This window comes from Monodelphis domestica, chromosome 5 (assembly GCF_027887165.1).
Source record: "Monodelphis domestica isolate mMonDom1 chromosome 5, mMonDom1.pri, whole genome shotgun sequence".
NCBI lineage: Eukaryota > Metazoa > Chordata > Mammalia > Didelphimorphia > Didelphidae > Monodelphis > Monodelphis domestica.
In genome coordinates, this window is record NC_077231.1 from 149,445,937 (window position 1) to 149,518,025 (window position 72,089).

Sequence of the window (72,089 nt, forward strand, 5' to 3'; positions counted from 1 at the left end):
GTACAGTGGAGAGAGTACTGGGCTTGGAGGCAGGAAGGCTAATCTTTTTGAGTTCAAATCTGACCTCAGAAATTTACGAGTTGTGTGACCCTGGTCAAGTCACATAACCCAGTTTGCCTTCGTTTCCTCATCTGCAAAAGGAGCTGGAGAAGGAAATAGTAAACCTCTCCAGTATCTTTGCCAAGGAAATCCCAAATTTGGCCACAAAGAGTTGGATATGACTGAAAAATGATGAGGCAACATTGATATTATATGATCATGGTGGGAAAACTTAAGACAGTAGTCTGAAGAAATTAGGTTTAGAACAACACCTCACACTATATACCAATGTAACATCTAAATCTTTTTATAAAACATTATATCATAGACAAATTAGTTAGACTAGGATTTCAGATTTTTGAATAGGGAAAGAATTCATGACTAAACAAGCCATAGTAACTATTATTTATGTAGCATATTAGGGTTTGCAAAGTGCTTTACATATATTATCTCATTTGATCCTCACAACAGCCTTCTAAGACAGGTGTTATTATTATTAATCTCCATTTTGCAAATTTACAATTTATAAATTTACAATTTACAAGTGAGGAAAGGAAGACGGACAGGTTAAGTGAATTATTCATAATCACAAAGCAAAGTATTTTAGGTGGGATTTGAACTTGGGCCTTCTTTTTTCTAAGTCCAGCACTCTAATCTACTATGCCACTTGTCTTCATCAAGTAGAAGAATTAAGGGGAAAGGAATGGCCACTGTGTAAGTAACTGTTCTGTGTCTACCATTGTGCCAAGCAAATAAAATTTCATTTGATATCTCAGGTGATTGAGATCACACAAGATAAAATGGACAATTCTGATTATGTAAGTTATATAAAATTCTGGTTACACAAGATAAAAAATTTTTGAACAATAAAATGTTGTAGGGTGAAATTAGAAAGGAAATGGATAAATGGGAAAATAGTCTTAGCATGTGGGTAGTTTTCAGAGGAAGAAATCCAAACTAAAAATGACAATGTGAAAAAATTCTCAAAATCTTTAACGATTAGAGAGATTGAAATCAAAGGAACTCTAAGATTCCACCTCACATTTGTCAATTGGTAAAGTAGCCAAAATAGGAAAATGACAAATGTTGGAGGGATTCTGGAAAAATAACCATAATAAATGCACTGTTGGTTGTTTGATTTGGCTAGAAACTCAAGAAAACAATTTCAAACCATGTCCCAAAAGTTACCAAGCTGTGCATTATCTTTGACCTAATTACAACACTGTTAGTTTTATGCCAGTATGTTTGCCAAGAAAAACCCAAATGAGATCATGAAGAATTGGATGTGACTAAAAAATGACCAACCAACATCATTATTACATGATTATGCTATAATATATACAGTTAAATGGACATTTGTATGGACTCATTATGACATAGACTTTAATATGGACAGTGTTTCTGCTCCAATGGTGCCCTGGTTTATTTTTACATAGTACTCAACATCAGCAACCTATGGAATTTGGAGGCATAAAGATAATTTTCAACAACATATAAGTAGTTATAGCCATTAGAGAAATAGGTACAATTTTAAAATAGGTGAATTTTTGTGCCTTCCACCCTCCTCTTCCATCTCTAGGTTCATTCTCCATCTTCCTCTTCAACTAAAGTTGCATGGTATTTTGATGCTGACAGCTGCTTTTAAAATGCACTCTCTAACATCTAAGATATACAAAGGAACCAATAAGAATGGGGTTCAGTATTTACCTGAACTTTCTCTCTCTCAATCTCTCTCTCCCCACACATATGAAATACATATCTAAGTGCATATCATATGATATACATTATACATATTTCCATTTTATATTTTATACATACACACATACATATATGTGTACAGCAAAAAAAAAAAATCACCCCTAAAACAAAGGTTGATATAAGTATATATGTGTGTGTATGTACATACACAATGAAATTATCAATAAAGGGAACTCCCTTTAAGTGAAATCCTTTTACCTATATAAGTGCAAATAATGACATCATTAAGGGTTATTTATTTTCATTTTTATTTTTATATATTTTTGTGATTTGAAAATTTTTATTTAATTAATTTAGAATATTTTTCCACGGTTACATAATTCATGTTCTGTCCTTCCCCTCCTCCTGTAGCCAACAAGCAATTCTACTGGGTTTTATGTGTATCATCAAGACCTATTTCCATGTTATTAATATTTGCACTAGAGCAGTGGTTCTCAACCTTTCTAATGCTGTGACCCCGCAATACAGTTCCTCATGTTGCAGTGACCCCAAACCAAAAAATTATTTTGGTGGCTTCTTCAAAACTGTAACTTTGCTACAGTTATGATTCGGAATGTAAATACCTGATGTGCATTATGTATTCTCATTGCTACAAATTGAGAGGTTGAGAACCGCTGGTCCAGGCACTAGAGTGATCGTTTATAGTCTACATCCTCAATCATATCCCTTCGATCCATATGATCAAGCAGTTGTTTTTCTTCTGTGTTTCTACTCCCACAGTTTTTCCTCTGAATTTGGATAGTGTTTTTTCCTCATGGATCCCTCCAAGTTGTTCAGGATCACTGCATTGCCACTAATGGAGAAGTCCATTACATTCAATTGTGCCACGGTGTATCTGTCTCTGTGTATAATGATTTCCTGGTTCTGTTCCTCTCACTCTGCATCACTTCCTGGAGGTCGTTCCAGTCTCCATGGAACTCCTCCACTTTATTATTCCTTTTAGCACAATAGTATTCCATCACCAACAGATACCTCAATTTGTTCAGCCATTCCCCAATTGAAGGGCATCCCTTCATTTTCCAATTTTTTGCCACCACAAAGAGAACAGCTATAAATATTTTTGTACATGTATTTTTCCCTATTATCTCTTTGGGGTACAAACCTAGCAATGTTATAGCTGGATCAAAGGGCAGACAGTCTTTTATCGCCCTTTGGACATAGTTCTGAATTGCCATCCCAAATGATTGGATCAATTCACAACCCCACCAGCAATGCATTAATGTCCTGACTTTGCCACATCCCCTCCAGCATTCATTACTTTCCTTTGCTGTCATGTTAGCCAATCTGATAGGTGGGAGGTGATACCTCAGAGTTGTTTTGATTTGTATCTCTCTGATTATAAGAGATGTAGAGCACTTTTTCATGTGCTTACTGATAGTTTTGAATTCTTTATCTGAAAATTACCTATTCATATTCCTTATCCATTTATCAATTGGGGAATGGCTTGCTTTTTTGTACAATTGATTTAGCTACTTATGAATTTGAGTAATTAGACCTTTGTCAGAGGTTTTTGTTATATTTTTTCCCCCGATTTGTTACTTCCCTTCTAATTTTGATTGCATTGGTTTTGTTTGTACAAAATCTTTTTAATGTTTCACTTTTATTTTTAAAAGATACTTAATATTTTCTTTTCCTCAATTATATGTAAAGCTACTTTTAAACATTTGTTTAAAAAAATTTTAAGTTCCAAATTCTTTCCTTCCTTCTCTTTCTGCCTGCCTCTTTGAGAAGCAAGCAATATTATAATGGTTAGATATGTGCAGTTATACATGTTATGAAAGAAAACATAAAGAAAAAATAAGGAAAGTAAAAAATAGCATGCTTTCATCTGCATTCAGATCATCAATTCTTTCTGAAATGCAAAGCATTTTTCATCATAAGTCCTTCAGAAATGTGTTCAATTATTGTATTGCTGAGAATAGCTGTTATTCACAGTTGATCTAGTGCATTATTGCTGTACTGTGTACAGTGTTCTCCTGGGTCTGCTTATTTCATTTTGTATCAGTTCATGTAAGTCTTTCCAGGTTTTTCTGAGAATATCCTATTCATCATTTCTTATACCATAATAATATTCCATCACTATCATTTACCACAATTTGTTCAAATATTTCCCAATTGATGGGCATCCATTCTGCAATAGTTTTATACATGTATGTCTATATTTGTTTAATTTTTTTAATATCTTAGAGACACAGACACAGCAATATTGCTGGATTGAACCATGTGCATGGTTTTATAGCCCTTTGGCATGACTCCATATTATTCTCCAGAGTGGCTGAAGTAGTTTACAACTCTACCAGCAAGGTGTTGTATCTCAATTTTCCCACACACCCTCCAACATTTGTCATTTTCCTTTTCTGTCATTTTAGCTTATCTGATAAGTGTAAGATGGTATTTGAATTCTTTTTATTTGCGTGTCTCTAATCAATAGTGATTTAGAGCATTTTTTTCACATGACAATAGAAGGCTTTACTTTGTCTGAAAACCCTCTGTTCATATCCTTTGATCATTTATTTATTCAGGGAATGATGTGTATTCTTATAAAATTGACCCAGTTTTCTAAAGATTTGAGAAATTAGACCTTTATCAGAGAAACTTGCTGTAAAAATTTCAGTTGATTACTGTGTATTTCTCTCCATCCTCTTTTCCTCATTTATCCTACTCTTCCTTTTACTTTGTTCATCTCAAGTGTTTTACTTTAGACTACCCTCCATCCATTCTCCCTTTTATAAGTCCCTTTCTCACTTCAATAATCCATTTCCTCTCCTAATTTCCTGTAGACTTAGATTTCTATACCTAACTGAATATGTATGTTATTCCTTCTTTGAACTAAGAGAGTAAGGTTCAAACATTCCATTTCCACTTCCCTGATCTCACCCTCTATTGTAAAAACTCTTTTGTACCTCGTTTATGTAAGATAATTTACCTCATCCTAGCTCTTCCTTCCCCCTCTCACTCCCAGTGCATTGCTTTTTCTCACCCATTATATATTTTTAGATATCCTATCATATTTAACTCATACTCATGTCTTCTGTCTGCATATACCTCATTCTAACTGCCTTAAAAAATGATAAAGTTTGTAGAAATTATAAGTATCAATTTCCCATGTAGGAATGTTAATAGTTTAATCTTAACCTTGTGATTTCTCTTTCCCGTTTAGTTTTCTATATGTCTCTTGAGGATTGTATTTGAAAGTCAAAATTTCCTATTCATATCTGGTCTACTAATCAGGAATGATTGAAAATCCTCTATTTCACTTAATATCCATTCTCCTGGCCGTCCTACCCCACCAAACCCCTATGTGAAGGATTATACTCAATTTTGCTTAGTAGGTGATTCTTAGTTTTAATCCTAATTCCTTTGTCCAACAGAATTTATTCTAACCCTGTTGATTCTTTAATATAGAAGTTGCTAAACCTTGTATTGTCCTGACTGACTATAATATTTGTTTCTTTCTGGTAGCTTACAACACTTTTTCCTTATCTGGGAGCTCTAGAATTTGGCCATCATATTCCCATAATAATTCACTTTGGGATCTCCTTTAGGAGGTAATTAGTAGATTCTTTCAATTTCTATTTTCTCCTGTGATTCTTGGATATCAGGGCACTTTTCCTAGATAATTCATGATTTGGTCTCATGCTACTCTGTATCATTGGTCAAATAATTGACTTTTCAGCATCTCAGGCAATTCCCTTTAAAACTATAAATTGCACTAAAATTGACTAAATCATTGACATCTCATTTTGTTGTCATTTACTACTTCTAAATGAGGAATGAGGAAAGTGCAATCAAGATGGCACCCAAGAAAAGACAGGCTCTTGTCTGAGCTCTCCCAATTTCCCCTTCAACAACTTGAAAAATAATTTCTTGAAACAAATTTGAATAATAGAACCTACAAAAGGACAGTATGAAAATTTTCCCTGTCTAAAACAGCCTAGAAGGTTAGTAGGAAAGGTCTGTATCACTGAAGAGAGAGTGGAACACATTCCAGAGGAGGCAACACCCTGCTAAAACAGCAACAGGCTTAGCAAGCCAGCACAGGCCTTCAGGGCAACTGGATTAACAGCAGCAGCTTTTAGAGCTCTCAGTCCACAGATGGTAAGAGGATGGCAAGTGGACAGGAGATTACACTGTCCCTTTACTGGCAATGGATACTGGACTCTGTTGCATTGCACATGCATGGATCTAAGTCACAAGCCCAGGTAAAGGAAGAGCTCTTGTACATCAGAGCTTACAGCCAGAGGGGGACACTCATCAGGGACCCTAGTCACAATCTAGGTCTGAAAAGAACACTTGTGTTGCTCACAGACCAGAGTATAGGTCAGGAGAGAAGTAAACACACCTCTCCTTAGAATACACCCCTTGAAAGAACTGAAAACTTACGGATCCCCAAAACTAGCTTCTGAAAACAGCTGCAAAAAGTTTGGGACTGTGATCCTTATACCCTAGGAAGTAGAACCCAACTTTAACATCAAGGTAAAATTGATGCAAAGTGAAAGGAGTGGAACCAGTGTTCATTTTAAAATCTCCATCTTGCTTGGTTTAACACCCAGGATTGTGCACACCCACACTACACGGGCATGTGCTAGTCAATGACAAATCAGAAATAACTAACTGCCCACCTGGGCTGTCCTAAGCCAAGCTTGAGCCACCATTGGCACTTGTGAGGCACAGGAAGTGAGGTAGGGAACAGCCTCTGGAATTCGCTCACTTCCTGTGGACAGGGCTAGGCGGCAGTTCATGCTAGGAGCTTGAGCAGGGAGGAGCCCTGCAGACAGCCTTCCTTCAGATCCCTCATGTGAGTCAAGGACTGATTCTCTTCTCTGCCTTGGCCTTCGGGCCTAAACTCCCTCTGGCTCTGCCAGAAGGTTGAGTTAACCTTTTTCCCTTTTCCTCCTCTCTCCTCTCCCTCTCTTTTTCCTTACTCCCGTTGTGATTAAACCACCATAAACTCCATTCTGACTTGAGAGTTTCATTTTAGGAATTTCATAGGTAAATTCCTTGGCGACCATAAATTAATATTATAACATCTTTAAAGGTGATTTTCACAATAACACCAGGAAAACACTGTACACAGAGACTGATACAGTATGGCAAAATTGAATGTAATAGACTTCTCTATTAGCAGCAATGCAATGACCCAGGACAATTTGGAGGGACTTATGAGAAAGAACACTATCCACATCCAGAGGAAGAACTATGGGAGCAGAAACACAGAAGAAAAACAACTACTTGATCACATGGGTCAATGGGGGATGTAGACTCTAAATGATCACCCTAGTGCACACATCAATAATATGGAAATAGGTCTTGATCAATGACACATGTAAAACCCAGTAGAATTGCACATTGGCCATGGAAGGGGGGAAAAGAACATGAATCTTGTAACCAGGGAAAAGCATTTTAAATTAATTAATTAATTAAACTTTTTTTAAGAGAGAGGCAGTCCAATGTAGGTATGAGGAATACAGTGAGAAGCACAAACATGGTAGGGGCAGTAGGGGCAGGATAAAAACTGGGCATGAGTGGTTCTTAATTAAAGCAGGCCTTCTAAAGTAGTGCTTTAGGGATAACTACCTGGGCATGCAGAAGGCCCACATTCACACACATCAAGATGTCACCTCCTCAAACCCTGCAATCCATGAAGCATAGAAAGGTGAACCCAACGAGGACCAAAAAGACAAACCTATTTATATGGTGTTTGATCCTTTGTACAACACCAGCAGAACTTAGGACTAGTATAGCACAGACTATATAAAGAACCCCAAAGCTGATTTTCTCTTGTACCCAGGAGGCAGGGTAGTATAGCAGAAAGAAATCTGGGCCTAGACTATTCATTTCCACATTGATTGAGTCATACATGGACTTCCACTAACCAGAAAAGGTAATATATTCTAGCTCTATAAACAGTTTTGGACAAAAAGTGTGCTGTTTCTTCAATTGCTTTCTATCTCAGAGAAGGGAAATGCTATAGGTGGGTGATGGAGATGTAATTATCAGATAGTCATCTATAAAAATTAAATTAAGTAACAGAATTGGAGAGCAAATATTCTAACATCTATGCTCTTCCCAGTTCTGAAGAAATGAAGACATGCTTAAGGGAGAGGAAAGCTATGATGGGGAGAAGGAAGAGTAAGGTATTACCTACACTACAGCCTTTTTTTCATGTTTTACAAATGGTTGTGGCTATGTTAAGGTTCTGACTATAAACTCTTGGCTAGCTATCACACTTGAGTATTCATTTTACCAGAGATAGAGATTATTAAATTTCCACTAAACTAAAATGGTTAAGATTAAGGTATAGCACTTAAAAATTTCAAATAGTTGGTTAATATTGTGTGAACAAACTCTCCAGAGTAAAAACAATTCTCACTGACCAAAGAGTAGCATCCCAACCACCACTACCTCATCAAGCTGCTTCTTCCTTGACCACATTTCCAATGACAGACGAATGGGCTCATTGCTTTTGCAACCAATCACAATGTAGTAGCCTGTGTTATAATCCAGATTTATTTTAGAAGAAAAAATGACAAATCCCAATTCAGAGTTTTATGAGCTTGGGAAGTAACTCGTCAGTTATTAATTCATTTTGACAAATGACATACCTTTACAAATTTCACCAAGAATAAGGTCCCTTCTGATGTCTCTTTGTAACATGAGTGCCACATGGCTTCCCAAGGATATGCTGATAGAACAAAAGCATTTCTAAATCCTAACAAACTATCAGTAGAGTCCCCAATGAACTTGCATGTTCATCCATAGAGGAATCTCATGGCTAAGTTTGGAGAGGCTCATCACCAGGCTGGTTGCAGTGTGAGAAATGTCAGGAATAGCAACTCTTAAAGGCTGTTTTCCAAGTTAAGGGAAAGAGGGGAAGGGTGTTAAGGTTAGGTGGGAAGGCCTGTTTAGTCAGAGATCTGTACTGGTGGAGAGAATATCCACACTGAGGAAACCACAGATCCTTGAAGTATATGCAATATATTTATTTATTAAAGGCACATTTACACCAGAAAGGCCAGGTTGTTTGTGCATAAAAACTGATACAATTCGAGCTACTTGATTTCTTCAGTTATCATTTCAACATTCCAGACATGGCTGCTAAGACAAATTGCCCAGATATCAAATAGGGCTGTTGTACAAGAAGGTCATAGAATTTTAAAAAATCAAAAGCCATCAAGCTCCAAGTATTTTGTTAGACCTTGTACATTTTGATTTACTTCTAAGTTTTCCCTATCTTCCTCCAACAACATTTCTGCAAGAACTTTTCTTCGAAACCAGCATTAATCAGACTTCAAAGTATTCACCTTCATTTAACTTGTAAGATAACCTGAACCATCTCATGAAGTTGTTAGCTCTTGCCTTCAAAGAAAGCTTGCCACAAATTAAAAACATCAGGATTGATTACAGAAAGCTTTCATTTTAAGAGCAATTCCTATTTAGGAATCAATCATATTCTTTTTTTGAAGGGCGAGGGTTTGAAAATGTTCAGGTTTTATCTGAGTTCTAGCACCATTTTTTGAGAAGGCCACTTATCTGTCTAGTTTTTGATATGAAACAATTCATGACAATATGTGCATACATTTAGATGAAACAACTCCAGTTAATATGAGCTCTGTACACTAGAATTCTGGCTAGAGTTCCACTGTTATACCTGTATGAGCCACCCTTATTTTCTTTGAAGGAGGACAGTTCCACAGCTTATGTGACTGGAAGTGGTATTCTCTGAAAAGGTCTGTGGTGCTTGTGAGCAGGTTGTTTCCAAAGACTTGCTGATGCTTCATTCAGAAAGATACACACTTCAAGATTCAATCCTCTTGTGCTATTACTGATTAGGAAATTCTAACACAAGGAAATCTGTTTTCAGGAAATACATACAATACTTTTTTAAAAAAAAGATGATGCCCTTATCCTTGAAGTCTAATATTTAATCAAAGAACAAATGGCTCACATAAAATTTAAAACTTCTATAAAACTAAAATATAATTTATTGGAGGGAACTAGATTTTAAACAAAACCCTCCCAACTCCCTCCAAACAAAACTAAAAAGGGCATCTGCTTATACAAGAGCAATAAAAAAAATTAAATATTTATTTGAATAACAAGTTTTAAGTTCAAGCTGCAATGTTGGCAATGTAGATTTTTAACACAGATCACAAAAAGCGTGCACAAAAAAGTAATGGAGAGGACAAAATAATGCTAGGAATTATGCTAAACAGCTGCTGATTTTTAAGAAAACAAAGGTCTGTAACCACTATACAAAATATAAAATGTATTAAACACTACCATCCACAGAACAGTCTTTTTATTATTGATTATATTTAAAAATTATTTGTGTAGTTAATTATATACTGAATTGTAAATGAATATTATACATTAATCCCCTTTTGGTCGGCAATTCTTTGCTGCACTATAGCACATCCAATTACATTGCAAAAAGTTAGCAATTCCCCCCCCTTTTAAGAAAGAAAACAATTATTGATATTACAGTAAATATTATAAGGTCTACAAATAATGAAATGAAAATTTCTCCTTCAACTTCAAAGTGCTTTCCATGCAGAATGAAGCACTTGCCTTATTTAACTGAGTGCACTACTAAGTCTAGGGTCGGAGAGATGCTCTTGGATCATAAGACTAGACTTTACAAATCAAAGACTGAAAGTAATCATGCAACCCTCTTACTACTATTGGGTATACCCATTGTGTCATCTACCCATTCTGCCTTTCCAGAATACCATTCAAGACATCGAAAAATTATTAGACTTATAATGATAAATATACATGTAATGAAGACACAAACTGCTAAATGACACTACTACTGGTAATGTCTGTGCTATGTGAAAGCACCTTTAAAAAGAGCCTATGCGGCGAGAGATAAGTGTCTAAAGATTCAAAATGAATCAACAGTATTGGATAACAATATAATTCTCAACTCAGAAGCTGCCTCAAGATTAGGTGCATCTTCAGTTAATGTAACAGGAAAAAAAGGCAATGGATTTTATTTTATTAATTGTATCCACTCACAAATTGACCTAAGGTCACCAGATGTGTAGACACAATGAGATTTTTTTTACAGTCTTTAATTGTAATGATGATAAAAGGAATAGATCTATTTAAAAACAAAACCAAATAACTATTTTTGTCTAGATTAAGAGGTGGCACCAGGCGTGGGATTCACATTTTGGGTGGCCACTTGTGGTGCTACTTCAATGATCCGAGGTTTGTCTATAATTCTGGCTGTACGATTGCCTTTCTCTACAATCCCAATAATCCATGCTTGGTGACCTTCCCCATATTTGGGGGACTTAATTTCTGCGCAGAAACGAGCTGCCTGCTCACGTGGTAAACAGATCAGAAGGCCTCCTGGTAAAGAAAAGAAGTATTTATTAGCTTTAGACTTTTTTGAGTAACAAAGTATTTCTGTGTTCTTTATTCTTTTTAGGTATTTGCAGAGAAATTAAATGAATACAAATAAATTTGTTTCTTTTCTTTAAAGCAAGTTTCTTTTATTTTTCCTTAAACTGAGGCCTGGAACCTATTCTGCCTTTACTTCTGCAACAAATTTTCATTTTGCTTAGCTATTTTTTTTAATGAAATTATGTAGATTCATAGAATTTGGAGCCCTCCTGATTTATTTTGAAAGACCTTCATCAAATTGTGGCAAGTTTGGTGTATTTGGATGTTGAAATATGGAATTTGGGCTAGTATCCATTTTTCCATTCCATTTCCATATAATTGAGATAAAAATATAACAAAAAGCCAAAGTTAGTTCTTTCCATTCTAATCAATGCTCTTTTCTTGAATCAAGAGTTCCACTACCTTTACCAGACACCAATGGTGGATCATTCCCAACATCCAACTTCTTAGTTTATAGGAACTAGAGGAAACAATGAATTCAGACTGCCAAGGTCAATCAAAAATTTATGCTAAATGATCTCAACTGGGTCTTCCCTAGAGAAAGATAATCCTATTTTACTCACAACCGACTTCATATCCCATTCACCACACTCAAACCCTTTCTTTGCTCTTAAACTTCCTAGGGTACCACTCTCTCTTTTGACAATTGAAAATCTCACCTAATATTTTGTTTAAAACAACAAAAAAAACCAGACCATTTGCCGAGAGCTTCCTTTTCCCATGTGACATAATTGGCACCTCCTTCACTTAGTCTCAAGTGAAGAAGTAGTACTTCTGTTCTCCAAGGTCAATCCTTCTTCATGTACAACTAGATCCTATTCCATCACTTCCCATTTTCTCCAACAGATGTCTCCACCCCAACATTCCACTTATGAGTTCTTTGTCCTTGAATTGGCTCTAACTCCATGCCTTTAACACTTAGTTCAAACACTATCACTCGCATGGGGCATTTCCTGTTTTCCCCAGATGCTAGTACTTTCCCTTCTAAGACTACTTTTTATGCACTCCATATTTATTTTCTTTGTACATGTTGTCTCTGCCATCAGAAGGTAAGCTTCTTGAGGGAAGGGGCAGTTTTTGCTTTTTTCTTTGTATCCCCAGAACCTGGCACGTAATAATGTGCTTAATAAATGCTTGTTGATTGATTTCATCTCAATATGACTTTTTCCCCAGTATTTTTTCAAATAACATTTTATTTTCCCCCAATTACATGTAAAAACAAATTTTTAAACATTTCATTAAAAAAATTTTAAGTTCTGAATTCTCTCCCTCTTTCCCACCCTTTTTCTTCCTCCCTCCCCCACCCTGAGATGATAAGCAACTTGATATACAATTTACATACTTAATAATATAAAATATCTTTTCCATCAATATGATTCTCTGTGGGTATCTTCCCTTAAAACACATCTGAAAATATATTTTCTAAAAACTAAAGTAAATTAAAGATTAATGAGAGTCAAGAGACTGAGGTCTTTGTTCTAATACTACCTATCTGTGTGACTGACCTTGGATAATTCACCTCACCTGTCTAGGCTTCAGTTTTTTTACCTGTAAAACAAAGAATTTGAACTAGATAATCTCCAAGTTCCCTTTCAATTCTAACATTCGATGTGCCTATGACTAGGGGACTCTTCTTCCTATCTGCTGGAATCTAGCCAAAGAAACTTTTGGAATTAGGGTTAATACAAGAAACCTATCTGCCTAGCTTTGCCATTCAAAAAACATCCTTCCACATTTACTAGTCCACTGTTTTCATTAGATATATGTTCCATTTTCACTTCAGTTCCAAAAAGAGTAAAATACAAACTAGTTTTTTTTTATTTTTTTTTAAACCCTTACCTTCCGTCTTGGAGTCAATATTGACTCCAAGGCAGAAGAGTGGTAAGGGCTAGGCAATGGGGGTCAAGTGACTTGCCCAGGGTCACACAGCCGGGAAGTGTCTGAGGGTCAGATTTGAACCTAGGACCTCCCGTCTCTAGGCTTGACTCTCAATCCACTGTGCTACCCAGCTGCCCCCAAACTAGTTTTTTAAATTACATTTCCACAGAAAAAGTTTTGAAAATAATTTGACTAATTCTGAATAGGGGAAACAAAGCTTAATTTGCTATTAGTTTCCTAGGACAAAAGTTGTTTAAATGCTCACAGTTTTTGCAATTCTAGGAGGATTGTTGGAAAATTTGAGGTCTGACATAGCCTGCCAGAATTTTAAAAATAATATACTATCTCAGTGTACTATGTATTTGTTGTTTCATGGGTTTAGGAAAAGAACAATACTTATTGTCACAGAAAATGAAACAGAAAGTGCAGAAACCAAGAGGGAGGAACAAGAAGACTTAAATGATGAAAAAATATAACCAGGAAACAAGAGACAATAAACAGATGGAGAGGGCAATAACAATAGATGAGTCCTCCAGAAGGAACACATTTTAAAGTCTGATGCTTAGAGTTTATTTCTGGTTCCAGTACTATAAGAGGTGGTCATGTCTGTAAGCAGTACCTATGGCACTCTGATTCTATCACCTCAAAGTTCAAGTTTCTAAGGAAAACTCAAGTCATCATAAGTCATCTACTTCATGAAAGAAACAGAATCATGTTAACCCATCTAACAAAGAGGTGCATGTGACCCTTAAATTATAAAAAAGATCAAGGATACCTACACTTATTGTTTACTGAAAAAATGTGATATCATTATCATGTCTTTTGCTTTTATATTGCTTCTCTGAAGGTTCCACAGAATTGCCTGGTATACAAAGCAATACATCTTTTCTTCTTTTTATAGACAAATGTAATCCCACTGACCCACCATCAGAATGAAGCATGAGTTTTGAGGTCGTTTGCCAGTATTAGTGAAGGATTTGGACTGAGACAAGACCAGTCTTGACTAGTTTTCCTCACCTCTCCAACCAACATCATCCAAACTCAGAAATTCATAAAAGGAGGGGCATTTATATGTCTGGAGCTATAAGAGTCCAGCCTGACTATAAAAGAGAATAAAGCTAGAGATGCTATTCCACCCAGAAAATCTATCAAATCTACATCTTTGATCTCATTAGCAACAGGCAGAACATGCCAAGTGGCCTCACCTGATGTTTCTGGGCAGGTTCCATGCATAAGGCCAAACATGTTTCCACAGGCCTTACTAACAGCAGCCATCTTGGCCAACACTGGAAGGTTGTGGATAACAAAGGACACTTCATTCCTCTGTTGTTTAGCAAGGTTCTGTGCGTGGCCCAAGATCCCAAACCCTGTGATATCCGTGGCTGCATGCGCATTAAAAGTGTGCATAAGTCCAGCAGCTAAAAGAGAAAAAAAAAGGTACCACTAAGTACATGTATTTGGTTACCTGATAAAAAGACCAAACCTGCCATGTTTCCCCTCAATTCAAAACCCTATGTAGGCTATTGGTCTTTATAGTTTTCATTTGACAGGTGGTTGGCATAAAACTACTATATGCTTTCCTCTCCTGTCCCTCTTCAAAAACTAAATAAATAGAAAATATTGGACTTGGTATCCTATCTTGTACATTGAACTTATGTACTACAATTTAATCACTAGCAACTAACATTTAAAATTTGAAAGGACTTATGAAAAATTTGACTTTAGGATATGATGAAACAAAAGACTTTCTAGAACATCCTTAAATGTAAGATAACACAAGATTAAGTTGCTATTTTTAAGTGACATTCAGATAAAAGATTTGCTATCAGAGAACATGGATTTCAAGCCTTCTATTTCCACTTACTAGCTGTGTGATCTTGGACAAATCATTTCCCCTCTTTAGGGCTAAGCTTCTTTATCTGTAAATGAAGAATTTGGGCTAAATGATTTCTAAGCAGCAATTATAAAGCCCCATTTATGTTTGAACAATTGAGGCAAAATTCATTCAGGTTACTTTTCCATGAGTTGAATAGGTAGAATTACAAATAAAGGATGAACATGCCTGTAAAACTTGACTTGGATTTTATATGTTTTTCACAATTATCTCTTACACTTACAGAATAAGAGATCACAAAGAAAGAGCTGTTTTGAAAAAAAAAAAAGCTATTTTGCTACATTTTCTTTTCTTTAAAAAAGCTATTACCTTCTGTGTTAGTATCAATTCTAAGATAGAAGAGTGGCAAGGGCAAGGCAAAGGGGGCAGCTAAGTGACTTGCCCAGGGTCACACAGCTACGAAGTGTCTAAGGCCAGATTTAAACCTCCCAATTTTAGGCCTGGCCCTCTATCCACTGTGCCACCTAGCTGCTCCTATTGCTTCTTTTAATTTCACTATCATTGCCCCAACTACCCCTTGTGATAAAAAAGTACCATTAAAAGCACAACAAAAGAGCACATTGGCCATGCTTGACAATATAAGTTCCATTCAATGTCTAGAATTCCCTACATCTCACCTCTCTATCAAGAGGAAGAAAGTATTTCATCATTTCTTTAAAAGCAATTTTATCTTTAAAAAAAAAAAAGCTGTATTTTCACGTATATATGGACTTTTTCCACAAAAGACTATTCTGTTCCACAAAAGTAGCCTGAGTAGCTTACTACTCAATAGTAAATTTGTAGATCATGGGATAATAAAGCCAAAAAAGGCCACCTTCTGGCCAATTCTCTGTTGATGCTCTCTTTCCAATTTGATAAGGCTTTGACAGAAGTAACAAAATAACTATGCAGATTAGTTGGGAGGCTTTGCTTCATGACACTATTTGAGGGTCATCTCCTTTCCATAACAAGGCATTAGAAGCAAAATAGTAGTGGTTAGAGGTGTCTACTATCAAGAGACCAAGTCAGTAATATGAAAAGTCTATATTAAAGTGTCTAAATCTCAGCAATTAATCCACATAAATAACAAGAAAACCATCATCTGACACTCAAAAAACCATTTTAAACAAACTGTTCCCTCGTAATTAAGATTTCTCTTGCCTTAAGAGAAAATTATTGGAAGTTCAGAAAAGTTAAAGCCTGAGTGATTGGAGGAGGGGATGAAACAAAGAAGGGGCTTCAAATCAAGAATTTGGAATCCTGATGAAGGATATAGAAACTTATGGAAAGAATCAGATAACTTAAAAATTAATAACTAACATTTATATAGCATTTTAAAGTTTGCAAAAAGCTTTTACAAGTATCTCATTTGAGCCTCACAACAACTCACAATAACAAATTAAAAGGTCTACTTCCAAAACAGCAGAAAAAAATACCAAATGGTCACAAGCCCCAAAAGCAACATGTTATATTAAAAACAGTGAAGTGGGTGGTTTTAACTTTCCTCATTTGTAAAACAGAAATAAGTCTGAGAAAGGTTAAATAACTTGCACAGAGCACACATATAGTAAATGCCTAAGATAAGATTCAAACTCAGGTCCTTCTTTACTTCAAATATTCTAACCACTATTCAATAAAACTGCCTCTCAATTAAAAAGGATAAACTGCTGATTAAAAAACCAACATACTGGAAAAGGGATTACGGGAAGATAGGGGAGATTACTGAGCTCTCCACACCCCCTCTTGCCCTCCAGTTAGAAATAACTCCACAGCATAAATGCTAAAAGGGGGAAAATGGAGAAGAGTTGGGAGTGAAGCAAAGCAGCCAGGGATAACATGGAAAAGGTTCTCTAACATCTATGGCCTTGGTATCACTCGATGGTGCAGGCACCCTGGTACAAGCATCAAGGAATCCAGAATCCACCTTGACTGCTTGACCTGGGAATCTGAATCCCAGTGCTGCTATGAGCCCTAGGGGCACCTGTGTAGGACTGCCTTGGCTCTGGAGATCCCACTCACCCACAGCTGGAGGTTGACCACTGAATAAAGAAGGACTTCAGAGACCAAAGTTTAGTGACCACATACCAGCTCTGTCCCAGACTGCAGCTTTGGGAGAGCAGAAGCAAAGAGGAAACACACACTGGTGAGTGTGGTTGCTGAGGGACCCTGATGTCTGTGGTCACCCACAGGAAGAGTGGCTGTCATCCCCGGGAAGGCAAGCTATCTGCCTGCAGTGGCAGAACTACCAGGGAATAACTAGTTGGAAGACCCAAAGCCAATCACAGACTAGGGTCTGAGCTGAAGGGAGCAGAGACTACATTTGGCCCTGGATTATAGAAATTGGAAGAACTAAGTAGGGCCCAGGAGATAACAAACACAAAAAATCCTGAAATCTGAAGCATCACTCCCCACACCCTGGGAACAGAGCCTAACTCAAACATAAAACTAGTACTTAAGCCTATTTGTTTGGCTGCCAAAATTTTTTTTGGGAAAAAAAAAAAGTCAGAGAACCCAATAATAGATTGCCATAGAAGACCCAGGTTCAAATTTGGAGGATAGTAAAGTTACAAGATCTACTTCTAAAACAGCCAAGAAAAATACCAAATACATAAGCCCCAAAAAGCAACACATTACAGTAAAAACAGGTAAAGGAGAAAAAGAAAAGACAAGTTGATAATAGATTTTTATTCTAATACTTTTTTTATAGTTCTAAAATAACTTTTAAAAAACTTAGAAATAAAAGGCTGATATGGGAAAAATATAGGAAGGATTCTGGAAATAATCCCTGGTATATAGAACCAGGATGGTAAAGGCTCAAGTCCTTTATCCATTACTTAGTAGCTGTGTGACTATGAACAAGATACTAGCAATCTGAGCCTCAGTGTCTGAAAAATCATCTCATCTCATCTGAAAAAATAGGGATAATACCACCAAAGGCTATCTCACAAGTAATCTCACAAGATTACTACAATAAGTTATTGCTAACGAGATCATATATGTACAGCACCTTGCAAACTTTAAAACATTATGTAAAATGTCAGTTATTCTCATTTTACAGGGAAGAATTTCTATATGACATATGTGTATACAGAATATCAACTAGAAAGTAATTTGTGGGGAGGTAAAGCCAAGATGGTAGAGCAGTAGAAAGCTATATAATGAGCTTTTCTTCCCAACTCAACTTCTTCAAAAAGATTTAGAAAATGCACAAGATTGAATGTTGATGGTGAAAGCCAGTGAGTCATTTTCTAGCCCATTTTAGAATGGGAAACATAGAGAGAGATCTGTGGACTCTGGAGACTAGATCTGGTCAGGTATGGCCAAGAAAAGCCCTCCAGCATTCAGGGAGCAGGACAAGAGGAAGTCCCAGATACATATTAGGCACCTTGACAGGAAGAGGTAACAATTGGTAGCTTTGTTGCCTACTTTCCAGTTCCAGGTCAAAGATCCAGAGCACTAAGGAAGGTACCTGTACCTGGGAGTGGTGCTCTGTGATAAGGAGTAGTTGTAGGCATAAGGCTATGTATTGTATAAGGAGCAAGTTCAGAAGCAAGTAGCAGCAGCACTGTGGTTCTGATCCAAGGAGGAGACCAGGGTCTCGTTTTAGCTTCAATTCTATTCTGAAGCTTACAGAGGCATAACTAGGGCAGAAATTCCAGACCAGAAGGGAGGCAACAGTCCTATCACTCTGACCTATCAGAACTTTCCAGTTAGCTAAAAGTGGGCAAGTCCAGCAATAGTCTGTTGCTTAGTTCCAGTTCAGGAATTTGCAGGCTCAAAAGAGAGGCAGCAATCAGACTTTCTCCTGGGTCAGACTACTTTGGAATCATTGAAAGGCCATTTTTGTGTTTATCTTTTCAAATAACAAATCGGTTCACCTTCAAATCAGTTGGGGACCAGCCTGCAGGTCCCTTGGCTGAGCTATCCCTGAGATCCAAGAATAACATAGCAGGATAAGCCCAAACCTTCCTCCAGAACTGTGTAGAGCCCAGCCCTGATATAAAGTCTGAATTCAGAAAGTAGTTGGGAAGAGCAAATTTTAAAAATTCTGCCATAAGAAGGGTGACAAGGACAGTCCAGACATAAATATAGAAGAAAAGAATGACTGAAATATCTACAAGTGAAGCCTCAAAGAAAGGCTTGGGTACAAATTCAACTAGAATTCTTAGAAATAAAGAGTTTTTAAGAAGAGCTTAAAAATTTTTTTTTAATAAATGAAATAAGAGTACTAGTAGAAAATTTTGGAAAAGAAATAAAAGTTATGTAAGAAAGAATTGGAAAGGAAATTAATAACTTGGCACAAGAGATAGAAAACTTTACCCAAGTGCCAAACTTGCTGAAAACAGGGATGGACCAAAGAAAAGATATTGAAAGAGAACAATATTTAAACAAAGCCAAAAGGCTAGAAAAAAAAATAGAAGAAATCATAAAACATCTTCTAGTAAAAATTTCCCTAAAAACAGACTGAAAAGAAGAAATTTAAGAATCAATGGGTTGCCTAAACACTATGACCAAAAAAAGAGCCTGTATAGTATATTTCAAGAAATCTTAAGAAAACTGCCCAGATCTTATAACCAGAGATCAATGTAGAAACAGAAAGACTCCACTGATCACTTCCTGAAACTCCCAAAAAGGAAAACTCCCAGAAACATCAGTGCCAAAATCCACTTCTTCCAGGTCAAAGAAAAAATATAGCCAAGCAGTTAGAGAGAATTCAAGTATCAAGAAGCCATATTCAGGATCATACATGATTTGGCAACTACTATTCTAACTTCTCAGAGAAGAGAGCCTGCAAGATGATATTCAACATGGTTAAAATAATGGAGGTTTATAATTGTGAATAATTTACCAAGGAAAACTTACTATAATCCTATAGGGGGAAAAATGAAATAGAGGATTTCTAAGCATTCCTGATGAGAAGAACAGAGCTGTGTAGAAACTTTCAAGTTCAAACACTGGAGTAAAAAGAAACATAAAAAGACAAACACAAATCAACAGTTATAAGAGACTAAACAAAGAAACTGCTTACATTCAAATATGGGGACATGATACAGTTTCCCTTCTGATGAATAGTATCATCATCAAGAGTCATAAAGGAAGTCTAATTAGCCAAGGCCCAGGAATAGTTGTGTTATGTGTGGATGATGATAAACAAAGAATGGAAGGAGAGGTGAAGAGGAAGACAATGGGTGTGGGAGTGGGGGGAAGGAAAGGAAAGTAAGAGAAAATTCTTTAACATAATTGAAGTGCAAAAGTAGACATCAATACAAACAAGGAAAATATATAATCTTTAAAATAAAAAAAAAGTAATTTGTGAAGAGACAGAATGGAAGAAAATCCTAAGAGAGAGAAAAGTGTAACTGTGAGTGATAGTTGCCTTAACAAAGATTCCTATAACTTCATCTATTTACTTCACTTTTCTCAGAGGATATAAAAGCATGGCCTCAATTTCTTTGCATGACCTCCCTCAGTTCTCTCTCAGCTACAATATATGATCAATGCTATGTGAATACAGAAAATGTTTTGTAGTGGTTTGGTTTTTTTTGTGCTAAATGTTAAAAACAAAAACAAAACAAAAAACTTAATTAGGAAGTCTTGCTTTGTTTTTTTTTTTGAAAGTTGTAAGACTTAATATAAACTAAGGTTCATCAATCAATCACCAAGCATTATTAAGCATTTACTAGGTGCTACATTTTACTGAGTGCTAAGGATACAAATAAAATGCAAATACAAATGTAGTCCCTGCTCCCAAGAAACTTAAATTTTAGAGGAGACAATATGCATATAAAAAAGCATATCCAAGATACAGAATAGGTGGAAGGTTACATTAGAGGGAAACTGGTCAACTGAGGATAATGGAATTCCTGACTTAGAAATTGAGTTATTATCTTTACCATGCACTGCTACCCCTCTTTAGGAGACAGCCTTATTACTCTGTAATTTTTCTGTTTCACTCATAGTTTTTTTTTTTTAATAGCTCTTATCTTTGGGGAGGTCATAATAACTATATACACAAAACAGTAAAGTGTCTTTAATTATAACAAGGTCACTAATATAGCAAAAAAAACAACAAAAAACAGCAGCAACAAAAAACTCTTATATTCCAGTATATATAGGTAATGAGAGAAAATGAAATGATGTAAGGAAGGGATGATAAGACTGGAATCACTCATTTACATACTTCAAATCAAGGAATCAAAAACAAACATGGAAGTGTTAACACGTTTTAATTATTGTGCAAATACTAAGGGCTGCAAAAATTCTTTATTTCATTTGCATCTTTCCTGAAACTTCAAGGACATCAATTAGAATTTTAGTAAGTTTGGATGCCAACTCATCATTTCCCACCTGGCTGCTCTCCTGATTCCATGATCATTAGAAATATGTAATTCTACAAGATGAGATCCTCCTCAACACACCCTGTCTCTTGGGTCCTTCTTTTTCAGAGGAGAGAATAGAGAATGGACATTGCAGAGTGCTAGTAAGATCCTTTACTATGTAAGGAAGGTACTTCATCATCTCATCATTTCTTGCCTGGCTACACTCTGGATTTCCAGTTGCCCAGAATCTCATTACTGTGCAAAATGAATTCAACACTAACTCACACCTCTGATTGTGTCTTGCCTCAGCTGCAGAACTTCATCAGGTCCCCTCGGTGGCTAACCCCCTCGCTTTTCAGCTCCATTTATATGTTGTCTTCCTCTACTAAACTGTAAGTTCCTTAAGGGCAGAAATTGTTTTATGCCTCTATTTGTGTCCATTAGTGTTTATTAGAAAAATGTCTGATATATAGTAGGTGCGTAAGAAATGTTTATTGACCGATTTACTGATTCAACCAATCTAGTCTCCCCACTTTGCAGGTAAACACACTCATTGTCTTGCTTTATCAACACATTTTTAAACAGAATTAAAGGCATATATCATGGTTTTATTTTTTATTAGTCTCATAAACAACTTGCCATTTTTATCTGGTGTATCACCATTTTTGACATTTTGAGGTACATATAATATAACAAGAGCATTGAATTACATAGGATCTCAAGATTGCAAAAAACTTATTACAAAGTATTAGAGCTAGTGGGAATGTTCAAATAACCTAGCTAAAACCCATCATTTTACAGAAGACGGAACTGAAGTCCAGGGAGATGAAGTTAGACTCAAGGCACAGTCAGCTAGTGGCAGAAGCAGAACACAAACCCAAATATTCTGATTCCATGCTTAGGGCTCTTTTCCCACTTGGCCACAGTCTTGGGAGAAATTATATAATATTCAGATGAGACAGTCATTCAAGAAGTACCTGAGGATGTGGACCTGGCAGGGGCTCCCCTAGTCTGGCTCCTTCAGTTTATGGATGCCAAGTCCAAAGGCTCTTTCTACCACACAGAGCTGGCTTCTCTTCTAATATGCAGGGCCCCTAGAGTTAGCTGTTCATGATGCCTGACTATTACTTACTTTTACTAAACTGCTCTAGAAGGACATAAATGTTCATATGCTCGTGCCACCTTACTCTCAGAGCATAAGTAAATCCTACTGTTTCCCCTCTTCTTTCAAAATTCCCTACTTAATTTGATAATACCATCAACCTTCAAATCTACTAGCTTTAAAAGCCTAGCATTACCTCATATAGCTAGTCATTTGCCAATTTTTGCTGTCTTTAGTTTTACAACCTCTCTCTCATTTATATTGTTCTCACATTTCTCATATAGCCATTGTCTTAGTTTGAGCCTTCCTTGATTCTTGCCTGGACTGCTGTAATGGCTACCTAATATATATGCCTCATTCTGGGTAGCATGTTTCATTATTTATCCTAATTGGCTTCCTTCCAAAAGTATTTCCCTGTATCAATTTATCCCTTGACAAAACTAGAAAAAAGATTTTTCTTAAAGATAGGCCTGACCATGTTATTCCTGTATTCAATAACTTGCATTGGCTCCTTAATGCCTCTGGAATCAAATATAAATTCCTTTGATTGGCTCTTAATGTTCTTCACAACACAAGTACAACCTACCTTTCCAGAGACCCAGAATGTCTCTGGGTCTAAGACTAAGCATAGAGAGTTTCCTTCTTGGCACTTATATCCTCAGTTCCTGGTGCAATGCTTGAGTTTTTCCTATTCAACTTCACTTTATGGAATCCTTTTCCTACTTTAAGAACCAACTCAAAAGAAGCCTCTCATGATCTCAGATACTAGAGTCCCGTCTCACTAAATTCCCTAGTGTTTATTATATATTTATTCGGTGTACACAATACATACATGTGCTTTCTCTCCCTAGAGAATGTAAACTAATTGGAAATAGGGCTGGTTTCATTTATGTCTTTGTATCCCCAGCACCAAGCATAAGACCTGGCACACAGAAGGCATAAAAATGTTTGTTGACTAAAATATTAACTCTAACAGACAAAATCAACTTTAGGTAAAGGATCATGTCTTAGTCAATTAAATAAACATTTATAAAGCAAGTATTTGTATGCCTATCATTGTGTCAGGCTTGGGGAAAGATGAAAATTGAGACAAGACAGGATTCCCACCTTCATCAAATAAAGTGTCTAATACAGTGATGGCAAACCTATGGCATGGGTGCCAAAGATGGCATGCAGAGCATGTGCTGCCCCTCCTGACATTTTTCACAAACCCAACCCCTCCGCCCAGCAGCCAATAGGAGTACACAGGGGTGGGGGGGCTAGGGGGGTGGCTCACAGGCAGCAGAGCTGGAGGGAAGCAGAGCACTTGGGCCACTCCCTTCCCTCTCTCTCCACTTGCTGAGGACATTCCTCATTTCACCCACTCCTCCACCCAGCAACCCAATGGAAGTGCTTCCTCCCTCCTCTGTGAGGCATAAGAGAGGGGTGAGGATGGGGCAGCTAGCACTCAGTGGGGAGGGGCACAGCATGCAGTCTCTGGGGGCATGGCATGGCACATGGTCTCTAAAAGGTTCAACATCACTGGTCTAATAGATCAAACACAAACCATCAGAACACACAATACTGAGAGGGAAGAGACAGGAGAAAGTGCTACATGGAGCCAGAAGGAAAGGATATTCCTGATGGGAAAGAATCTCAGAAGAGCTCATGGGGGTAGTGTTTGAGGTGGGCTTTAGAAGACAAGTAGGGATTCACCAGGGGGCAGTAGGCAGGTAGTGACATTACTAAAAATTAGTAAATGGCTATGTACTGGGGACATAAAGAACAAAATCAAATATTCCTTGCCCTCAAGGGATTTACATTCCATTTAAAGTAGATAACATATATCCTTTGAGATTCTGGATGCCTCTGAAGTCAAAGGAGCAGTAGGTTAATTAACTATGCCAAATTCTACCAAGTGCTTAATGACAATAAGAATTGGGGGGGGCGGGAGATTGGGGGAGGGTCACTGGTGGGAACCAGTGATGAAGTTAATGTGGAGCACTGAAAAAGGAAACTAGTGGGGACAAAAGCAAGATTGGGGAAAGTGGAAGTATAAGGAAGTGAGAACATTTTCAATATGATTAACAGTGATAGGGAAGAATGAGGCACAATGGAAGCTGAATGGAGGAGGACCAAAGGACAGGATATTTTTTGGCTTATCTCTAGGATTGGGATGACCTGAGAATATCTGTGGGCAGGTGGGAAGAAGTCAGTGGAAAAGAAAAAAAACAAACATTGATGAAATAGAAAGCTGTTGGAACAAAGTACTGTAAGTGCTAAGAAGAAATAGGATCAAATGTTCAGGTAAAAAAGGGATACTTCTGAAATCAAAACAAAGGATGAGAGAATGGGTGATAATGGGGGGAGGAAGAAAAGCAAAGGAGATACTCTTGGGTGGCCTTAATCTTCTCAGTGCAACGAGAAGTGAATTAGCTGCTATTAAGTGTAAGGAGTGATGATTATGATGGATATTTGAGAAGTTTGGAAAAGCTTTGTAACAGCTATTGTGGGGGAGGAATTAGGGAGGCTATTTATCTTAGTATCTTCCTCAGAGCTTACTATACCATTTTATACATAAGGTACAGTAAATGTTGGTTAAACTGGATTTAATGATTTATTTAATAAAACTCTGAACATTCTTAGGAGTTACAACGGATAAAAAGCTGATCTATGATAAAGCCCAGGAAAAATAATGTGCCTGCATATCAAAAGTTAAAAACAAAACAAACATCCCCATTCCAATTTACCTAAAAAAAACTATATTAAAACTCCTACAGATAGTGAAGTTTTCAATATTCTCTACATGTTTAGTTTTATTAACACCCCCCCCCCCCAAACAAGCAAGAGGAAAATCAATCTGGATGAACAGCCAGGTGAACACGTTCTATCTTTTTGTTCACATAACTTTATATATTTACTCAGGTTTGCAAATACCACTTACCTGGAATGAAGGCAATTCCACAAGGTCTTTAGGTACAAGGATGGGGAACAACTACATTGTGGAGCCTTACACATTTTGTGGGCCTTTTGAAAGTTCTAGTTAACAACTTTCTTGAAATCAAGACACAACAGACTCCCCTTCTCCCTACCTGTTCGGTTGAGCCTTGCCATGTTCATCATTGCTTCTTGATATGCCAGTTCCACATCTTCCTGGGTGACCACAAGCTTAATTTTATTCCATTTTTCTGGCTAATAGGAAGTTTTAAAACAAAAAAGAAAAGAGACATATTCCATTCATTTTCTTTGCTTTCAACCTGTGACAAAGAGAGTTGCTTTTGTTTTTTTTTGCATTGAAACCTTCAGACATTCTTTATTCCAGAGGTTTTTACTTATGTAGCTGTTTATAAAGTATAAGTTTTTTGGCTTCCTAATAATTTTTTTCTATGACCAGTATTTTGAGGTGTCCATCAGACACTCCATCATGAAAGCCTGCCCTCCCTCAACTCACCCTTTTGTAATCAGATATTGCAGCTCACAGGATATGTAAGACCAGCGACTGACTGTTCAGGTGTCCTGGCAGAAGAACATACTGGCTGCAGTGTGTAGGCAAGAAAAGGTGGGTGTTAAATACAGGGTTGTAGCTCCCCTCTAACGGGGGTTGCAAATCACATTCTCAATCACGTCAAAACTTCAGTTGACTTTTCTCCCCATTACTCTCATTAAATGGCTGGTTCTCTTCTTATTTGTTAGGACTACCTAATGGGTGCTTAAAATTCCTTTTACTGTACATTTGGGGTAGTTTACTGGTCTACTCTTGTTTATGTGTTTGAATGAAATTGCCAATGACAATCATTTTGATGGACTAAGCTCACTGGTCAAAAGAAAACAAAGTTTCTATCAGAGTAAACACCCAGGTACACACATACACTCCTCATGGATGATTTCTGTACACACAAACACGTACACACCACCCTCACAGATGATCTCTGTGTACACACACACACACACACACATACCCCTACTCCTCATGGATGATCTCTGTATCCAAAGGAGTTGTAATAAGAGAAAAGATGTTTTCTTTCTTATTCTTATAGGAACTTGGCAAGGCAAAGCTCCTACTAATTTCAACAGAGAAAAATACATTCTCCTGACCCTTTACATGGGCCACATATTAACGTAACTAAATTTTGTGGGACCTCAGTGAGGATAATAATTTAATTTTTTCTACTATAGCTAAATTGGAAAAGGATAAGGGACAAGGAAGGCAAGACCTAGAGGGAGAAGATGCCAGATATTCTCAGCTTTTTACATTTTTACAAGTTTCTTGGTAAAACACTCAAGACCTGGAAGACGTTTTATGTAAAAAGAATTCGACAAAAGGTACTACTATTATGCTCTCCCAGTCTGATATAGAAATGATGATACATGATAGCTAAGCTCTTATTTATCATCATGAATGAGGGCAGGAGAAATGACAAATGAATGTTGCAGTCACAGGAGAATCCTTGCTCTGCTTCTCAAACCATGATATACCTTGTTGATGAATAATACAAAATTATTTATTTCTCTCTTTCAACTGTTCTTCAGGACTGATATGGCTTCAAGTGACAGGTAAGGAAAATTAAAACTTCCAAGATGTCTGAGAATCTGCAATGATCTTATTAATTTGTGAATTGTTACACCAATGAAAGAACCAATCTGAAATAAAGCATGGCTGTGGCTCAGTCAAGAAAGAAGTGACTCCAAAGAAATATCTTGGCATTCTAGATTTATTCTCCACTACTGGCTTACACATCAATTGCTCTTATTTTACTAGCAGGGGGAGGGGGAAGGACTAAAATGATCCTGATTGCCACTGGTCCTAGTTCAGCCTGATACACAAAAGATCAAGCTTAATAAACATCTTAAATCTCACTGCTTTTAGAATGAAATACAAGATGTCCCTAAGATGATAAAAATATATACACATATACTCTCACACACACAAACTCTTTGTACTTAAAAAAAAAAAATTCTAGACCCTTGTCTATGGTATACTTATTTCAAACAATAGCTGATACAGGAAGATTCTAATGGAACAAAAGAATATGGACAATTTCTAAGAGTTTGTTTTAACAGAGCTTAACCTATATTATTATCCTTTCTATGAATAAAACAAAAAAATGACATTTAGAAGACTTGCTGAAAGCTGAAATGAATACTTCAGAAGTGCTTGCCTTACAAGGTGTTTTTTGCCCTGATCTCCAAAATCAGCCATCTTACAGAAAGAAATCAGGATCCACTATAGATACATTTGTGTATAAGCACAATGTAGCATATATGGAATAAAGCAACATTTACATACTCAATTAAAGCAAGAGTCTCACTGATATACTCATTCAAATTATTATTTTCCCCTAACTTACCCCGATCCCATATATAAAGCTTACATTTTAATTAAAAAAAAAATCACAAGTACACTTGTGTATACACACACCTAGTGGTTTACTTACAATATCCAGCCACTGATGCACAGCTACAGCTACTTGTGTTCCTAGGGGTTTTGTCAACACAAGCACATCTCCTGGTACTGCATTATCAGGCCTAAAGAAAAAGACAGTTAAATCACTAACAAAGTTCACTTCCACTTAAGTGTATGTATGGGGGCATGTACATACACATGAGGGTGCGCGCGCGCACACACACACACACACACACACACACACACACACACAATGACATTACTACAAATATCTTTTTTTACAAATATAAATGTATATATTTTTCTTAAAAATTTTCTTTAAAAAACCACATAGAAGGCAAGGCAAAGCATTTTTTAAAAATTGGGAGGCAATGATTCAAAAAAATGATAAAAGTCCAAACAAAGGCAGAGCGCCCAATGAGATTGAGAAAAACAGGTACTTCTCATCTGGCTAGGTTTACAAGAAAAAAATAAATCATTCAGTTCTGAGCCCTAGAGGCATAGTACAAAAGACTATTTTTTCATTAATAAATTTGAAAAATGACGTCCTGTCCACTAGATCTTATTCTAATTAATTCAGATTTAGGGTGAGGGCAGGGAGAGGGGAAAAGGCAATTTTCTTTAAAATTTATTCTCAAATCAATTGGATATATTCCCTCAATCTTTGTAGCCAAATAAAAAACCCAGTGCATTTAGGCAGAGTTTCACTGCTACTAAATGCCTGTGAATTATAAAACACTACAAATTAAAAACTAAGACTATAGCTAACTCAAAAGGTCAATGGAAATATGCATGGTGCGTATAAGCATCACTGACAATCTGCATTTGAGAAGTAGCATAAGACTGGATCAAGGAATGCATGACCAGAAGAGAAGGTTGGCTAGTCATGTATTGAGAATGACAGAACAGAGAATGAATATGAGTAATCTATTAAATTCTCCTAAGATATTCAAAGAAACAGGAAGGCTTCCAATGAATGGATAAATCCTTTATGAAAAATTTATGGGGAGTTATGAACCAGAATCACATAGGATGAAAAAGAATACACTGTCCCTAGTATTCACAGGCAGTCTCAATTCATTATTAATTTTAATGCTTCAGAAAATACTGTATACCAGATGTCAGGTTCACAATCTATATTGCCTAAGTTAGATTAAAATGTGATATATAAATAAAAAAATATATACTGATAATGTTAATTTATACTTTTCCAAGTCAATATGCAGTCTCCCAGGGATCTCTTTTCTATGTGAGTTTGACACCTCTGTGTATTCCCTTGCATTCTTTCTCAGTTACTTAATGCTGTTTCCATCTTCCTTTTTTTCAACTCTAGGTTAGTCTGTAAATTAACAGTGGTCTTCCCCTATAAGAATTGTTTCCATTCTCATCTTCAAAATTTCATCTTTAAGAGATTCCTGTTACACCTGAGATGACTTCCCCTATAGATTTTTTGGCCACCAGATTGTGCCTATCTTTTCTCTGAACTCTCTCAAATTTGCTCTTCAGAAATCTAGGGCATATCATACTAAGTAAGGCTTGGCAAAATTTCCTCTCCATTTCTATGATAAATTCTTAGATGTAATTATCAGTTCTTTTTAAGGTTTCTATCATTTGTCTTTCAACTAACAGCTCCTCTTTGTTGGTCAGAATTAAGCATGGAACAGTTTCCCTTGTTGCTTCCTTTACCTTTAAAGTCTATCATCTTTATGACTGGAGATGTAGACTCTAACTGATCACCCTAGTGCAATTAAAAAATATTCTAAATTAATTAAATAAAAATTTTCAATTAAAAAAAGTGTATCATTCTAAGGTAAGACAAGCCAATTATTTGTCAGTGGTTCTGTTTTAGGCAGAAATCTCCTCCTTTGCATTTAATTTATTCTATATTGATCAATCATGATTCTGGTTGTTGTTACCTACTGAACTCTAGAACATTTTCTTTTCCTCAACAAAGTTTGATGATTTTTTTCTTTGCCCTAGCACTTATTCTCATATCAGGAGACTTCATTATATGAAGTGATATTCCTTCACATACCCTAACCTTTTAATTCTTCAGCTTATGTCATCTCATATGACTTACTTTGTTCACATTATATCAGCTATACATATAGATAGATGGTCATTTCCTTGATCTTGCCATCACCCACAAGTGTTCCATTTATATGTACTCTGAAATTCTCTTTTTGATCTTAATTTAGTTTCATTACACCTTTTCCTCTTCATTGCAGTCCCTAACCATATTCTTCATGCTCCCAGTGACTTCTAATGCTTTTATCCCTCAGATCTTTCCCAGGTCATCATTTCTGTACTACCTTATGCTCTCCCTTCTTCCCAACTTGACCCCTTGATGAAGCAGTTCAACTCTGCATAGACCTCTTCTCTCAGGTCTCCTGAACCTATTGCTGGACATGTCCTACCAATCTTTGGGCCTTGGATTACTCCCACCATTGGCTTCCTTCATTCCTACTCATGTGCTGCTGAAGAAATCTAGAGAAAATTGTGAAATTGTACTGATTGGCTTTAACACAAATTAGTTATCTAATCGCAACAGTACCCTCACTGTGGCAAAGCAATCTTTCTATACCCTCCCAAGTACCAATGTACTTTCCCACTTACCATAGCAGCTTTTCCAAAATTTTTATCTTTCCTTAAATCTCTCATGGCTCCCCATTTTCTCTCCTCTAAGATAAGAACTTTCCTGATATTCCACTGAAAAAATGTTCACTGAAAACTGCTCTTATCCCCTTTGCCATCTCATGTCTTTCAGATACCTTTGAATACCATTTTCTCCTTCACTTCAATCTGACTTGAAGAGGGAGTCCTTTTCCTTGTCAAGGCAAACCTCTCTTATACAGACACATTATCTCATTTCATCTCATCTTTTCCAGGAAACTGTTCCAATGTTCCCTGTCTACTAGTTGCTCTCTTACTACCTGCAAACATGCCCATGCCTCTCCCTTTGGTAGCTAAACTCCTAACTACAACAGTTTCATCCACTTCCTCTCCTCTCTTTTTCTTCCCTTCTACAGTCTGGCTTCTAGCTTCATCTTTAAGCTGAATCTTCTCCCTCCAAAGTTACCATTGATCATCTCTTCGTTTCCAAGTCTAATAGTCTTTTCTTAATCCTCACCTTCCTTGATAAGACCTATGATACTCTTAATCATGTTCTTCTGCACATTCTCTTCTCTTTAGGTTTTTATGACATTGATATCTCCTACTTATCCTTCTACCTCTCTCACTGATCCTCCTGTCTCCTTTGGCTGGATTTTCATCCACATTGTGCCTATGAACAATGGGTGTCTCCTAAAGTTTTGTCCTGGGCCCTGCTCTCTAATACTATTTCACTTGGTGATATTATCAACACCCATGGATTCAAATGTCATCTCTATACAGATGATCCCCAGATTTATTTTTCCATCTTTAATCTCTCTTGGGACCTCCAGTCTCACATCTCCAATTGCCTACTGGTCATCCAAAACAAGATGTCCCATAGATACCCTATGTACAATAACCAAAACTGAACTCATTAACTCTCTCCTCTTACTTCCCTCCCTCATATTGATCCCCTATCATAGTCCAACAATCTCCCAGGTATCTAGGCTCAAAACCGAGTTGTCTTCTTGACTCCTCACCCCTCATATTTGATCTACTGCCAAGGTCTTTCGATTTTAACTTTTCACAGTGTCTTGTATAAAAGATCCCTTCCCTCCTCTGACATAGACCCAGGTCTCTGTCATCTCATGCCTAACCTATTGCAATAGCCTTTTGATTAACTCCCCAGCCTCAGGTCTCTCCCCATTCCAGTTCGATCATCTACTCAGTGATATTTCTAAAGCTCAACTCTGACCACGTCACCACTCTACCTCTATTCAGTAAATTCCAGTGACTCCCTATTACCTTCAAGATCAAATATGAAATCTGCTTTTTTTTTTTTTAAAGCCTTTTCTACCTGGAACCCTTCTACTCTTTCCAGTCTTCGCACACCTTACTCCCCTCCAAATTCTCTGTGATTTGGTGACACTGGCTTCCTGACTGCTCCTCACACAAGACATTTTGTCTACTGACTCTTGCATTTTCACTACCTGTCCCCCATGCCTGAAATCCTTCATCTCTGCCTCCTGGATCCTTCCAGGCCACAGCTAAAATTCCATCTTTTATAAGAAGTCTTTCCTGAACCACACTCAATACTAGTGGTTTCATTGCAATTTATTCTATACTTATTGTTTGTGCATAGCTGTTTTTGTGATGTCTTCCCCATTGGTCTGTAATTTACTTGAGAGACAGGCTTGTTTTTTGACCTTTTTATATCCCCAGTGCTTTATGTAGTGCCTGATGCTGTACTAGCAGGCAATTAATTAATGCTTGTTGATTTGGCTTGATTTGCTCTCTAATATTCTTGATGGCCACTAAGAATTGGCCATGAGAGTTAACCACTGTGGCAAAATTCCTGTTGATATTCTTACTTGATAAACACACACTAAAATCAAACCAACATTCTCTTTACAACATTTTCATATTAAAGCATATAGTTATTAAAGTTGCAAAAGCAAAGTCTTCTGAGAAACCCACTTTAAAAACAAATATAGATCATGAAAAGCATGAAAGTAAAATATTGACATAAAAACCAAGATAAATCCTGTATTAGGAATGATATCAAACCAATTGTTAAGAAGAGTTTCTATTCCTTCTGGAAAAGGGACAAGGTAGCTTGAAGTAACAAAGAATAACAAATATGTCAAGTGAGATATGACATTAGAAGATAATCCTTGGGGGGCAGTTTGGTAACCCAGTCCAGGCCTAGAGATGGAAGGACCTGGATTCAAATCTAGTCTCAAATACTTCATAACTGTGTGACCCTGGGCAAGTCACTTATCCTTCATTGCCTAATCCATACCACTCTTAAAAAAAGATAATTCTTGATTAAAGCTCAGGACTGCCAAAAAGGTCAACTTACATGATAAACTCATTGGGCTGACAGACTGTTGTAGCAACTCCACCTAACACAATCCAGGGATTCAATACTGTTTGGCCACCAGTTACAGATGTTCCTGCTTCTTCTGCTGCATCTTTAAAACCCTGTATAATTAGGGGCACCACTTTGTCCCTTTCCTAGGGATTAAAGAAACAAATTAAAAGTGAGTAGGCACAGGGGGGACAAAGAGAATCTAGTGACAACTCCATTTCCTGGAGAAGACAACCTACTGATGTTCAGAGTTTCAGGTACAAAAAGGATCACAAAGTTCAAAGGCATTTCCTTCAAGTTCATATAATGGGTGAAATAGTTAACACAAGTCAAGAATTGTTACTTCATAACCATTTTGTTAAATTTTGGAAGATGCTCTAGGAAACAATTTGTAGCACAGTTACATAGTTAAAGTCATATGATAACAGGTTTTTTGGAGTATTCATCCTCACATCACAAAAGGAAACAACTGAGCTGACTGGGTAGTAGTAGTTTTTGTTATTTTCTTATGGGGGGTGGGGGAGTCAGGATCCATGGCTTCATTGGTGCTAGGAAATCCTGCTGAGGTTGTCTATCTTTCTTTTTAGTCCCACTACTAATACAGAATAGCAGATCATTTGTTCTTAATCTCAGAAAGCTGTCAGGGGCAGAAAGAGCTTAAGTGAATGCTGAAGATCATGTGGGGGGTACTGTAGAGGATTAAAGTTCAGGTATAGGTTATAGGAAAACCTCCCAAATCTCTTCTCTTTCAAAAATTCTAATTATTTCATATCACAAAAAGGGCCCACTCACCAAAAATTAGTTTGTCACTGATTGCTGCTATTGTGGAAGTAGGTATAAAAAACATTAACAAACAAAAAACCCTCACCCAAATAAGACAGTGGCTCTATATAGGCAATCTTAATTTTGGTACTTGCTCCTTAATCCCCAGTTTTCTTTCATATGGGGAAATCAATGCACTAATCCCCAAGAATATTTGAGTTCTACTAAATCACAGGTTATTTGTTGTATGTAGCCTTTAAGACTATTCCTTAAAAAATCTGGTGCATTTAATGCAAAGAATAATCCAAGATCTTTCTTCAATGCTGACTGCAAGACCCAGGATGACATTAACAGCCTAGGACTAGGAGGTTGGAAGCCTGGGTTCTAATCCCAGCTTTAAAGTTAGCCAGATGATTCCCAGACATGACACAATATCTTCAGTCTCATTGTCCTCATTTGTAAGGGAAGAGGATTGGACCAGCTCTAAGAATCTAGTGGAGACTAGCACTAAAATAAAGGGAACCTAAAAGTCCTTAATTAAGCCTGTTGTCTTGAGCAAGACACTTTGTCCCTTTGTACTAAATTTCCTCATCTATAAAACAGAGGTAAAACAGAGTTGCCCTACTTACCTCACAGGGCTGATGTAAGAGTAAAGTTAGGTAAGAGATGTGATTGTTAGCTTTGTGGCCTTAGGCTAGTCACTGCACCTCCCCTGGGCCTCAGTTTCCTCATCTGTAAAATGATCAGGGTGGACTAGATGAGCTCTAAGATCCCTTCCAGCTCCAATATTCTATGATTCTATAAAAGTGCTTTGGCAAAGTAATATGTAATAATCCATGCAAAAAATATCAATGCAGTCATAACTAAAGCTACCAAGTGGGACACACAGGAATGAAAAAGACGTAATTTTTAAAAATGTGACAGGTGCTCTAATAAAATACAAAGTTCTATGGAGAGTTCATAGGAAGAGAGGTCACTTTTAAGTTGGGCAGCAAGAAAGAACTTCATGAAAGAGATAGCATTTGAATTCAGTGAGATTTGTACCAGCATAGATCATTTATCATGAGGAAGGAATGGATTAAGTGAGAACATTTAAGGTAAGTAGCAGAATGAATCCATACTATGACTATCCTTGAAAAGCAAATTAAGGAATTTGGAGTTTAGACAAGATGTATCATTACAGTAGGACCATGGAACTCAACACATGTGAATTTAGGTATATGTGACTGGCAACTGAAAAAAAATAAAGGCAGAAAAATATGTAAAATAATTTTTTTCATTATATACTAAATTGATACCATTCTCCAAGTGGTGTAAAGTCATACAGAAATTTGCCCAATCACACTCGATATTGCTCTCAGAAGCATTAGTGAGAGTCATTACATTATTTTGTACCAAACATTAGCTCCCACATCAGTCTTTGTCTGGAGTTCTTGCTGGTAACAAGTTGTATCCCAGTCAGAAAAGTGCTTCTCTTTGTTTCATTAATGCTACTTTATTAATAATGGCCCTAAAGTACAAAAGCAGTGATGCTGGTAACTCTGATAAGCCTAAGAAAAGTTGTGAATTGCCTAGGTGTGCTTGTATGAGAAATATTTATTAAAAATGGAGTTTACTATTATGCATGATTTCCAACTTACACCAAGGGTCTTTGGAACATATTGATGAAATAAAATGAGGTCCTATTGTTTTATAACTTCACAATTAACTTCTTTAGGTAATGTATAGATTCAAACCCTGAGCCTTTATCATTAGGCATTAGCTATTCCTAAGATCTGTAATAATTCATCTTTTTCATGTTTTAAAGGGTTTGGATTTGCTTTGACTTCAAATCCTTGGCTCAAAATACATAGGACAGAATGGTGAGATGGGAAGAACCTTTGAGATTATTTAATTCAGCCTGACAGTTCACAGATGAGAAAACCAAGGCATCTGAGGATTTGCCCAATATGGCATGGTTAGTAAGTGGCAAGGCTAGGGCTCGAATCTAGACCTACTAATCTGGTACGTAGTAGGAAAAGCATATGTGTGCTAATTATTTGACAGAAAAGGAAAGACATTCCTTTTCCATGGACACCTGGTTCATAAAGCCTCTCTTACCCTATAGGGAAAGCAAGACATTGCCCCCAGTATAACTCCAACCCTTTTTGGTAGTGTGAAGGGTTAAATTATTGGTAGGAGTTTGAACAAAGGTCAGGAGATCAGTTTGGTAAAACACAAAACAATTAGTTTATTCTGAGGAAAATTCAGATAGGAAGTAGAAAGGAGGAATTTGAGAGAACTCTTATAACTATACCCAAAATCCTAATCCTAACTAAAAATTTCTAAAAAATCCTAAAATCTGTCTTCAAGGAGAGCTTCTTTTGCCAGGGACCAGGCCCAGTCTAACTGCCTACACTCTATCTAAATTATATTAGACAACTAGCTAACTACCTAAGCTAATCAATAAGCATTAATCAATAAGCATTAATCACCTTCTTAAATCTGTTTTCTCTATACCAACTGTCAGTTATTTCCAACTGTCAGTCAGTATCAGAGAGACAGAGACACACACCTGCTCTCTAGGGAACCTAGAGACAAAAGCCCCTTGAGGTTTAAGCCAAAGCCCCCGAAGTAAGCTCAGGCCCATATTTATATACCAGCAACCTACCCCCAATGACCAATTCACACCCAGCAGTCACCGTCCCCCCCAAATGCCAGCCCTCACTGTCAGCAACTGACTCACCACCTGCCAGTAACTCACTCTCCTCATTGTCATCAACTGACAGCCTGCAACTGACTCTCTCACAGCAGGGGGCTCTTACTGTGAAATCTCCTTGCTCCCTTGTATCTTAAAGAGACAGAGGGAGAGATTAAGCAGCCTGGTCTCCACCTTCCCGGGACAAAAAAGAAAAAAGAGAGAGCAGGCCAGAGGAGCAGGCCAGCATTTCTTAAATTTAATTTACTAATAAGCTCATGAAATGAAATGGAAAAGCATTTATTAAGCAGTACATGCTAGGCACTGGAGTAAAGGGCAGAGATATAAGCAAGACAGATCGGTCCTCAAAGAGCTGCATCCTCCTATGTGAGAGGACGTTCACTGGGAAGCACAGGAGGGCTTGGCAATGAACTCAGAGAATGTTAGAGGGAGGGGATCATGGTCCTCATCTAATTCAGTCTTTTCACAAGATGAGGAATCTCAGGTGTGTAGAGGCTTATGCAGTGACTGGCTTGGAGTAACATGAGCTGGTTGAGCAGATAAGAAGTCTTACCCTGTCTGTCATTTTATTACTAATTCCAAGAAGCATCAACATGTTGTCACATTCCGTGACGCCCATGGCATAAAGGTCACTTAGAACATTGGCACAGGCTATCCGGCCCTGGGAAAACAGAAGGAGGAAAAAGTAAGCAAATCACCTAGAATGAGGATTCAGCACAGCAAAGAACACTTTACAGTTTTAGTGTCACTCAAAGATGGGACTTTCTGGGACTGGGGTAGGAAAAAAGGTCCCAGAAGCCCAAGAGTTAACTTATGGTCTTTTCAGTGCACTAAAGCATCACTTTTTTTCTTTATCATCACAAAACTGCTCTACTATTAACACTTTTCTCAACTTTCCATTACTATCTCCATCCCAGTCTAGCCCTTCCACTTCTTCCTCCTCTTCTCCTAGTTTAGTAAAGCACAGGAATCTTTCAAACATTAGAATGGAAAACAGGATGAAAATGTAATTTTTTTAGTTGAATAGAACTAGGGAGGGAAAGGTCAATAGAAAAAATATAACATGAGGAGGGTCTTGGGATAAAAAAAGAGTAGAACTAATCCCCCAAAAGACCTGAAAATAACCACTTACCTTACCAAAATCTATCAAGTAATGAATAATGCTGACATCATTTATTTTCATTATATGTATATTACCTAGGTAGAGATAAGAGCTGTCAAAGCAGCTCATGTCTTTGGTCTGGTAAATTTGGGGGCTTAAAAAACAAACAAACTTTAAATACTAAAATATTTGCATTTTTCAAATATATAGTAGGCCAGAAGGTTGTATGTAAAACACTGAATCAACATTACATATTGCATGCTTTAAAAAAAAAAGTTTAAACTATATGTTCCTTTCAAAACTCTCCTGCTTTTCTGTGCTTCCTTTTCTCTTTTTTTAAAACATTTATAAAAATGCTTTAGTATTTCTTTCATCACTATTGCTACCTCCTCTTTCTAATTAAAAACCAAAAGAAAAAAAACAACACTCTTTTAACAAAGAATAGTGAAGTCAAATAAATATATAGTGGCCAAGTCTGAAAATGTATTTCTTTCTGTCCTGTGAGTCCATAACTTTCCTGTCAGGAGGTGAGTAAATATGCTTCATCATGTGTGCTCTGGAGACATGGTTGGTCAGTGCTTTGATTAGAGTTCTTAAATCTTTCAAAGTTGCTTTTCTTTTTTTTTTTTAAACTCTTACCTTCTATCTTAGAATCCATACTAAGCATCAATTCCAAGGCAGAAGAGTGGCAAGGGTTAGGTGATTAGGATTAAATGACTTGCCCAGGATCACATAGGTAGGAAGTGTCTGAGGCCAGATTTGAACTCTAGGCCTGACTCTCTATCCACTGAGACACTTAGCTAATCCCAAAGATGTTCTTCTTTACAAAGCTGTTACCCCTGTATAATTCTCCTTCTGGTTCTTCTCCCTTCCCTCTGAATCACTTCATACCTCCTAGGATTCTCTGAAATAATTGATTTCACTATATCTTACAGTTCAATAATATCCCATTATATTCACGTACCATAATTTGTTCAGCTATTCCCCAAAATGATGGGCAGCCCCTTAGATTCTAGTTCTTTTCTTTTCTCCTTTTAATCCATTTGGGGGCTTTTTTCAAGGTTGCCTTCGAGATCAAAGGATAAGGAACTATCTAGAAAACTTAAGAAGTAGGGGAATTTTTAAAAATGGCATTGAAACAAAGGATTCTTTTCTGATGACAAAATAAGAAGTGCTCAATCTACAAGTTATCAAGAAAAGGATTCTTAAAAGTCATAGAACAATTTATATGACCACCACCATAATGAAAGGGAAAAATTTCAAAACTCTTATCAATGGGATGCCAGTCAAGACTTCAGAGAACTGATGGTGAATGTGCATTCCCTGCCTTTCAGTGGTAGGCCACAGGTACAGTATGAGGCAGAAGTGTTGAGACAAAATATGGGGAAAATAAAACACTTGCAGAAATATCTTTAGGGAAATACTTTTTTTTTTTGCTTTGAAAGTTTAACATGCCATTTACTATGCTTCAATGTAGCAGTCTGATAAGGAAGTTTTTCTTTTGATAGTAAGACAGTTGAACATAAAAGCATTTGTTTATTGTTATTCAGTCATATCCAGTTCTATGTGACTCTATGAACTTTTTGTCTGTGGGGGTTTTCTTGGCAAAGATACTGGAGTAGTTTGTCATTGCCTTCTCTATTGTCTCCCCATTTTATAGACGAGGAAACAAAGCAAATAGGGTCTAAGTGACTTATCAAGGGTCACACAGCTAGCAAGTGTCTGAGAGCAGACCTGAACTCAGATCTTCCTGACTCCAGGTCTAGTGCTCTATCTATTGCACCACCTAGCTGCTCTCTACATATTTGCTTGATATATCACTAGTTTGCATTTTCTTATTATTTATGTTAAAAAGTCAACTACAATAAAACTTTCCCAAGTAATAAGGGAAAGTCAGTGCAAGAGACCACAAAATTGCAAGAGACTAACAGCTACTGCTTTGTTTTGATACTAGGTATGGACATGACCAGCATCTTGTGCTTCCAATACTTCTCAGACTCTGGCTGGCATGGTGGTGAAGCAGTCTCAAATCCCCAACCTGTGTATACTTCTCAAGCTTGATGCTTCAAGAGCAGCATCTCTGGGTATTGGTGTTTCTCTCTAATAGAATTAAAGCTCCTTAAAGGCTGGGATTTTTAATCTCCACCACAATGCCTGGCACGCAGCAGGTACCTTTAAAAGTTTTCTGAAAAGGGCTTTGCAGAAAAGGAGGGTTGCAGTCACAGATGCAAAAGGCAGAGAGCCCTTCTTTCCAAAATTCCATCCAAAAACTGTGACCAAAGAAAGGAGTAGCCTGGACATTGTGGGAGATAATAGGTTTTTGCTGACCCTTGCTTCTCCTCCAGTAGGAACTGAGAGAGCTGCTGCAGCAGGTACATTCTTTTCATTCACATGGCTCACACTTGCACCTCCCCAAAATGCCTAGACTTCTGAACATTTTTTGTTGGTTTCCTCAAGACATTTGAGAGTTTCTTGCCACTTCAACCCATCTTATCTGCCAAAGTGATTTTTTTAAAAAACTCTTACCTTCCATCTTAAAATCAATACTGTGTACTGGTTCTAAGGCAGAAGTGAGGGCTAGGAAATGAGTCAAGTGACTTGCCCAGGGTCACATAGCTAGGAAGCATCTGAGGCCACATTTGAACCCAGGACCTCCCATCTCTGGGCCTGACTCAATCCACTGAACCATCCAGCTGACCCCACCAAAGTGGGTCAAACTTTTCTTAAAGTACAGTTCTGACCATGTTCCCCCATCGCCACCCCATTAATAAATTTCCATGGCTCCATAACACTCCAAAATCAAATATAAGAATGCTGTTTGATACTGAAAGTCTTTCACGAGTTAGCACCTTGCACTTTTCTAGTCTTCTTACACTTTACTGCTCCCACACACATTCTATACTATCTCTTCACTGGCCTACTAGCTGTCCTCACACATTACAATGAATCTCCTGATTCACATATTTCTCTGACTCCTCTTGGAATGTTCTCACTCTCTACCTTTGCCTCCTGGCTTCCTTCAAGACTAAGTCCAAATTCAACCTACAACAGGGCTTTTCTCCTCTCCTAGCTGCTAGTACCTTCCCCTCTGTCTATTCTCTACATATCCCTAGGGCAGGGACTACAAGGTATCTCTGATGCTTAGCCCAGCACCTGGCCCATAGTAAGCACTGAAATGCTTGCCAGTCAATAGTTAATTTATTGGTTAGTCTGCTGAATTGGTAGTTTTCCTTTTCTCTCTTTTTCTGGTTACAATGGTTGGCTATATTAGGAAATGAGAATGACACACAAATAAATGGCAATAAAAATTGGGGACTTCAGCCTACCTACAAGTATGCTAAGATTTATAAGGGTATTGTCAGGGTAAGGATAGAAAGATAACCTCAAAAATGTCTACCATTCATTGAAATACTGAAAAACGAAGGAATATGTGTATATCTACAAACATTTACTTAACAGGCTATGGGAGTTCCCCAATTTTTACCTAACAAGTTTGCTTATCTTTATATAACCCACAGCTTCCATTATCAAATATGAACAGTGGATATAAGAAAAGTATACTAGGTATAGCATAATTTGGATACTTTTCTTTTAAAACGAATCCAGTTGAAATATAGAAATGGAAGGGCCAGACTCACCATCATATATGGATCATCCACAATAGGATAAATGTAATCTGTGGTCTGAACCAAGGAAAGACCACCATGTCTCAAAGGAATAACGCAGGTGTCCATTCCAATGCCTGTTAAGAAGAGAATTATCATCAATAGACCCCTCACAAAAAAGGCAAACATCTCTTACATTTAGGTTCTGAATCAGAGGGAACTCATTTAATATTATACAGTGCCAAGAAAGAAATGTGGTTTTTATCAAAAAGCTTAACTTAATTAAATGTGAAACACAACCAGCTTAAGCAATATGAGAACCAAAAAAAAGCATAGAAGAACCAAATCACTATATACCATTAAACTTTAATTTTTTAAGCATTATTAATGTATGAGTTTAAAAGAAAACCTAAGTTTAATGAAAATTCTTTTCATAAAACACTTGTGAATGACACAATTATTTTTGTATAGTATAATCTGTGTGAGTCTTACAATCTATGATGCTTTCAATAAGAATTTTAACATCCATTTAGTAACAGACAATTGGACTGAGATTGCTTAGGTTGCAACTGTAAAAATTTCATTTAGTATTCTATTTTCAGATCAACAAGTATATCAAGTATTTAAAGTTTTTTCTTTTAGTAAGAAATATTACAAAACCAAAATGAATTTATAATTCCTAAATGTACATTTAGACAAACAACTGTTATAATCATTCTAATAACCATTTGGGAAGTATTATTAAATGGCATTTATATTAGTCTTAGGAAGAAAGAAACCATTTTTAAAAAATTAATAAAATTCTTGGGGCAGCTAGGTAGTACAGTGTATAGAGCATCAAGTCTATCCCAGTCTGAAGGACCCAAGTTCAAATCTGACCCCAGACACTTCATAGCTGTGTGATCTTGGGCAAATCACTTAACCCTGAAAGCCTATCGCTGCTGCTCTTCTGACTTAGAATTGATACTAAGACAAAAGGTAAAGATTTTTAAAATGTTTAAATAAAATCCTACTTCTCAAAAAAAAATCAAATCTTTATTAATTCAGAAACCAAAAATGGTGATATGGTTTAGTCAAACTTTACCTTATCATTCTCTATGATAAAAAGGATCTGTATATGCTCAAAGGAAAACACTTAAGCCTTGTAATAACACATCCAAATACTGATTCAGATAAAAAAAATTTTAATAGCATATGCCTTTCTAAGTAATACCTGATACTTATAACACCACTTTAAGTCAATCAATCAATATTTATGAAGTACCTACTGTGTGTCAGGCACTATCCTAGGCACTAAAAATAAAAGTACAAGGAGTGAAACTTTGATCCGTTCTCTCAGTGAGTATAGTACCTTCTAATGGAGTAGAAAAGTATGTATAAATATTAAGACAGCATAAATATAAAGATCAAACACACACAAAGTAATTAAGATACTATAGGAGAAGGCGCTACCAGTTTGGGGGGGGGATGTGGATCAGGAAAGACTTCATGCAGAAGTTGGTACCTGAGTGGCATCTTCAAATAAGAGAGGATCCCTATGACATGAAGGTAAGGAAGGAGTGCATCCCAAACATGAAAGGCAGCCATTGCAAAGACATGGAAAGTGCTCAGGACCAGAGAGAATGCCAGTTTGGCAGATTCTCCAATTCTGAAAGATAAGTTGGCACTAGATACTACCAATTGTATAATAATTGTAGAGGATTGTATAAATTGTATTGTACAAGCTGGCACTAGCTTTAAAAGCTAAATAGAGGAGTTCATGTCTTAAGGTCTACAACTTTAAGGTATAAAAAGTGCTTTATGAATTTTATTTTATTCTCATAAAAACTCTGAAAGACAGGTACTACAGGTATCTTTAACCTTACCTCACAGATGAGCAAACTGAGGCTGGTCAGAGCTATTAACTATCAGAGGCTTGGAAGGCAATTGTTTCTAAACATTTAGAGGTATGTATTAACATATAGTTGATATCAACTCTTATTCTTACCTATTTACGAGGTAAGATGATTCAATGAAAACAGCACTGAATTTGGAGTCCAAAAGTGGGGCAGAGCTGACTCCAGCCCATTTATTATCAAGATAATTGTGGGCAATCTTACTGAACTTTATTTTTTCATCTGTAAAACAGGGATATCTACCTGCCAGGTTGTCATGGGAATATTTTTATCAGATGTATCAAATACTATGTATGTTAGTTTTTAATTTGAAATCTGATTCATATGGCTACAATAAGTATTTTAAAATTAATATAACTACATTTATTTTTTTAAAAATTTAGCTCTTTTACAAATTCTTACTGGTTAAAGAGAGAAAAACAGGACACCTATAAACAAAACTTTACACAAAAATGATAATTTTACTCATCTATCTGAATCAGTATTTGGATAATGTCATAAACAACTAAACCTCACACATATGCATATAAATATATGGTTTACATATGTAAAATAATATAAGTATAAATTAATTTTAGCACTAGTTCCTCATATAAATGCTTTTTCTCTTCTTTCTCCCATCACTGCAAAACCAAAATAGAAACAAGTCTACCAATAATCTGTGTAATTAGGATTTGCTCCCCAGAACTCTCTTTTCCAGCTTCCCATGTTTCTTTTCACATTATGTGCTAAGGCAGGGAGGATATAAGTTTTGTATAGTTCCACCCTCACCCTCTTCTTCCCGGAATTTGGCTGTTGAGGCTGGGGGGAGAGATTGGCAGGAAAGTTTACCCATGTATTTTTTTACTCGGGCTTTTACTTTTGTTCTTTTATTTCTTCTACTTCAAGTGATTATTAATAAATCTTATGAAATAAATACTTGTAGTTATTGGATATTAATTTAAATATTAAAAACCATATATCCCACAGAAATAGTTTTTAGTAAAGTTGAAAAGTTAGGGTATGACTCAGTGATACAGTTAATATTATTGTTTCAGAGATGGTAGGGTTATTCACTCATTTCACTAGTAATCAGTTTTTTATTATATTCAGACAAAATGCTTACAACAATTCAAGGAATGAATCAAGCAGCATGCCTCCAAAACTTCAGAAGAAATTTATCTTAAGGGGGGGGAAAGTAGCATATTCTCTAGAGCACTGTCAGAAAAACCTGGGTTTGAATCTTCTCTGAGGTCTTAGCTTCTTATCTGTAAAATGGAGACAACATTCATGGAGTTCTATGATCTCCATAAATCATAATTCTTTAGGGTTTTACAAACTTTAAAAAGCTATATAAGTGTGAGATGTGCAATCAACAAAAAATATTTCCAATATCTGTTAGCTGAAATGTCAGGTCCTAAATAGACTCTACAGACTCCAACTCATTTGGATGCTTCCTCATTGAATAAACAGCCATTTTGTAGATAAATTCTTATCTATTTTGTGAAAATAGCATGTATTTTTTCTTTTTTGAATTTGCATTTCATAAATTCATAGAATCAAAAAGAATCTCAAAGGTCTAACCCCTAATTTAAAACACAAAATCATTCTTATTATATTCCTAACAAGGGGTCATCCCAGGCTCTTTACTTGAAAACTTCTAATGGCCAGGAACTCACTATCTGAAGCAGCCCATGCAATTCTGAAAGCCTTCCAATAATTTAGTCTCAATTTTCTCTGGTGTCATATGAGGCTACTCATATCCACAGTGAGAGGCAGTGTGTCCAAGTGTCTAGAAAGTTGACCTTAAGAGTCAAGAAGACCCAGTACAAGTCTACCTCAGCCAAACACTGGCTGTGTGAAGCTGGGCAAGTCTCAACCACTCAGTGCCCAAGGCAACTGTCTAAAACCATGAATGTCAGAGGATTGGTAAAGGAAGTTCCAAATTCTAAGCTCTCTATGCTGGTGGTTTGGATAAAAATAAGAGGTTCAGTAAAAAGAAATCAAGACAAAAATTTTTAGTATCAACTCACTGGGTTGTAGGAAGGATCAAATTGTTTAGTTATCTCTAAGATTAAGCCCAACTGCCTCTCAGCAACATCCACTAATCAGTTCTAGTTCTCCCTTCAGAGGCCAAACAGAATTTAAATAGCTTTCCTAGATGATAGTTCTTCTGAAGACAAATATATCCCTCCCTAGGTCTTCCCTTTGGTAGACTAAACATCCTCATTTCTTCTAACTCACTTTGAATGAAATTGTAGCTAAACGACTACAGGAAGAGCTACTAGAGTAACTGCTCAATTTATTAGTTCTCAAGCATAAATCAAAGAATTTTATACATGATTTACATGTAAACATACTATCTAATTTTTTGCTTAGATTAGTTAACAATGTATTTAAATAGCCAGACTGGCCAAGTTCTAGAAAGCTTCCCTGAGGTCAAAAGTTTGTCTTTTATAACATAGGAATATCAATGTTTGATTAGACATAATTTATCACTTCAGTATCTCAAAGCATATTAGGAATCCCAGGGATTCTGACCAGGATAAAAAAGCAGCAATTTACTTATGCTGTCTACACTAACTCTTTGAAAATTGGACCTCTTTAAACCATGAGATATCTATTCATTAAGTTCAATGCCTGCCAAGGATTTGTAAATCTGCCTACCTCTACTCTAAAACACCTAAATCAATAATCTCAAAGGGAAAGCTGTATGCTAGGTTTCATTATTTTGTTTTTAAACTCAATTATAGGGTTCACTTTATAAAAAATTTCAAAAATAGATCCCAGAAGTCATAGCAGTGTATGATGATCCAGTCTTCAATTAAAAGGTAGTCACATTCCATTTTCACTAGTAAACCTGAGTCTTATGCTAAAAACTCTTTTACAGAGGCATTATCACCTTCACTGATATTATATTTTACATGTGGAAAGCTTGTAACAAGTCACTGGTCAGGTTGACCTGATGAATTAGCATGACAGAAAAAAGTAAAATTTGAATGTCCTGATACCCAGTGCTTTCCTTTTAATCCTAACTGCAATATATAGGATAGTATAGGAAAACTTTAATTCTCTAGAACCTTTGAGATTAACTGAAGATTTATTATTTTAACTATTTTGAGTACTAAGCTTTATAAAATGTGTGGCATTTTTCAGTCTTCTTAATTTGGCAGAGTGTGACTTTTCTTGATAATTGTGAGCATTATGAATATTAGTTATGGAATCATTGTGAGCACTGGACTTATAATCAAAAGATCTAGGTTTAAATCTTGTTTTTCCCATTTAATAGCTTTGAGACTACTAACAAGTAACTTTATTCTATGAGTATTAGTTCCCCTATCTATAAAAACCAGGAGAATAACACTAAGTACTTACCTCATTCAGTTGTGAATAAAGCACTTTACAAAAGCTAAAGTGATACATAAATGTAAATTATTATTTCTGAGTTACAATTACTATTACCCTACAAGGATACTCTCGTGGGTTATTAAGGTGTATAGGGCTCTTTGTCCTATGCCAAGTTGCCCCAGACAGCTAGCTTACTGAGTTCTTGTGAATGAGGTCAAAGAACTCTGAGATGCTTAGTTTTTCTAAACATCTCTCAGAATCTGGCTGTTAAATTCTCAATGCTTTTAATTAGTAGTGAGTTTGGACATAAATAATTGATATTATAATTAAATATGAAGTAAGTCAAGAGTTATTAAGTAAAGGCAAATGGGTAAAGGGAAATGGAACAAGCATGTATATAGCATCTATAATGTAATGAATAAAAAATGAGATTTAATTATTTTGCATAGGCAGAGATGACTGTGACAATTATTTTTTTGGTTTCAGAAAAGTGATATTGTGGATTAGATGAGGAAAGGACGTTTTTTCTCTTTGGAGCTAAAGAATATAAATAAACATTAACAATAATAGCATCTAGTAATTACTTTTTACATTTAAACAAATGGTTTATTTCCTTTACCAGTTTAACATCTTGATAGAACTAATTTTCACGCTCTATACAAACATCTTCTCTGACTCAACATAGAATTTTGATTTGAAGCACCCTGTAGGTGCCAAATCTAATGGCTACACTAAAGATCTTAAAGGAAAAAAAAAACACCAACATAATATTAGATAAAATACATGAGAAGAAACCAGGTAAGTTCATACTGGAACCACAAGATATACAAATTCTCAGGAAATCGATCATACTCCCAGAGTTCAAACTGACCATTTGCTTATATGGTATGTTTATCAATGCAGCAAAGTAAAACCTCCATTAACTAGACATTAATCTTAGAAAGAAATTCTTTCCATGGTTTTTAGAAAAAAGAAAAAACAAGTAATTAATGAAAAGAATTTAGTACAGGAAACAAAAAATATTTTGAGGTATTATCCAAGGATCAATACAAAGAACTGGGCTGCCTCATAGAATTCTACCACCACAACATCCACTGATTTTCAGAATGACTTCCCCTGTTTTCATCCCCTCTCCCCATCCACTGTAGGATCTTCAAAGAAATATTATCTGTAAAATCATCATCAATTTCCTGAGTCAGAAAGGTACATTCATACATTTGGTAAGGTTTGAATTAAATAGCCTCCAAGTTCCTTTCTAATATTGACATTCTATGACTCTCAGCAATAAGGATAAGATAAGTAAAAAGGTGGAGAGGTTGCTTGATATTTAAACAGAAAATTTAATTACCTAGATCCATCCTGAGAATTCTATTTTATGGAAGGTTTCATTGTCATTGAATGATGTTCTTACCTTAAAATAACAGGAACATCTCAGTCACATATTATATTTCCAAAATATTAGATTATAACCCTTGGTGTCATTCTAGACTTTCATCCAGCATCAAACACGTTTTTGTTTTTTGTCACAGTTAATTGTGAGTTGCTGCTTGGATTATTTTTGTTTGGATAAAACAATTTTCAAGGGAAAACAAGTACTAGAATTAGAAGAAAACAAGTCCTAGTTACAGCTTGGATTTGTTCATAGGCATACTACTGGAATTTAAAAATAAAGACATGGTTTACATACCTAACCTTGGCATAACTGCCCCCAAAAATTGTTCATCTTCCTGGAAGTGATTCTCTTGTAAGGATTCCAGCAATTTCTGCAGGACATCTTGCGGCACCTTGCAGCCTGTGCCCTTCAGTTCAGTGAATCGGGTTAGCCGGAAACTCTTGTCCAATTCATAACTTTCTGGGTTAAAGGATTCCCGAACAGACATGGCTCTGAGGCACACACACTCACGGTTTAGTCTTTTTTCCCCCCTCCTCTAGTCTGTTGGTTTCTTGCTGGTCCACCTAATATGCAAGTCATAAAAAGGCAATATTAGAATATCATCTATTATATTTGAAGTAAAGAAACTGCAAAATAGAAAGAAAAGTAACTGCCCCAGAAAAGGGCAATACATAAAGGACTATTCCATTTCAAGTGATTTAGAATCAGTAGATAATTGTACTATAATATTATATATATATTACTTTTCTTTATATTGACTTGATTTATGAACCAGAACAATAAAGACATGTTCAAAAGTTACTTGGATTGTACTGGAAGAGAGGGGAAGGTGTCTACATATATATGTAGCAATCTATTATGAACCGCAAATCGAATCTAAATGATGCCTAAGGCATTATTATATTAGTTCAAGGGTCAAGACAGAGAAAAGATGATACAAAAGGTACTGGAGACTATATGAGGCTTATTTCACTTAATTCTTTTTCTGAAAAATAAATATCCAAGATCCTTGATGGCTATAAAATTAGAAATTAAAAAAAATAACACTCAGACACTTCAATCAGCTGACAACTGGCATGCACTGTAGTGTTGGTTTAAGTTTTAAGTTCTTAGTAAAAATATAACTTTCCATGGTAAACCTTTTGACATGGCTGAAAATACTCATAAAAAAGTACAATGCCTACTAGAAAGTCCATGGAAAAGATATTAATGCAAATTCATTTGATGAAATTCTCTACTATGCCAAAATCTAATTTTAGAAGAAAATGTTTTTAGTCTGAGTCAGAGGTATACAGCATAATCCAAAACTAATAGGAGGTCCCACTGAAGTGTACAACTTTCAAATGGGAGTGCCTCTTTTACATAGTACAAAACAGTTGTAAAGCATAGCTGTACTACTATAGATTTTCTGATTAAAAAAAAAGATTTCCTAGATAGCAAATACGCTATCCAACAACAGGTTTACTTGTGCTTGCATCATTGACAAAGCACCATAAATACTCTTTAATAATTGCATTGCAAGGCTACAACAATTAAATCAAACTAATCACTAGCACTTAAATGTGCTTTCCAATGCCAAAGGCTACTACAACAGGCCTTTCTGGATGTGAAATCTTTTGAGTTGGAGCAAAAACTCAACTCTTGGATTTAACAAACCTTCAGGACTGATTAAAAAAAAATAATAAGGTATGGAATTAAGTGGGGAGCTCCTTTTAGAGTCACTTTCCCCCACAAAACTTCGGATTAAGAACATAATTTCCATTTACGGCCAGTGTTTCCCATCCCTTGGTAGGCATACCCCTTATTGAAAACACATCTTATTATAAAGCCTAAGCATGGGCAATAATCCAAGCCTTAGTTACGAAAAACGTGTCTGGGATGAGCAATGATTTCAGTTTCAAACTTGTGGTTGTAGCACAAGGCCTTGACTAGCACTCACATATACCACTGGGTAAAATACATGGAATGGCATTCTAATCACTATAGCAAAAGTCAGAACTTGAGTTTTTTTACCCCCCCCAAAGTTTGGTGATTTGTTGGAAAATATCTAAATTCGGACTTTGATTTAAGGGTTTAAAAAGAAAGTCCTTTCCTTTGAAAAATCACAGCAAAAGCCTACGGAGAGAACAACATATTCTTCAAATCCTCTAACCCCAGGGGAGAGGGGGACCGGGTGCGAGACCACGATTTTGGCGTCCCGAGTATATTTACCCAGCATTTGCATGCCACCTCACTGGATTTAAAGTGAAAAAGTTAGGAGAGTACCAGCAAGCTTATCTCGAAGCTCAAGAGTTCTCCCATTCAAACTAGAATTAGTATCTGAACCACCAGAGTTCTAGGTAGGGGAAAACAGGAAATTCCCATTGGGGGGGGTTGTTGATTGGAAAAGATCAGGGGACAATCAGGGAAACGGGTAATTCAGGCGGCGGGGGAGGTGAAAGTCAATTTGCTTAACAAGAGGCTATGCTGTCTCCCGCCACTCTCCGCCCCTCAGATGTTTACTATACTTTAAAACAATGACATGAATATGTAGAGATGAAGTTTAACCCTTTCCTCCTCAAGCAAGTAGAAGTATTTAAAAAGTGCCAAGTGTGTGTGTGTGGGGGGGAATTGAGGGATGAGGAAGGCGCACGGAACCGGCGGCCGCTGCCTCAACCTACCTCCCCCCGAACCCCGGGAAATAAACAATGGAGCGGGCACCAGCACGCGGGTGCGAGGCGGTGGCGGCGGCCGGGCTCTCCATGCGGACGCAGAGACGCGTCTCTGGGACACCTTAAACGCCAAGCCGCAACCTTTAAAGGCAAATCAGGCCTCGGCCGCCGCCGGCGCTCTTTGTGCGGCGGGCGGGGGAGGGGGGGAGCGGGCACTTTCCGCTAGGACATCCTCTCCCCCACCTCCTCGCAGACCACCGCCGCCACCATAAGGGAGGGAGCGCGCGCCAGGGGTGACCCTCCCCCTCCCCTCCTATCACCCGGTGGGGGCGGGGGGTGCGAAGGGCCGTTTTGGGGGGAACCAGCTAACAAGAGCAAGTGTCACGCGGGGGACAGAGTTAACCCTTTGTGGGCATCCAGAAGGGTCGGTGAGGAGGAGGCGGCTGTGTAAGGGTGTGCATTTATCCGGGAGGGGTGTTGAGAGTGGGGGGAAGGGGGTGGAACGGGAGGCGCCCGGGAGCCGCGCGCGCCACGCTCCCCGGGACGCCCTAGCAGGATTCCCTTAGCGGCGCGCGCGCGCGACCGCGCGGAGGCCCGCGAGCAGCAGCGGCCAAACAAAAATGTCGGCGGGTGAAAAAATTAACCCGTGCGCTGCCACCGCAGCCGCTGCCGCCGTCCCCGTCGCCACCGCCACCCTCCCCCCCACACCCCTCCCCTCCCTTGCTCCCTCCCTTCCTCTCGCTCCCTCCCTCCTTCCTTCCCCAGCTCAGAGCGGCTGCGGGTGGCGGCGGCGGCGGAGGCGGCAGCTACGGAGCGGGCGGTACTTCTTTTTTAAAGCGGCCCCAACTACCCCACATTCCGGCCCCCCGCGCCCAGCTGGGCTCTAGCGGGCCGGCAGTGCACGTCTCCCGGCCGGTCCGGGACCCGACGGAGCTGGGGATTTGCAAAGGGCGCTACGGGGTTTATTGATGAATATTCCCCTTTAAGCCAGGCGTGTCTCTCCCCCCCTCCCCCCCAGTCAGGCTCTTACCGGTTCGCTTTTCGCCCTCCTCCTCCTCCTGAAAACGGGACTCCCGGCCGTTCCCACAATGCACTGGGCGCAGCCGGGGCTCCCTTAAGCGTCGCCTGAATAAAAATGCCGCTCCAGGCTGCTGGGAGGCCGTAGAGGAGGGGTGGGGGGGTGGGGGTGAACCCCAGACCCGCACCTGGGCGCCTTGCCGGATCCTCAATTCTTCACTCCCTGGGTCCCCGGCTTAGAAATGGGGCTGCCAAAGGCATGCTGAGCACAAGGTGTGAGGGTCCTTTAAGGGCTGGCTACCTCCCTTTAAGGGGCGGTAGGGGCAGGAGACCTCGGAGCTGTTCGGTGGCGTGCGTGCGGCTGGGGGAAAGGGAGGGGGGGGAATGCCTAACCCTGAGCCATGCAATGATTGGTCTCGGGGGAGCGGGAGGAGGATTGGGGGGTGGGGGGGCGTTTGCAAACTCCTGGTGCCACAGGCATTCGTTGCATGGTGCAAAGGGATTGGTTTCAAAAGTTGCGAGTTGTATTGGCACGGACAGATGGGCTTGCCGGCGCACTGGGTTTATGGTCGACCTAGACTCGGATGAATTCCAGGGCCGGGGATAATCCTCCCTGACGTATCCGGGCTGAAGCGCGCTACGTGGGGCACGTTTCTCTTACCTGCTTCTGAGCGCTTCCTTTGCTCCGGTCTAGAAAACAACGGATAAGGCCACGCAATTTTTAAAAAACTATTTAAAATAAGGGTGTCAGAAAAAACGGTTTCGGACACAGTTAAAGAAGTTGAAACGTAAGCTATCTGGTTGATTGAAAATTAATTTCGATCTCATCTATTTCATAATTTTGGACTGAGAAGATAAACACTTTTTCAATATAAAAATCTTTAGAAAAGTTTCTCGAATGTTTTAATAAGCTGTTAGACGTGCAAAGATTAAGATTCTCATGGCATTAACTGTTGCAATGAATGTTCTTTATAAGCATGCAGATGTACTTCATTTTTGTGTGCTTTGAGATGGATGAGCGAAAATCATGAGTTTGGTGACTTAGACTATTTTATTATTGATTAAATTTTTATTTAATTTTCTCGAATAAAAGTTGGAAGGAGGTGGAGGACCAGCAATACAGCACCTTGTAAAATTGTTTTCTTAGAGATGACTTTTAGTCTATTTCATATTGCATTCGATTTGGGGTTTTCCTTAGATGCAGTTTCATTTTTTTTTTATATGCAGATAACCACTCCCCACATTCCTTTTAGCCAGTTGCTGAAGTAAAAGCAAGTTATGCAGTGTACTCTTCACTGTGCCTTTTCTTTTTTCCAATAAATGAAGAAGCCAACCCATATTTTGATAATTGGTTATTAATAGCTTATTCTTAGCTATTTAAGGTTTGTAAAATCCATGGAATACATTGGTACTGAAGTCAAAGTTTTTCTTGTTGACTCTCCATGAGCCCTGGGATCATACTGCCCATAGGGTTTTCTTGGCAAAGATACTGGAGTGGTTGCCAGTGCATTAAGGCAAACAGAGGTTAAGTTACTTGTTCAGACCCACACAGCTAGTAAATGTCTGAGGCCATTTTTGAACTCTTGTCTTCCTGACTCCCAGACTCAGTACCCTGTCCACTGAGCCACCTAGTTTCCTTCTGGAGTCTGGCTTTTCATGATCCCATTATATTTTCTTAGCAAAGAGAATAGAGTGACTTGCCATTTCCTTCTCCAACTCATTTTACAGATGAGAAAACAAGTGAACTGCCCAGGGTCACAGAGCTAGTAAAGTGTCAGAGGTTAGATTTGAACTTCTATCTACTTCCTCACCTTGCTGCCCCCAGAGTCAGAGAGCCTGGGTTCAAATCTTGGCAGAGCTTTTTAGTTTCTGTATAACTTTGACCAGGGCCTTAATTCTTTCTTTCTTTTTTTTTTTTTTAAACCCTTACCTTCTGTCTTGGCATCAATACTGTGTTATTGGCTCCAAGGCAGAAGAGTGGTAAGGGCTAGGCAATGGGGGTCAAGTGACTTGCCCAGGGTCACACAGCTAGGAAGTGGCTGAGGTCACATTTGAACCCAGGACCTCCCATCTCTAGGCCTGGTTCTCAATCCACTGAGCTACCCAGCTGCCCCTGGCCTTAATTCTTTTAAAGAGATTAAATGAAATTACTTTCTGGCTCTCAAATTTTGGTATAACAAAAATATTCAAACAAAATCCAAGGGGGGAAAAAAGCTTCATTTTTCTTCATTTTATACATTTATAAATTTGAAAACTGAAAAAAAAATGGTGATGTTAATGACTACTGGTATGTAGCTCCCATAGGATAAAGGGAATAGGGTCATAGAAATATAGAAGAAAAATAAAGGATCAAAGGACTTGGGGGTGGGACAGAGACATTGGAGATTATTTGGCTCATTACCTGGTTTTTCATTTTCCAAATGAGGAAAACTAAGGCCTGGAAAAATATTGTGATTTTTTCCCCCCTCTGAAGTCACATTGCACTTAAAGGACTGAAATAGTGCTGGAAATGAAGCCTAGAGAGAGGACGCATTGAGAACAAAGGGGATAGACTCCAATATCACCCACCTCACTTACAACCTATGTGAAATTCCCTGAACCTAAGTTCCACACCTGTAAAAAAGAGATGCCACTTCTTTATTCCCATATTCTTCCAACTCCAAAGCTCTTGTTTGTTTCTGCTATACTTTACTGCCTCTCAAGTCCATTTTTAAGCAGTTGTTTCTTTGCAATATATAATTGATGTATAATTTAATATTTGGTCTTTTATAGGGGAAAATATCACTGGCATTGAAATTTCCGTAAGGAAGCCATCTTGTACAGATAATTAAAACACTATGATCAGTTTTTATTTCAACTTTTATAGAAAACAGAGAAGCATAGATTCTATGCTTCTTAGAAGGAATCCTGTGTATGAAATTCTACAGAATGTTCTATGCTGAACAGTGTTCAGAATTCCTGTAAAAAAATAATACTAATATTTCCGCATATTGGGGTGGTAATGCTTTGTGACTTTGTTTGCTTAGAACATTCTCATTTTGATATCTGTATTTTTCTTTTTCCTTTCACTTAAACAGACCAAAAAACCTTCACGCTGATTTTCACCTGATCCATATCCTCCAAAGACAAACATCTTATTAGTTCTCAGTTATGTATTTATTGTATAATGTTATATATTGGATATACATTGCTTCTGCTCCTCCATCTTGCCTTTGGTGAAGTCAGGGAATAATGTCTTCATTAACTGTGTACCAGCTGGCCAGGTAGCACGATATTTTGGACATAATGCTTAACAAAGGGTTACTGAATAAATGGATCACCTTGAAACTGGAGATCTCTAGAGTGTAGACTGAAACATTTTTTAATTGAATTTTTTTCTTTGTTGTTTCTTTTTACAAATTTAACACCAAATAAAATGAGCATTTTCTACAATGAGAACAGACTAAGTAGATTATAGGATGTTGAACTTGAAGTCCAGATAACCTGGGTTCAAACTGTAAGCCCCCAAACTTGTAGCTTAGGAAAATTTAATAAACCCCAGTTTACTTAGCTTACAGGTGAAAGCCTCAGGTTTGACCTTGTCACAGGAGAGTTCCTCCTGGAGGGAAAGTCCAACTTCTCTAGTCTCAGACTAACAATAGATTTTAAGGTAGTGTAGGTGGGAATAGCTAATCCCATCAGGTGTTAAGTATCTCTTTTATCCCATTGGTTTCTCCCCTTAGGCCAAAGCCCTTTACTTAGGTGGTCCAGCCCTTGACAGGATCTTTCCCTTTTGTGTCCATTGTAAAGCATCAGCCCCTCACTGTTATTCCTGTCTGGGACTCCTCATTTTCCTTTGTTACCATTGTAAAGTCAATCAACTATCTCTCATCCTTAGTCCCCATGGCCTAGAAAGGTAGATAGACTTGCCCACTTTAGTGGCTCCTTGTTGGCTTTCCCAGGGGTCAGTGACCAGAGCATCCAGAGTTCAATCCTCCCACTCTATGTAGGCGTTTGGCATACAGCTCTGTGTAGAGGCCTAACTCGGCACTGTACATCTTTCTTTAAATTAAAGAATAGCTTTTCTGACTATTTAATAGTTCTGTGTTTTTTCCCAGTCAACAAAACTTTCACAGACACTAGCTTGTGTGGCCCCAGACAAGTCACTTAATTAGCCTCAATTTTCTCATCTATAAAGGGAGGATAATAGAAGCCTTTACCAGATAGGGTTGTAAGGATCAAAACAAATAATATGTTAAGTGCATTGCAAAGAGCTATAGGAGTGCTAGATAGTATAACACTTTGAATATATTATGTTCAGCTTGCTTTTTTCTTTATATAATAAATTCAATATAACTTTCAAAGCTCTATTGCTTTTTTGCATTTTCTTCTGGACTTTTGTTCTCTGGATTTAAAAAATATTTTGAAGACCTTTTTTTCCAACCCTGTTGCTATACCTTTCTCCTTCCACTCCCTTTCCCCCATAAAAAGAAAAGAAAGGAAAAAAATCTTTTGTTAACGAAGCAAAACAAATTCCACATTGGCCATGTTTGTACATGTATGTCTCTGTGCCTTGGGCCCATCATCTCTATAAGGAAGTGAGTAGTGTGCTTCATTAGCCCTCTGCAAGCATTGGTGGTAGTTGGATTCATTGATCAGAGTTCTAAAGTACTTCAAAGTTGTTCATCTTTAAAATGTTATTTTATGGGGCAGCTGGGTAGCTAAGTGGATTGAGAGCCAGGCCTAGAGATGGGAGGTCCTGGGTTCAAATGTTACCTCAGATACTTCCCAGCTGTGTAACCCTGGCAAGTCACTTCACCCCCATTGCCTAGCCCTTACTGCTCTTCTGCCTTGGAACCAATACACAGTATTGATTCCTAGAAGGAAGGTAAGGGTTTTAAAAAAATAAAAATAAATAAAATAAAATTATTGTAGAAATTGTTCTGGTTCTGTCCAGCATCAGTTCTCAAAATATTTCTAAGTTTCTTAGTATTCAATAATATACCCTTACATTTTACATACCATAATTTAAGCCACCCCCCATTGATAGGCATTCTCTTAGTTTCTAGTTCTATGCTATTACAAAGAATTGTTATTAATTTTTTTTTGCATAAGTAGGTCCATAATTCTTTGATCTCTCTAAAATAGGAGCCCAGTGGTAACTTAGGGGGTATAATTCTAAATTGCTTTCCAAAATGCCTGGTCTAATTCACAGCTCTGTCAATATTGCATCATTGTTTTTCTCAAAGTACTTCCAACAATCATCAATTTCCATTTTTGTCATCTTTGCCAATTTGATGGGTGTCAGGAATACAGTTGTTTTAGTTTGTATTTCTCTATGGTAATTTGGAAATTTCTTTCAAAATGTATGTATTTGCCCTCATCTGGCTTGATTTCCCCAATATATTGTAAGCTTCCAGAGAGCAGGGAAAGGTATTTTTAGCATGTCAAGAACAGTTCCATAAATGTTTATCACCTAGCCAATAGACTTAAAAGAGTTACCATTTTATTTAAAGCATATTATGAATTTGGGGAAACAACCTTAGAATGGACAGTCACATATAGTCTTACCTAGAACAGTTTCACATTGTTAAAAAAGAAAATCTTCTCTGGGCCTCAACTGATAGAAAAAAGGCAGGAATTGCAATCATGATATCTGACAAAGCCAAAGCAAAAATAGAACAGATCAAAAGGGATAGGGAAGGTAAATATATTCTGTTAAAAGGGAGTATAGACAATGAGGAATTATCACTAATCAACATGTATGCACCAAATGGTATAGCACCCAAATTTCTAATGGAGAAACTAGGAGAATTGAAGGAGAAAATAGATAGTAAAACCATATTAGTGGGAGACTTGAACCAACCACTATCAAATTTAGATAAATCAAACCAAAAAATAAATAAGAGGTAAAAGAAGTGAATGAAATCTTAGAAAAATTAGAGTTAATAGACATATGGAGAAAAAAAAATAGGGACAGAAAGGAATACACCTTCTCAGCACCACATGGCACATTCACAAAGATAGATCATACACTAGGCAACAGAAACATGGCATACAAATGCAGAAAAGCAGAAATAATAAATGCAACCTTTTCAGTTCATAAGGCAATAAAAATAATGATCAGTAAGGGTACATGGAGAACCAAATCAAAAATTAATTAGAAATTAAATAATATGATACTCCAAAATCAGTTAGTTAGAGAACAAATCATGGAAACAATAATTTCATTGTGGAAAATGACAACAGTGAGACATCCTTTCAAACCTTATGGGATGCAGCAAAAGTAGTACTCAGAGGAAAATTCATATCCTTGAGTGCATATCTTAACAAATTAGGGAGGGCAGAAATCAGTGAATTGGAAATGCAAATCAAAAAACTTGAAAGTGAACAAATTAACCCCCCCCAGAAGAAAACCAAACTAGAGATCCTAAAAATTAAGGGAGAAATTAATAAAATTGAAAATAATAGAACTATTAAATTAATAAATAAGACTAGAAGCTGGTACGTTGAAAAAACAAACAAAATAGAGGAAGTACTAGTCAATCTAATTAAAAAAAGGAAAGAAGGCAAATTAACAGCAACAAGGATGAAAAGGGGGACATCACATCTGATGAAGAGGAAATTAAGGCAATCATTAAAAACTACTTTGCCCAACTATATGGAAATAAATATACCAACCTAGGAGATATGGATGAATATTTACAAAAATATAAATTGCCAAGACTAACAGAAGAAATAGATTTCTTAAATAATCTCATCAGAAAAACAAATCCAACAAGGCCATCAAAGAACTTCCTAAGAAAAAATCCCCAGGGCCTGATGGATTCACCAGTGAATTCTATCAAACATTCTAAGAACAGCTAACTCCAATACTATACAAACTATTTGACATAATAAGCAAAAAGGGAGTTCTACCAAACTCCTTTTATGACACAAACATGGTACTAATTCCAAAGCCAGGCAGGTCAAAAACAGAGAAAGAAAATTATAGACCAATCTCCCTAATGAATATAGATGCAAAAATCTTAAATAGGATACTAGCAAAAAGACTCCAGCAAGTGATCAGAAGGATCATCCACCATGATCAAGTAGGATTTATACCAGGGATGCAGGGCTGGTTCAAAATTAGGAAAACGATCCACATAATTGACCACATCAACAAGCAAACCAACAAGAACCACATGATTATCTCAATAGATGCAGAAAAAGTCTTTGATAAAATACAACATCCATTTCTATTAAAAAACACTAGAAAGCATAGGAATAGAAGGGTCGATCCTAAAAATAATAAACAGTATATATCTAAAACCATCAACTAATACAATCTGAAATGGGGATAACCTAGATGCATTCCCAATAAGATCAGGAGTGAAACAAGGATGCCCATTATCACCTCTATTATTTGACATTGTATTAGAAATACTAGCAGTAGCAATTAGAGAACAAAAAGAAATTGAAGGCATTAAAATAGGCAAGGAGGAGACCAAATTATCGCTCTTTGCAGATGACATGATGTTCTACTTAAAGAATCCTAGAGATTCAACCAAAAAGCTAATCGAAATAATCAACAACTTTAGCAAAGTTGCAGGATACAAAATAAACCCACATATGTCTTCAGCATTTCTATATATTTCCAACACAGCTCAGCAGCAAGAACTAGAAAGAGAAATCCCATTCAAAATCACCTTAGACAAAATAAAATACTTAGGAATCTATTTCCCGAGACAAACACAGGAACTATATGAACACAACTACAAAACACTTTCCACACAACTAAAACTAGACTTGAACAATTGGAAGAACATTAACTGCTCATGGTTAGGATGAGCCAATATAATAAAAATGACCATCCTACCCAAACTCATCTATCTATTTAGTGCCATACCCATTGAACTTCCAAAAAATTTCTTTACTGATTTAGAAAAAACCATAACAAAGTTCATTTGGAAGAACAAAAGATCAAGGATATCCAGGGAAATAATGAAAAAAAATACAAAGGAAGGTGGCCTTGCAGTCCCAGATCTCAGACTATATTATAAATAAGCGGTCCTCAAAACAATTTGGTACTGGCTAAGAGACAGAAAGGAGGATCAGTGGAATAGACTGGGGGCAAACAACCTCAGGAAGACAGTATATGACAACCCCAAAGATCCCAGCTTTGGGGACAAAAATCTACTATTTCATAAAAACTGCTGGGAAAATTGGAGGACAGTGTGGGAAAGATTAGGTTTAGATCAATACTTCACACCCTACACCAAGATAAATTCAAAATGGGTGAAATGACTTGAACATAAAGAAGGAAATTTATAAGAAAATTAGGCAAACACAGAATAGCATACATGTCAGACCTTTGGGAAGGGAAAGACTTCAAAACCAAGCAAGACTTAGAAAGAGTTACAAAATGCAAAATAAATAATCTGGAATACATCAAATTAAAAAGTTTTTGTACAAACAAAACTAATATAACCAAAATCAGAAGGGTAGCAACAAATTGGGAAATAATCTTCATAAAAACCTCTGACAAAGGTTTAATTACTCAAATTTACAAAGAACTAAATCAATTGTACAAAGAATCAAGCCATTCTCCAATTGATAAATGGGCAAGGGACATGAACAGGCAGTTCTCAGCCAAAGAAATCAAAACTATTAATAAGCACATGAAAAAGTGCTCTACATCCCTTATAATCAGAGAGATGCAAATCAAAACAACTCTGAGGTATCACCTCACACTTAGCAGATTGGCTAACATAACAGCTATGGAAAGTAATGAATGCTGGAGGGAATGTGGCAAAGTAGGGACACTAACTCATTGCTGGTGGAGTTGTGAATTAATCCAACCATTCTGGAGGGCAATTTGGAACTATGCCCAAAGGGCGATAAAAGACAGTCTTCCCTTTGACCCAGCCATAGTACTACTGGGCTTGTACCCCAAAGAGATAATAAGGAAAAAGACTTCTACAAGAATATTCATAGCTGCACTCTTTGTGATGGCCAAAAATTGGAAAATGAGGGGATGCCCATCAATTGGGGAATGGCTGAACAAATTGTGGTATATGTTGGTGATGGAATACTATTGTGCTCAAAGGAATAATAAAGTGGAGGAATTCCATGGAGACTGGAACAACCTCCAGGAAGTGATGCAGAGCGAAAGGAGCAGAACCAGGAAAACATAGTACACAGAGACTGATACACTGTAGTACAATCGAAGGTGATGGACTTCTCCATTAGTGGCAATGCAATGTCCCTAAACAATCTGCTTGCATCTAAAAAATACTATCCACAAACAGAGGATAAACTGTGGGAGTAAAAACACCGATGAAAAGCAACTGCTTGACTACAGGGGTTGAGGGGATATGACTGAGGAGAGACTCTAAATGAACACTCTAATGCAAATACCAACAACAGGGGAATGGGTTCGAGTCAAGAACACATTTGATAACCAGTGGAATCGTGCGTCGGCTATAGGAGAGGGAAAGGTGGTGAGAGAGGGGGCGGGGAGGAAAAGAAAATTATCTTTGTTTCCAGTGAATAATGTTTGGAAATGACCAAATAAAATAATTTTTAAAATTAAAAAAAAAAAAAAGAATCCTAGAGATTCAACCAAAAAGCTAATCGAAATAATCAACAACTTTAGCAAAGTTGCAGGATATAAAATAAACCCGCATAAGTCATCAGCATTTCTATATATTTCCAACACAGCTCAGCAGCAAGAACTAGAAAGAGAAATCCCATTCAAAATCACCTTAGACAAAATAAAATACTTAGGAATCTATTTCCCGAGACAAACACAGGAACTATATGAACACAACCACAAAACACTCTCCACACAACTAAAACTAGACTTGAGCAATTAGAAAAACATTAACTGCTCATGGTTAGGATGAGCCAACATAATAAAAATGACCATCCTACCCACATTTATTTATCTATTTAGTGCCATACCCATTGAACTTCCAAATATTTTTTTTTACTGATTTAGAAAAAACCATAACAAAGTTCATTTGGAGGAACAAAGGATCAAGGATATCCAGGAAATAATGGAAAAAAAAATACAAAGGAAGGGGGCCTTGCAGTCCCAGATCTCAAACTCTATTATAAAGCATCGGTCATCAAAACAATTTGGTACTGGCTAAGAGACAGAAAGAAGGATCAGTGGAATAGACTCGGGGTAAGTGACCTCAGCAAGACAGTATATGATAAACCCAAAGATCCCAGCTTTTGGGACAAAAATCCAGTATTTGATAAAAATTGCTGGGAAAATTGGAAGACAGTGTGGGAGAGATTAGGTTTAGATCAATACTTCACACCCTACATCAAGATAAACTCAGAATGGGTGAATGACTTGAAACATAAAGAAGGAAACTATAAGTAAATTAGCCTAACACAGAATAGTTTACATGTCAGACCTTTGGGAAGGGAAAGACTTCAAAACCAAGCAAGACTTAGAAAGAGTCACAAAATGTAAAATAAATAATTTTGATTATATCAAATTAAAATGTTTTTGTACAAACAAAACCAATGTAACCAAAATCAGAAGGGAAGCAACAAATTGGGAAACAATCTTCATAACCTTTGACAAAGGTTTCATTACTCAAATTTACAAAGAGCTAAACCAATTGTACAAAAAACCAAGCCATTCCCCAATTGATAAATGGGCAAGGGACATGAATAGGCAGTTTTCAGATAAAGAAATCAAAACTTAATAAGCACATGAGAAAGTGTTCTAAATCTCTTATAATCAGAGAGATGCAAATCAAAACAACTCTGAGGTATTACCTCACATCTAGCAGATTGACTAACATGACAGCAAAGGAAAGTGGTGAATGCTGGAGGGGATGTGGCAAAGTAGGGACACTAATTCATTGCTGGTTGGGATGTGAACTTATCCAACCATTCTGGAGGGCAATTTGGAACTATGCCCAAAGGGTGATAAAAGACAGTCTGCCCTTTGATCCAGCCATAGCACTACTGGGCTTGTACCCCAAAGAGATAATAAGGAAAAAGACTTGTACAAGAATATTCATAGCTGTGCTCTTTGTGGTGGCCAAAGATTGGAAAATGAGGGGATGCCCATCAATTGGGGAATGGCTGAACAAATTGTGGTATATGTTGGTGATGGAATACTATTGTGCTAAAAGGAATAATAAAGTGGAGGAATTCCATGGAGACTGGAACAACCTCCAGGAAGTGATGCAGAGCGAAAGGAGCAGAACCCGGAAAACATTGTACACAGAAACTGATACACTGTGGTACAATTGAATGTAATGGACTTCTCCATTAGGGTCAATGCAATGTCCCTGAACAATCTGCAGGGATCATGGGGAAAAAACACTATCCACAAGCAGAGGACAAACTGTGGGAGTAAAAACACCGATGAAAAGCAACTGCTTGACTACAGAGGTTGTGGGGACATGACTGAGGAGAGACTAAATGAACACCCTAATACAAATACCAACAACATGGAAATGGGTTCTGATCAAGAACACATGTGATACCCAGTGGAATTGCACATCAGCTATGGGATAGGTGGGGGAGGGGTGAGGGAGAAAAGAAAATGATCTTTGTCTCCAATGAATAATGTTTGGAAATGACCAAATAAAATAATGTTTTTAAAAAAAATCCTTTCTGACCAGTTCATTTTGGAAACAGATCCTGAGTCATAAGCATCAATCATATTTTCTAATTATCTGAATAATAGGCAGGTAGATGGCACAGTGGATGTAGTGCTGGGTCAGGAGTTGGGAAGACTCCTTTTCCTAAGTTCAAAGCCTTACTAGCTGTGTGACCCATGGTACATCACTTAACCATCTTTCAGTTTTCTTACCTGCAAAATGAGCTGAAGAAGGAAATAGCAGACCACTCCAGTATCTTTGCCAAGAAAACCCCAAAAGGGATCAGGAAGAGTTGGACATGACTGAAAAACAACTAAATAACAGAAATTTCTGAAATGAATTAGAAAAATTGCCTGGGGCCTTGTAGAGTGTTGACAAAATGTACAAAAAATGTTGACAAAAAAGTGTTCAAAGGAGTTTAGGTTCTAATGGAAATAAGATTAGAGTGTAGATTTTTGTCCTATTTGGCAAATTTATATACTGTTAGGATTTATTGGGATTGTTAGAGTTGAGTGAGTATTCACATCTATTCATGAGGAACTTTGCCCCAGGATCATTTAGAATACTGAAAAGTAACGTAGGAAATGGGGTTGGTAAGGATTTCAATGGTATTATTTAATAAGACAGTTAATGCAATCTAGGTTAAATTAATAGAAGCTTGATGCTTATGAGAGAGATGCTATATAGACCTACTATACTGTGGTTAGCCCATATCTCTAGAAGCCCGTCCAGTTCTGGTGTCTCTTTCTTCGGAAGCATACTAATATCCTCTACAGTATACAAAGGAGAGTGGCCAGGATGGCGAAGAGCTTGGAGTCCATACATTATAAAGATCAGTTGAATGAACTATGAGTGTTTAGCCTGAGGAAAAAAGTTTAGATGGCGGGAAGGAGAAGAAAATGAGGGGATGACATGATAGCTACTGAGGAGCAATAGGTATTTGAATGGGTGAATGAATTTTTAAAAAGCATTTATGTTAAGTCATGTATAGGTATGTGAAGAAATGCTCTAAATCACTACTAATTTGAGTAAAGCAAACCAAAACAATTCTGAGATATCATCTCACTCCATCAGATTGGCTAAAATGTCAAATGGGCCAAATGACGGGAATGTGGAAAAATGGGGACACTAATACACTGCTGACAGAACTGTGAACTGATCTAACCATTTTGGAAAGCAACTGAATTACGTGCAGAGTTATAAAACTGTATGGTCTTAAAGCCAGTAATACCATTTCTGGGTCTGTTTTCCAAGGAGATCAGGGAAAAAGGAAAAGAACCTAAATGTTCTATATGTATAGCATCTTTCTTTGCATTGGTAAAGAACCAGAAATTAAGGGGATGTCCATCAGTTGGAGGTGGTTAAACAAGTTGTAGCATATGATCATGATGGAATAATTCTGTGCCATAAGAAATTACAATTTAATTTTGGAAAAACAGGGAAAGACCTACATGAAATTATGAAGAGTAAAATGAGCAGAACCAAGAGAACATTATATACAGCACTTGTGTGTATCCTCCAGAAAAAGAACTGATAAATAGAAATAAGACATAGTTTTATATATACATAAATGTTTTTGTCAAATGGGGGGGAGGGCATTAACTGACTATTTATTGTGACAAACAAGCAAACATTTAAAAATAATTTTTAAAAAGGCATTTGTATTAAGACCTATGTGCCCTGCTTTATGCTAATTGCTAAGGGTACAAGGCAAAAAAAGATATTCGCTGCTGCCACAAAGCTCATACCCTAATTGGGGAAGATAGCATGTGTAGGAGAGTTCAGCTGCAGAATTAGTATAAAGTTGTTAGACTGTTTTATTAGGGCATTAACCCTACAGGGTGGCCCACCATTATTGGGAAAGGGGGAGGGGCCTAATGGTCAAAGTAGAATGGAGATCTTGATTATCCTCCAAAATTCAGAGATAGAGATGGAGATGAGGGGGAAGAGGATGGAAAGAGTGCTGGATGTGGATGGGGAATTGTTAGGTGGGGGATTGTTCTATGGCAGTCCACACGAGAAGGAAGAGGTTGGGTCTAGCCTGACACCAACTCAGGCCCAGGCCCTCCAAACATCCTGGATGGAAGAGGGAAGAATTATTGAAAAGTAGTAGAAAGAACACCGGATTTAGTGTAGAGGATCTAAGTTCAAATGCTCTCTCTGCTGCTCATTTACAGTTGTGTCCTTGAACAAATTGCTTGATGTCTCTGGGGTTGTCTCTTCATCTGCAAAGTGAGGTGATTGGATTATGTGACTAGTAAAGTCATCTCTAAACCTGGAAGAAGTCCCCAAATTTATGACTTAGAGGAATTTGGTGACCCTGTCTCCTTCAGCCTCTCCCAGGATACCACACCCTCCTTCAGCTTGTGTGTGACCTACGGCACCAAAGAGTCACTCGATTTGGGCTTGGGCTTAGTCCAGGTCTTAAGTGGATTGTTAAATCTAAGATTCCCCTGGGGTGGATTCTCACAGGAACCAGCTCAAACCTGAGGTTTCTACCTCCAAACTAAATAAACTGGGGATCACCAAATCCCTCCAAACTACAGGTCTAAAGCCCTTGAAGGGTTATCATATGCAAGAAGGATGTTCTACTTGGGACTTGAGGCTAGAACTAGAATCACTGCATGGAAATGAGTGCTTCATGTAAAGAAGAAATTTCCTAACACAGTCGAGGCAGAAGGGTAGGACAGTGGCCAGAGTTCTGGGCATCAGGAAGACCTTAGTTCAATTTTATCCTCAGACATTTACTAGCTGTGTGACCCTCAGCAAGTCACAACCTCAGACTGCCTCAGTTTCTACAACTAACAATAGCACCTACCTCCCATGGTTCTTGTGAGGATCAAATAAAATATTTGTAAAGCATTTAGTACCATGCCTGGCACATGGTAGACACTAAATTCTTGTTTACTTCTTTCCCACACAAAAGCAGAATAGATTGACTTAGAAAACATTCTACTGTGCTAGCCTTCCAGTTGGTTGTACTATTCTCAGATCTCCCCCTAGTCCATCTGTAATTTTCCTAAAGTTCACATAGGTCTGACTATATTACTGCCCTCTTCAAAAAACTCCAATGGCATTCTGCTACTTCCAGTATCAAACTGAAATTCTGGCATCTAAATCCCTTTACAGACATCATCCCTCCTACCTTTCCAGCCTTATTACACATCCCTTTCAACATAGCCTGTGGTTCAGCCAAACTGGCATTATGCAAGTCATTCCTCCCTCTTGTCTTTCTGCCTTTGCACTGGTGGCCCTCCTGGCCTGGAATGCATTTCTTTCCCTGGAATTTTTCCCTTTTTTTAGTTCAAATTGTGTCCAAACCTGTGTCCAAACCCAATCCTCCTGCTCTACCATACCCACTCCTTAAGTATAGTGTCTCCTGTATCCTATGTAGCTGGCGTGTTTTGTTTGCCTTTCTTTGCCCAAGATGTCTTCTGCCTGGGGTCTATGACTAGTGATGAAAGGACAGGCTCAAATCAACTAAGGTTAATTGCAGTGATCAATCTTGGTCCTGGAGAACAGATGGTTCTCTCTTCTTAGATGAGAGGTTGGGTAAAGAATATTGATTTTGCTTAACTTTTCCCTTGTTATGGGGACTGTGAACTGTGGGGCATATAGTGGGATTTATGTGTGGAGTAAAAAAAAAAGCATCAATAAGAAAGCATCTTTTAAAAAAAGATAAAACAAGGAAGATATATCTGAAGTTGGCGAATATTCCGAGTCACTCCCTAACCAAAAGTGCATGTCAGTACCTGGGAACCCTAGCTTAGGTTATGGGTTCCTGGGATTGGCATGTATCACCGACTTTGCTTCTCCTTTTCCCATCACATTGGACCACCTGAAAGTAATGGTATAAGCTTGGAGGACCAATGGCAACATTTCATTTTATCCCCAAACAACCCTAGGAATTAGGTGCTATTATTACAACTATTTTATAGATATGGAAACTGAGGCTGAGATGAATTTATTTGCTTAGGGCCACAGAGATAGTGACTGAGGTGGGATTTGAACTGGATTCTTCTTGACTTCAGGCCACAGAGCTCTGGGGCAGAAAAACCAAGTCAATTCAATAGTCACATCATCCATGAGAGCAGCTAGGTAGCAAAGTAGATAGACTATTAAGCCTGGAGTCAGGAAGGCATGAGTTCAGATGTGACTGTAGCCACTTGTGTGACCTGGACTAGTCACCTAACCCTTTTTGCCTCAGTTTCCTCATCTGTAAAATGAACTGGAGAAGGAAATGGCAAACCCCTCCAGAGTCTTTGCCAGAAAAACTCCAAATGGGGTCCCAAAGAGTCAGACACAACTGAAAATGACTAAACAACATCAGCTATCATTACTAATCAGGGCACAGCAAGTCTTTTAGTAGATTCCTTTACCAGAGAGGCAAATATTTAATGAAAATATTCCAGACACTTAATTTTAATCTACATTATTAACACTTCATCACTTCCTTAAGTCTAGACAATCAACAGAATAAGGAGCCCTGATGTAAAGCTCTGCCAAAGCTGGGTTGAGCACCTCCAGCACACTCCTGCTTATTAATATCTAATTAATAAATAATTAAAAATGAGGTGCCTTCCACTGATTCATCCTACCACTGTCGATATAATCTTTCTTATCCATAGACCTTTTTCCTTGGTCAAAAACCTTTAGTGATAGTTTGATTTCATCAGGTCACTCACTGGTCATTGTGACATCCTGTGTCATCCTTACTAGGACAGGGGAGAAATATGTTGTCTTCAAAAGAAAAGGGACTTAAAGAGGAGATACTTTTGGAGAGAAATACCAGGGGAGAGGGTGGTGAAAATGGAAGAGAATACAAGTGGAATAAAATCTGCAGGGGAGTGCTGGAGCCAGAGCTGATTGTTAAATTTTCAGTGGGCACATCCACACTTACAAACCCTACAAATCAAGGCTTGATTTATTGATTTGATGATTATCTAGACAAGTGGTATCAAATAGAAATAGACCACTACACCATGCATATGGATCCCTTTCACTGAATATTGACTTCGAAAGTCACATATTAATATTCTCTATATTTTATTGTATTTTTATTTATTTCCCAGTTATTGTGTTGTAGAGCACATGTTTGACACAACTGGTCTAGATTTAAGAAAGTGGAGAAAATGCAAATTAAACTTAGAAGTAGGTTCTGTGTACATTCCCTTCCCACTCCCAAAGCTGGTTGTTAAACATTTACCACCATACCCTTGGTAAAGGAAATTACTAAGAGGCTTCCTTGTGTTTTGGTTATTAGTAGTAACTGACAGAGAACTACCTAATTGCCTTGGCTCTTCTGCCCCAGAGTAATATAACTAGGGTACTTAAGGGAAAGGGACAAAGAGACAAATGCTGGGTTACCTTTTGTTAGCTGGCCATGAAAGCTTTGAATGTTGCTAGGTGGTGAAGTGGAAAAAGCAAAGGTTCTGGAGTCAGGAAGACTTGAGTTAAATGTACTCTCAGTCACCAGCTGTGTGTCTGCTACAAGTTATGTAACCTGTATCTGTCTCAATTTCTTCATCTGTAAAACACAGATAACAACAGCACTTAACCCCTGAGGGTTGTTGTGTGGAAAAACAAGATATTTGTAAAGTGGTTGCAGACCTTAAAGCACTACATAAATGCTAGCTACTTTTGCTTGGGTGAGGATACCACAAGAGAGAAGCCATGGCTGGGCATTATGGACCAAATAGAGGATCTAGTTGTGTTTAGTTGAAGAATAAGTTATGATAATAACTCTAATTGGCCTTGGAAAAGGGATAAGTTAGTGCATATCCCTCCCTTTATTGGAAAGTTGACGTGCCATGGGTGTGGGCTGTTACATGTATTATCAGAAGTCTGTGCTGATTGCTTGGTTTTTCTTTGTTTCAAGGGAAATGTTATCAGGTGAAACTTATCTGGGATGGAGGAAAACTAATGTAAACTATTTTAAAGGCATCAATAAAACTTTTAAAAAATTATTTTTTAAAACGCTGGTTTGGGAGTGAGAGGATCTTGGTTCAATCCAAGTTCTGCCATATATTAGCTGGGTGACTTTCAGCATCAGGTCTTAGTTTCCTTATCTATAAAATGAAGGGATTGGATTTAGAATCAGAGTTATGAAGATTGATTAGTTAAAATATGAAATTTCCAAATGAACGAGATCCTCAGGTAAGGGGGACTCCTCCAGCATTGCTCATGTATCATTGTTGGTGCTTGTTTTCTATCTCTGTCTCTCACTGTGCCTCTCTCTTTTTCTGTCTGTCTGTCTGGGTCTCAGTCTCTCTGCCTCTCTCTCTCTCTCTCTCTCTCTCTCTCTCTCTCTCTCTCTGTCTCTGTCTCTGTCTCTCACTCTCTGTCTCTGTCTTTCTCTCTTTCTGCCTCACACTTCTGTCTCCCTCTTTCCTTTACTCCCTTCACCCCCCCCCCACTCCCCCTACTCTCACCCACCCCCACCCCCACCCCAGCCCTCCCTTCCCCTGCCATTTGAGAGTGGCTTTAGAACAAGGATTCTTAACTCTTCTTGAATCATAGATCCCTCAGGGAGTCTGGAGAAGCTTATGACTCCTCCTTAGAATACTATTTTTAAATAGTTGAAAGAAATGCTGAATTTTAGTTAGAGATAAGGAAGATTAAAGATGTAATTTATTTTTCTATTCAAGTTCATAGACCCCTGAAATCTATCCAAAGATCCCAGGATAAGAATTCTTGCTTGAAAGTCAACTGAACAATCAGAAGAACACACAGGATCCTGGGATTTAGAGTTAGAAAAGTAATGTGCCTTATTCTATACAGGTTGGAATAAATGATCTTTAAGGTTTTTTCAACTCTTTTTCATGAAGTAGGTCATGAATTTTATTCTGGACCTGCTGAGTTTGAGGTGTCTATGGGACATCTAGGTGGAAGCGTGCAGTAGGCAGTTGGTGAACTATAATGCAGGAGAGAGGCGAGAACTGGATATGTCTATACATTTAGGAGTCATCTACAAAAGATGAACCAACAAAACCCTCAAGATAGATCAGATAAAAGAATCTAGGATGTTGTTTTGGGATTACCAGTGCATGGGGTGGTGGGGAGTGGGGAGGGAATGGATAATACAGCTAAAATGCCAAGAGGAAATTGTATTTTATTTAAAACCCTTACCTTCCATCTTGCAATCAATATTATATATTGGTTCTAAGGCAGAAGAGCTGTAAGGGCTAGGCAATTGAAGTTAAATGACTTGCCCAGGGTCACACAGAGGTCACATTTGAACCCAGGATCTCCTGTCTCTAGGCCTGGCTCTCAATCCACTGAGCCACCTAGCTGCCCAAAGAGGAAATTTTAGCAAGACAAATGCTTACAATATCTGGGCATTAACTTACAAAAATATATACAATAAATACATAAAACTACAAAATAATGTTTATAGAAATAGTGAAAGACTTAAATAATTGGGAAGTTATTGTTAGACTGAGTCAGACCAATGAAATAAAAATGACAGCGAATGAATCAACAACTTTAGCACTCTAGTGATCAAATTACCAAGAGTACACTTTAAAGAATTAAACAAAACAATAAAAACCTATATAGAGGGCAAAAGATTAAAAAAGAGAGAAATAATGAAAAAAGTAGGAACAAAAGGTGTTGTAGCTTTATCATCTCTCTGTTATAAAGCAGTAATTATCAAAATGATCTGGTACTAGTATTAAAGTATATATATATATATATATAAAGTATATATAAATTCAATGACACTTCCAGGACAGTTCTCAAAAGGGTCAGGAATTGGTTGGGAATACAGCTTGTGGGTATTGTCCTGATATATAAACTATATCCCTTTGTATTGAAAGTACCCTAGCTTTCTCAATGAGTGCAGCAGACTCCAAAATAAAACATCTCTAAATTTACCTCTGGGATTTAGGGTTCAATGAGATTGTAGTGTTGTTGCAAATCCAGTTCTCTCCTACACTCTAACAATTTGTGCTTCAGATTTTATTCATAAAATGACTATCTGATAGCTAGAATCAGCCAGTTAGCCAATTTCCAGTGCCGTAGTTACATCCTGAAATCAGCAAGTGCTACTAATCAGGGTTTGATTTATTGATTTTTGATTGTGTAGACTTAAGGAAATGTTGGAGAAAATATTGATAATGGAGATTAAACTTTAAAATGGGTTTGTTTTTTATTTGGAGATCTGGTTGTTAAATATTTACCAGCACACCTTGACTAAGATACACTGCCTAGAATAGTAGGGCACTCAATACCTTCTATCCTCAATCACAGTGCATGAGATCCTACAAATCTGGATGGAATCAATCTAGAAACTTCCTGGGGCAAAGACTCATTTTCAGGGGTCTAGAACCCAGGCCCACAGTCATTTGCCCTCTCAAGGAAGCCTTTGTTGGCTCTTCTTTCCCTCATTCCCAGTGAGTGTTCTCTACTTTTCCTGAAATTTCTTTTCATTTACTTCACATATATACTGCGTGAATTTATTACAATGGAATGTAATCTCTTAATCTCTCAACAGGAGCTGTTTAATTTTCTAGTTTATTTTCAGCAAAATTTTATTTTGTATACAGTACAGATTAGCCTCAATTAATTTTTTCATAGATTTTCTAGATTTTCTTGATTTTTGAGACCAGGTCTCCCTACGTCACCCAGGCTGGAAGTGTGCCACTCACTACTACAACAACTACCACCACCACCACTACCACCACCATGCCAAATAGTACTAAAATCATCCTTTCTTTAACTAAATTTATTGGGCAACCTTCCATTTTTAAATTTTTCCTTTTTAAACCCTTATGTTTTGTCTTAAAATTGATTAGGCAATTGGGGTGAAGTGACTTGCCATGGGCTACATAGCTAAGAAGAATCTGGGAACAGATTTGAACCCAGGACTGACTATCTCCTACACAAACTAGATATCCCCTTTGTAGCTTTATTATACATGATGGAACCTCTAGGTTTTAGATGAATGCTTTTGATCATATTTAAGAAAAGATCATTTAAAAAACATCAGTTCACCTAATCATATTGTTTTTGTTTCATTATGAATGTAATTGTACTAATTATTTTTCCAATATTAAAGTATTCTTCTATCCCTCATAAAAAAAAAGTGAGTGATTTTCAAAAATACATAATATTTTTGATAATTAATTTCTTTGCATTAGTTCTGTTATTCTACTTTATCACTATTTGGTATTAGTGGTAGGATCATATTTGTTCCATAAAAGAAGTTTAGTAAAGTACTGTAAAAATCAGAAAAGTCCTCCTATAGGAAGTGCAAGTTGAGATGAGTTCTGAAGGGACCAAGGAATTCCAAGAGACAGAAACAAAGGAAGAGAC

The 72,089-nt window shown here is 37.5% G+C and overlaps 1 protein-coding gene and 1 long non-coding RNA gene across 7 annotated transcripts; one reads left to right on the top strand and one right to left on the bottom strand.

Moving 5' to 3' along the window:
* Positions 1-8,759: 8,759 nt before the first annotated feature.
* On the bottom strand, positions 8,760-51,581 carry SEPHS1 (selenophosphate synthetase 1). Of its 6 annotated transcripts, none has more exons than XM_001363689.4 (9): positions 51,194-51,581; positions 47,807-48,075; positions 40,931-41,034; positions 36,744-36,851; positions 32,722-32,876; positions 27,799-27,889; positions 25,456-25,555; positions 14,295-14,507; positions 8,760-11,157 (listed from the first exon to the last, which is right to left on the bottom strand). In XM_001363689.4, the coding sequence occupies exons 2-9, from the start codon at positions 47,997-47,999 to the stop codon at positions 10,943-10,945; spliced, it is 1,179 nt and encodes a 392-aa protein (XP_001363726.1). In that variant the 5' UTR covers positions 48,000-48,075; positions 51,194-51,581; the 3' UTR covers positions 8,760-10,942. The 6 variants fall into 6 exon arrangements, with proteins under 6 accessions (XP_001363726.1, XP_007504033.1, XP_056655433.1 ...); XM_007503971.3 differs by lacking the exon at positions 51,194-51,581 and adding an exon at positions 50,173-50,944; XM_056799455.1 differs by lacking the exon at positions 51,194-51,581 and adding an exon at positions 49,724-50,722.
* Positions 51,546-55,523, top strand: LOC103100034 (uncharacterized). Its single transcript, XR_472819.2, has 2 exons — positions 51,546-51,968; positions 54,258-55,523. It is a non-coding gene; the product is annotated as an uncharacterized LOC103100034 (long non-coding RNA).
* Positions 55,524-72,089: the final 16,566 nt, after the last annotated feature.

Coding starts and splice junctions, on each gene's coding strand:
- SEPHS1 (XM_001363689.4), bottom strand. CDS start 47,999: ATGTCTGTTCGGGAATCCTTTAACCCAGAAAGTTATGAATTGGACAAG. Junction 32,877..36,743: donor GTAATAAAATGACAGACAGG/GTAAGACTTCTT, acceptor TTTAATCCCTAG/GAAAGGGACAAAGTGGTGCC. Junction 25,556..27,798: donor TGCATCAGTGGCTGGATATT/GTAAGTAAACCA, acceptor ACTTCCTATTAG/CCAGAAAAATGGAATAAAAT.